A 55,294-nucleotide genomic window follows, 5' to 3' on the forward strand; every position below is an offset into this window, starting at 1 on the left:
GTGAAGACTGAATTCTGAGTACGTAGGAAAAAGTGAGGAATGCTCTGCGCTGCTGTAAGGAGGGTTCATTACACTCGACGTATAAACTTGGAATAGGTGAAGTTCGGTAGGCACCACTTGCCAGTCGCAGTCCAAGGTTATGTACCGGGTCAAGTCGTTGGATGTAGGACTGTCTGGCTGAGCCGTAAACCACGGAGCCGTAGTCTAAAAGGCTACGCACAAGAGACCGGTAAACACGTAAAAGGCACGTTCGGTCGGAACCCCAGTGCTTATGAGACAGAATTTTAAGGATATTTAGAGCTTTATTTGCTTTAATCTTCAGTGCTTTTATGTGAGTTAGGAAGTTAAGTTTGGTGTCAAAGGTTACTCCTAAAAACTTATGGTCTTGTTTCACCGGCAGTATGGTGTCGTTCAATTTTAGGACTGGATCGCTGTGTAGCCCTCGTTTCTGAGAGAACAAAACAGTAACTGTTTTCTGTGTGGAGAAACGGAAACCATTTTTGTTAGCCCATTGTGTAAGTTTATTCATTGTTATCTGGAGCTGCCTCTCACAGGTTAGCAAACTTGAGGCACGGCAAGCCACTTGGAGATCGTCTACGTATAAAGAGTGCATAAGAGACGACGGTATGATCTTATTAACTGTGTTCATTTTTACTATAAAGAGTGTCGTGCTGAGAGCACAGCCTTGTGGAACGTCATTTTCCTGTATAAATGTATGAGATAGTACTGAGCCCAGACGTACCTGAAATGTTCTATTAGACATAAAATCAGCTAGGCAGTTTAGCATTTTACCCCGGATGCCGAGGTCAGCCAGGTCTCTTAAAATTCCATATCTCCATGTGGTATCATAGGCTTTTTCTAAATCAAATAAAACTGCAAGACAGTGTTGTTTGTGTAAAAATGCATATCGAATTTCATGTTCTAGACGGACAAGATGGTCAGTGGTTGAACAACCCTTTTTATATCCACACTGATGGGGGTCAATAAGGTTTCTTGATTCTAAAATAAATGAAAGTCTTATGTTGATGATGCTCTCATATGACTTTGCCAAACAGCTCGTGAGGGCAATGGGTCTGTAGCTGCTTGCGTATGTTGGAGATTTACCGGCTTTTAGAAATGGAACTACTATTGCTTTTTTTCCACTCTTCGGGCATTATGCCAGATTCCCAGATTAAGTTAAAAAATTTAAGGAGAGCTTCTACAGATGCCTGAGATAGATGAGCCAGCATGGCGTAGTGAATACGCTCGTGTCCTGGCGCTGTGTTTTTCCCTGCAGAAAGGACTGTTTATTTCTTGTTGTGTGAGGGGGGAATTGCACGGTTCATGTAACGCGCCAGTAGTGGGCAGCTTCTGTTTTTCAGCAGACTGTTTGTACTGTAGGAATTCCTTTGTATAATTCTCTGAACTTGATACATCACGGAAATGTTCGCCAAGTATATCTGCCTGTTCTTGTATTGTTGTTTGTGTGCCTGGGCTTGTAAGTAACGGTATTGTGTAAGACGAATACTGTCCTCTAAATTTCCTAACCTGGTCCCACATTCGTTTCGATGTTACCGTACTATTAATTGAAGAGATGTATTTTTGCCATGATGATTTTTCAGCACGTCTTCGAATGAATCGTGCTTTGGCTTTGGCTCGTTTGAAGTTTAACAGGTTGCTATAGGTGGGGTACCTCCGTAGGATTCCCCAGGCCTTATTTTGTTATTTTTTAGCGTCGGTACACTCCTTCGTCCACCAGGGGTTTAGCTTTTTGTGAACTATACCCGATGACAGGGGTATCGCCTTTTCTGCCGCTGTGATTATGACTTCAGTGATTTTTTTATTAAGTTCATCAATACTAAGCTCTGGCGAAAAGACATTTTCCAGTTTCGCGTTCTCCATAAAAACCTGCCAGTCAGCGAGCTGTAATTTCCATCGGCGTGGTCTAGTTAATAAAGTTTGTGGTGATGGTAGGAGTTTGATGAGTGCGGGTAAGTGGTCGCTACCATATGAAGTGTCGAGAGCTTCCCATTTAAAATCAGTAAAAAGAGTGGGCGAACAAAAAGCTAAAGCTAAACAACTAAATGTGCGGGAAGTCGGTGAGAAATAAGTTGGCGCTCCTGAGTTTAAAAGACGGATATCATTTGATAGAATAAAATCTTTCACGAGTTGTCCTCTTTGGTCAGTCTTGACACTGCCTCAAAGAGTACCATGAGTATTAAAATCTCCTACCAGGACGAATGGCTCCGGCAACTGATCTGTTAGTTTTTCCAAGTCTTTAATAGTAAAATGTGTGTGGGGTGGAATATATAGTGAGCAAATGGTGATGGTTTTGTAGGACAGAATGGTGACAGCTACGGCCTCTAAAGATGTATTTAATTGGACATTCCGGGTGGGAGTGCCGCCCTGTACGACTATGGCCACTCCTCCCGACAAACGGCTGGAACATTCGCGGTCCCTTCGGACAACGGTGAAGCCTCTAAGGAAGTGACTGTGTTTAGGGCCTAAGTTTGTTTCTTGTAGGCCAAATGCGACTGGCGAAAACTTACTTGTTATGTCTTTAATGTCACCCAAATTGTGAATAAGTCCTCTACAATTCCAATGTATGATAAAAGCCATAGTGGCAGAAGTGAGAATGTTAATTCATATATGTGTACTAAGCAAGTGTAGGTGACATTTATTATCGGAAATGTACTATTGGAAGAACGGTAACCGTTCAGGTTACCGGTCCCTTTGTTCGCGTAGTTATTGTGATCTTCTCTTTCTTAGTGCGCTCCAAAGAGCGCTGATCTTCTGGCGTCGATGACGCCGGAGTTTTTTAGTCGACCTCCATAGCCTTCTCCGAGGCGCTGGATGATCGAGAACCAGGCGCTGAGACGCGCGTCTCAGGCCTGGGAGTTCGATTTAGCCTGGGGCCCTGTGGAACCGGGGTCTGCAGGCCGGTCTGTGATGATGATGATGATGATGATGATGATGATGATGATGATGATGATGCAGCACTGGCTGCTGCCACCAAGGGGACGGATGGAGTTACTACTGGGCCACTGACTGCGGTCCCTGTAGACTCCTGAGACCACTGCGGTGCTGTCCCCTGTCGCACCGCACTGGCGTAGGTTGTTTGAGGTAAGTGTGCAAGTTTCTTTCTTGCTTCATAGAAGGAAATCTTCTCTTTCACCGTAAGTGCAATTATCTCTTTTTCTTTCTTCCAGCAAGGACAAGATCGTGAATATGCTGGATGATCTCCTTTGCAGTTTGTACAGTGCGGAGCAGCATTGCAGTTCTCCGACTGATGGTCATTGGCGCTACACTTTGCACATGTTGATTTACCTCTGCATGACTGCGATGCATGTCCGAACCTCTGGCACTTGAAACACCGCCTCGGGTTTGGGATATATGGTCTTACGTTGATCTTCAGATAGCCTGCTTCAAGTGTAGTAGGTACAATACTGGTACCAAAGGTAAGTATAACGTGTTTGGTCGGGATTTGCTCGTTATTTCTTCGGAGAGTTATTCTTTGAACCTTGATTACATTCTGTTCTTGGAAACCTTCAAGGAGTTCTTCCTCGCTCAGGTTTAAGAAATCTTCTTCTGATATTACGCCCCTGCTTGTGTTAAGCGAACGGTGTGCTGAGATTGTGACTTTGATGCCACCGACACTGGCGAGATCAGCGAGCTTTTCTACTTGTTCTTTCGTTCTGAGTTCAAGGAGGAGGTCCCCACTTGACATCTTTGAAACCTTGTATTGCTTTCCAATTTTTTCTGCTAGGCATTTTGCTGCTAGGAATGGGGATATTTTTCTTATTGGCAAAGGTCCTTCACTGTGGATCACATGGTAGCGTGGGAATGTTTCTACGTTGGTTTTTAAGGTGAAATCAAAAATTGCTTCGGTGCGCCCTCTTTTGTTAGGACGATCTGGGAGGGGGCGAATGCATTTGCCATGTCATTCTTAGAATATTCAGCAGCGATGGTAGCCACCCACGACCGAGCCCAACAAGGGGACGCTACGAGGTTAGGAATATACCTGTATACGTCAGCTATACAACGCCGCTATAACCTAATATATGTACCCAAGGTTGGGTAGATACACACGGTTAACCCTTGCTGCCTGGAAAATGAGAAGTAAACTGAAGTGAGTAGAAGACAGGAAAGATTCAAAGTGATTGAGAAAGACTAAGAGTGGAGAGGGGGACAGGAAAAGGCAACTACCGATTTCCCCCGGGTGGGTCAGTCCGGGGGTGCCGTCTACGTGAAGCCGAGGCCAAAGAGGTGTGTTGCTGCCGCCGGGGGGCCATAAAGGTCCAAACACCCGGCATTGGCTCAACCCCCAGGATCCCCTTTACCCCGGACACGGCTAAGCCGCGCACGGCTACACGCGGGAGGGGCCAACCCTCGTGTGCTCGGGTACGTGGTGTCGCAACACACCAAACGCCTGCTGACGCAGACGCCCCTGCGGGGTCGACACAGCATATATAGGTAGGGTTCTTCTACAGGAGAGAGGGGATAATAAGGGTGGGGGAAGCCACGACCAAGGGTGTGGTATATGCGACGGTCTAGAATTGAAAGTACAGGGGTTTTAATCACGCGGCCGAGTGTTTTTTCATTGGAAGGTCCTGGAGGATGGTGACGGGTGGGGGTGGGGGCGAAGGGGGAATTATCTGCTTCGCGAGTTGACCTATTTTACTGGAAAATCTAGATAGTACACAAGCGCTGTGTTAGGTGTCCTACACACGCTGGTAACATTAAATTTAGTATTTATCTATATACACCGAAACCCATATGTATAACATTGCGCTTGACCCACCTGGCATTGTTATATTCATTCAATAACGGTTCCCCCGCAGCCGGAATTCATGGAACCATTACCAAGGCACTAAAAAACCCTATCATTCAAGTATCATTCTTTCAGAAATTTGCTAAGTTTTCGATACAGATATACGAGTACTGTATCAGTCGTCTGGCGTATTCGCAATGTAATATAAAAAGGGACTACCACTTGTCACAAAATTAGTCGCCCTATATCGGTCACGACCATCTGCCTCCAAACTGATATCAAATTTCATTTCTTTTCTAGTGTAGCAAAATTTTTATCGTCCATCTAGTTTTTTTCATCCTAACCAACACTGTTTCCATAAAGGTCAATCCTGTAAGACACAGCTTTGCTTTGTTCTTGCACGATATTCACTTGTCCCTAGACAGTAGCATACCTGTCCACGCACTTCACCTCCACTTCGAAAAAAGCTTTCAATGAAGTGCCGCATACTCGTTTACTACTCAAGCTCTCACGATTAAATCCACACCAATCAGTTCTTAATTGGATTCAAGCATGTCTAACAGACCGACATCAGTTCGTCTGTGTTAACACATATTCATCATCATTTTTCAGAGGTCTTGTCCGGTATTCTACAGGGCACTGTCCTCGGACCACTTCTCTTCCAAATATAGAGTTTTCCCAACTCTCATGCTTCAAAATTTAAAACCATGCATATGCCACGCAGCCGGACAGAACCAAGGTAATATTGTTTGCGGTCGCTTGGACGTGCTCAGATTTGTTTTGTATTCCACTTTATTGCATATTTTGTCTAAATATTCAACTTCTCAAAAATATTCAGGTAAGCACTCTCGATGCAGCGTTCTGTTGCACAATGCATGCCGCATATGTGTTTTTGCATACGTGAAGGTATCCCCCGAATACGCGCAAAATTGTCGCGCGATTGGCCGCTGGAGGCACTTGGCGCGTATTCGCAGGCTCCTTTCACGCTCGGAAAAACATCTTCGTGTAGCACATGTTGAACAACAGAAAGCCGTTGATGGGGTTTCTCGTGTTGCTCTACAATGTTCTCGTTGACACCTTTCATCTAATTACAACATTCGAGAATTTGATCAAATAGGACTAATTGTGTAATTAGGCGGTATGCAAAAAGTTAACCGAGTATCTCCAAGTGACGGCGAACATTACCTTGGCTCTTTTCAGCTATGTGGAATTTGCACATTTTGAAATCTTGGTACATGGTAGTAGGAATACACGTTCATGTGTCGCCGAAAATACGCCTCTTCGCCGATGATTGTATTCTTTACCGCCTTGTAATAGACTGAACCGCTATTTCTATCCTCCGGAACCATCACCACATAGGAGAATCGTTTAAGTTTGGTTGATGTCTCTCAACGTTAATGAAATCGCACTAATTTTATTTTAGCGTCGTCGCAACTTTTTAACCCCCGCATTCACTATGAACAACTATTCTATATCCTTAAGTGACTAGTTCAAATGCCATGATATTCAAATCTCTCCCGACTTGGACTGATTCTGCAAACTGTGTCTTTGTCTACATCCATTGCAATCTTTCTTTTGCGCCTTCCACTATTGCGCTCTTGGCACAGAAAACCCAGGTCCATGCAAAAATTGAGCATGCATGTTCAATGTATGACCCCAACTAACCTAATTAAGATACTCCGAATCAGTCATGAAGCAAGCTAATAGATTCATGTTGTGTTGAGTGATTATTCTAGAAACTCCGCATCCCCACACTAAAATCACGACTTCAGCTACCTGCTCTGGCTCATCACCGCAGAATATCTCGGCTTCGTCTTTTTCACAAGTTTTTTTTTTTTCACTCTCTACGGCCCAACAACGAGATCATCGTTTCCGTCCAAACGCCCTCGTTCCTCCACGTGCCCAATACCGCAGCAATTCATCACTCATTTTCTGTTCGTACCGCACGTGACTGAAATTCCTTTTAAATCCGTATAGCTCCAATCGCCGACCCTGCGTAATTCAAATCCCACATCGATGAAATCACGTGTGTAAACTTTAACCCACGTGATCATCGTATATACTGCTGCACGTCCTTGATATGTTATTCAGTGCGTCTTGAATTGACTGACCTGTATTCGTTTTGACCTGTACTCCGCAATTTTTATTCACTGTAATTATGTTATCGTATTCACTGCACCCATGCCTCACGTAATGTCCCTCACTGTGCCTTTGAGGTATAATGAAAAAATAAATAAATAAATAAATAAATAAATAAATAAATAAATAAATAAATAAACCTCCATGATCCATAGACTGCACCAGTTGGATACCCCAGTTAGATCAAACAGAAGACATCTAGTATCCGAATTATTACTAATTTCTCTAGAAATACGACACGCATCAGCAAAGACAGAAATATTAGCGGATACTTATGAAGAAAAATTGTTGCTATCTTACGAACAACAAAGCACGGAGAACCAACATTTGGGGCACACCTGAGTCGAGAACTTATAACCCTTAGCAGTAATGTATTGCGATCGATTAAGTAGAAAACATTCTGTCCATTCTAAAACGTTAGCGCCGGCATTGAGACTGCTTAGAATTAGAAGCCTGCTACATTATCTAATGCTTTCGAGAAATCGAACGAAAGGTATTGAGCGCACGATGAACGATCAAAATGCGACACATTTTGCCGGTAAACATACGAGTTAAGGCTTGCATTAATATTATTTCCTGAAACCGCGCTCTGCAATTTAAAAAAAGAAGGTACTAAAAATCGACAAGGCTTTTCAATAGGCTGTGTTCTTGCAACTATTGCAAGCAGCTTGCAAATATTCTTCTAAGCAAAATGGTGCGATAGTTGCTATACGTTGATTACAAGATTTGTGGTACCTTCTCTAGCCTGAATTTATCTGGTAAAACGACTGTATCAAGTGACTGTTAAAAATGTTTGGCTTGTACAATAGAACTGTAAACGGAAGTTTTTTTTTTTTCTAGAACATAGACTTATATAGTTGAAGCAAGAGTAACGGTAATGTTTGTCAATAGCCTTAGCAACACCATATATATCGACTCTCGCAAGGAAAATAAATGGATAATCATAGTTACGTAAATTAGAAAGTCCCTCATCAGAAGCTAATGAAAAATTTTTTTCCGAAGCCTTCGTTAAGTGAGTTGTGTAATAACTTTTTGGAAAACGGCTAAGAAGAGTCGTCTAGTAAGGTTAAGTTACCAGAAATAGGCTTATCGATATTTCATTATTTTAATACTACATTTACGAATGCATGGATAAGTAACAGTAAGAAAATTACGTGTAGCATATTTAATGCTTGAATGCAGTCATTCGAAGCCCCCCTTTACGCCTCCCAAAGACAAACACTGCAGAAAAACTTGGCTGCGTGGCAAACTCCATTTTTAAGTTTACTAAGTTGTCTAATATACGTGATATACCAGTGGGCTTGCGAGTGGCAAATCATGGTACTGCTGCGAACATATCAGATCATAAGTTCCCTTACGTGGTCGGTAAGGATGACGCAAAACTGGAACAGAACGTTCCTGAAAAGCCAGTCACGAATATGTGAAGACACATATCTAGTTATTGATGGCTTCACAGTTCCCTCTTTTTATTATCGAGAATCGTCTTTTTTTATACAGAAGGGTTCGCATTAAGGTTAAAACAAATAACCGAATGTTCACTTTAATGTGGAGGGAAAACAGTATTTGAAAAGGCATTGGGTTCGATACTATATCGAGAGTGTTTGACACATCAGACATAGTAGGCTTCGTTATCTCTTGCTGAAATGCAGAAATGACACGTAAATCTAAGCATTATTTCTCATATGAGACGGAAATGGTAGTAATTAAACAAGCTGAGTGCACAATCTATTGGCTGTAAGGTTAACATCGCCTCGTAAATAAAGTGCGTATGATGAAAATATTCAGATACGCTAATAATCACATCACGCAATTCATTTACGAATGTGGGTTTAAAAAAGAAGACACCTATAATTGCCTTTCGGTGACCAATATTAAATGAAACCCAGGCGATTTTAAAGCAGTAGTAACAAAAACTAACAAAGGTTGTCTTTAGAATTGGCGCGGAGAAAGCCGACTTCGCGACGCGCAGCCCGATCGTGCCTATGGACTGCGAAGATATGGGCACCTGCAAATATTTCCGAATAGTCACCATTAGTCGAATGCCGCATAGTTAAGACGATAACGTATGGGGAGCAAGTCTCAATCGTTGAAGATAAAGAACTTGTAGATATAAGTGTGCGAAGTTTATTTGCGAGTCGATTGCTCGTGCCTGTTCCGCGCAATAAAAGAAAGATTTCCGCATAAAAAGATTTCTGTGTAAGTATCTCTGAAAAACACAAGACGTCCTAATGCTGTAGTATAATACAAGCGGTCTTTTACACCACTTTATTTGATCTAACCATTCGGCATGTGCCACCGGGCGTGCGCCACTTCTTGGCCAAGCCTTCAGACTCCTCTTCCATTTGAACTCAGATACGACAATGTGCTCGCAACGAGAAGCTACGCTCGTGGCCTTATTTTTGCGGCTCGATACATTGAAGTGCGGAAAGGAAGCTAACGATCGGTTATCGAAAGGACAAGCACGAAGGCTCGTGTTTGTCCTTCCGCTAACAGTTCTTTTTCTTTCCTCACTTCAGTCATGGAGCTGAAAAATCACGCCATAAAGTTCGCGAGCGCGTCGAACAGTTTGCTTGCGAGCCCTCCAGTTTAAATGAAGAGGAGTCTGGAGGATTGGCCAAGGAATCGCACATACTAAGCAGCACATGACAAATGGCTAGTAAAAAGAAAATAAAGTGCAATAAAAATTAATTGATAATATTACACTAATACATTAGGACTTCTGTCTTCTTCGGAGCTGCGTATGCAGAAATATATGGTAACGTGCTAAGACATTTTTTTTACGCAGAACATTCACGCACTGGCTTTACTTTGCCGGTCAGCATACAGGCGTTGTAAAAGCCCGTTTGCGGGTGCTCGATGTCGCCTCACAAATAACCTTAGCGTATCTATATTCACAAATACATCCGTCAACGTGCACGCCGACCTAGCAGCAGCTTCCAAGCCAAAACCGGCAGGGTAGGCAAAGAAAGCTTCACTTTAAAATAAACATGCATGGAAAAAACTGCGCAACATGTAAACTGCTAATATAAAAGCTGCTGCTACTACACTTTTTATGTGGCTTAGGGTATGGTTATGCTGTCCTCCACTGTGCAGGTAGAGCCACCTGCCTGCCACCTATCGCGCACCCTTAATAACTCCGCACCGTGTTACCAGAGGCTTCTTATTCATTGTAATTGCGTCCGTGCGAGAGAGAGAAAGAGAGAGAGAGTAATGAAAGGGCAATGGCACGACGACATTCAAAACACAACGTCACTAATTTTTATTCGACCATCAAGGGACTGGAACGGCCTTCCACACGCCATCGCAGCCATCACAAGCCCATCTTCCTTTACTGAAGCTGTTGTCACCCATATCTCAAAATGAACGCCTGTTTCTAATGATTATTTTATTAACCACTTCTTATCTAATACCCCTATAATGGGGTTTTTAAGGTAATAAAGTGAAGTGAAGTGGAGTGAAGAGAACGGCATTCAAGCACGACAATGACGAGGACAGTCATGGTGCCAGCGATAAGGCGAATATTGCGATGATGCCGCGAAGACGAGCGCGGCAAAACTACGACGCAGCACCAACGCTGATGAGCGCGACGACGCTTGTCTGGGGCATCAACAACATCACACCGATGGGATAGGAAAACGATGACGTTGAGCGCTTGACGACAATGACACGTAAGGGACGACGACATCGACACGCTGCTCACCACATCCACAAGTTTAGAAGACGACGGCAATATGAAGAGTGCGTGACGGCGGCCATGACGTCAATGGAAGCACTACTTAGGTTCTTTGGCAGTAGAAGAATGTGCAGACACATTCAACCGTGATTGCCAATGCAAGTCAAAAGCCTAAACAATCCAATGAACTAAAGAACAAGCTAACCAACGAAACAAAGAACACACTAACCATTGGCCAAACGAATGATTCAACGAGCCAATATAATAACGACTGAAAGATAGAATGAGCGAATTGAACTGCCCAATTAATGAACGGGCGAACGAACGAACATTTTCCTTATCGAGTCCGTCCACCGACCATTCAGCACAGACCAACCACGAAAACGGGTTGAAGTGGCCAAAAAAAAAAAAGGCTATTCACTTAGAAATCGCAACCATGAAGATCTTACAGTACACGTTGTTGCTGTCGCCGCCGCCGCTGATTAAGCATCATCGTCGATGACGATGCTCGGTCTATACATGCTGAGTTCCTACTCTTTCAGTTTATTCATGTCACCGACGACATAGCCAACGTCACGTCATCGTGCCAACGTCGTTGTGTCGTAATCTTGTCGTTGAGCTCAGACTGTCGCTGATTATTATTATTATTATTACTATTATTATTATTATTACTAGTAGTAGTAGCAGCAGTAGTAGTAGTAGTAGTAGTAGTAGTAGTAGTAGTAGTAGTAGTAGTGTAACTACAGGTTGTTAAAAAATGCAACAAAATAACTCAGATCCACTTTACCTCTTAATGAACGCCGTGACAAGAGAAAACAGGGTTCAAAAGTGAAAGTAAGACAGAATGTCCGTACTCCACACAGACAAGTTTCAAGGATCTTCCACAAAGAAAACAGGTACGGACAGAAACAGAATGATACGTTATGCACTTGTCTCACTAATAATGCAACATGGGCAAGGGAAACACGATTGTTTCTCATTCTAGCCAGGTGCATTGTGCTACGAAGAACTTCTTTCCCATAATGCTAAGGTCGCGCTTCAAGTAATCTCAGGGACATGAGCGCCTAGCTGTGACAACAGAAGGTACACGGCCCTGTGCGACCGTCTAGGAAAAGCTGTCGAAAGGTGCTTTCTCAAGGTTACAGTGGCGCCGAATATGTCCGGAATACGTGCGACGAGGAATGTGTCCTACTTCTCTGGGCACACAAATGTCATCAGCACTCTTCTCTCGACAAGCATCACACGTTGCTTTCCTGGTCGTGACATCGCTTCGCAGGTGTTGCACTATGCATCCGCCAAATTTTGCGGTTGCAATTAAAAGAAACTTTCTGAACGTTGTAGTAAAGCATAGAAATTGTAGGATGTGATGGTCTTGCAAAAAGAGTGCATCAATTCGCTTGCTGCATAACATGAAATCAAACTAGTCTACATTTCGGTGTTGGTGGTATATAGTACTTAAACAAAAAGCCTCGCTTCAGGTATGTTGGAACGTAAGCGATGAACACGCATGTGATTTTTCGGTCTGCAAAACTTCTTATGGCAGATTGCGACTCGGAATATTTTAGGCTGATGGTGCCACGACAGAATCAAGAAGAAAGGTGAAACGTTGGCAAACCGAAAGCTGCCAGCAGTAATCCCCGAATACACAAGCAGCTAGCTTAAATTAAGTTCCGCAAGAACGAACCAACAGGTTATTTTTTTTTCAACGCGTCGACATAAAATTAAGCGACGCGCTGTACTGAAAATAGACTGTAGCGCATTTCTTGTTGAGCCTGCTTAGCAGGCAAGAGAAAGAAAGTGTTTACAGGAAAATCCAGCGGAAAGCATATCGCGCTCAGCTTCTACCACAAAAATTGACTGAACGATAATTACACTTCAAAACACTTGCAAGGATTCCGCTCACCTCGTCTGCTGGGAAGCGCAACTTCGCCCGGCTGTCCGCCCCGCAGTGCTTGAACCAAGAGCCACGGGGATAAACTAGCTGCCAGGATCCTTTCTGTCACCTTGTGAAGTCTTCAAAAAAGAAGCGTGACTTTCGTTCGGACAGTACAAGCTAAAAGATATTCACGAGAACTGATAAGTACTCTTGCGTGCAACGTCAAGGATAATCGACACTGGCGAAATGGTAGCCTAGACGAAAGGGAGTCGCGATATCAGTGCTGTCTACATCGCCTGCTATGCAGCGAAGGCGACGTTTAAATGCAAGCAAATGACTGAAATCAAAGGAACAACGTCAGCGCAGACGCTTAATTCGAAGATGCTAACTCGCCAACTAGCCGTTTCTATAAACAAATCGTGATAGCAAGAGAAAACTTTGCCTCCCGTGATTTTACACCAAACGGCCGATCTTTTGATCAGCAGCATACCACGTCGCTAGAACAGCTTGCCACCAGGTCCGCAGGGCAGACAGCAAGACACCAGGCGGCCAGACCTGCCACCGGTTTCTTCCGCAGGGCAGCAAGCTAGGTACCAGACCACTAAAAGTCCTGACCACCACGACGACAGGTTGGGTAGAGAGTCACCAGGCCTGTAAAAGAACTGGCCATCAGATCTGTACTGCGGAAAGGAACATACCAGGTCGGTATAACAGCTAGCGACAAGATCCGCAGGTCGGGAGACAAGGGAGCAGGCCACTATAAGGTCTTGCTACCAGGTGCGCCAAGCCGCCAGCATGGTACCAGGTAGCTAGAACAGCTTCCCACCAGGTCGACCGGGTGGGAAAATCACGAGGCGTATCGAACCGCTGGCCACCAGATCTGCAGTGTGGGAAGCAAGACACCAGACTGCTATGAGAGGTGGCCACCTGGTCGACAAGACTAGCCACCAGGCCTGTAGAACAGCTGGCAACAAGGTTCTAAATACATCACGCCGCAGGAGAACAGGAGGTCACCAAGTCTTCAAGGTAAGCAGCACGACACCAGACCGCGTCAACTGATCATTAGTTCAACAGGGCCGGCAGCAAGGCACAATTACGTAAGAACTACTGGCCACCAGGATCGCAGGGCAGGCAAGTCACCGGGCCTCCCGAACAGCTGGCCACCACATCTGCAGTGCGGGAAGCAAGAGAGGGAGAGAGAGATGCAAATGAGAGAAAGGCAGGGAGGTTAATCAGGGGAGCAAGACAGCAGACTGCTATAAGAGCTGGCCAACTGGTCAGCAAGGCTCACCACGAGGCCGCTAGAACAGCTGGAAACAATGTCCACAATAGACCAGGCCGCCGAAGAACAGGTGGTCACCGAATCTGCAACGTGCGTAGGAATACATCAGACCGCTTCAACTGGCCATTAGTTCAACAGGGCCAGCAGCAAGGTACAACTACGTAGGCACTACTGGTCACCAGGACCGCAGGGCAGGCAAGTCACCGGGCCTCTTGAACTGGCCACCACATCTGCAGTGCGGGAAGCAAGAGAGCAGACTGTTATAAGAGCTAGCTACCTGGTCAGCAAGGCTCACCACGAGGCCGCTAGAACAGCTGGCAACAATGTCTGCAATACATCAGGCCGCCGGAGAAAAGGTGGTCACCGAATCTGCAACGTGCATACGAATACACCAGACCGCTTCAACGGGCCGTTAGTTCAACAGGGCTAGCAGCAAGATACAATTACGTAAGAACTACTGGCCACCAGTACCGCAGGGCAAGCAAGTCACCGGGCCTATTAAACAGCTGACCACCAGATCTGCAGTTCGGGAAGGAATACAGCAGACTCCTATAAGAGCTGGCCACCTGGTGAGGAAGGTTCGCCACGAGGCCACTAGAACAGCTGGCAACAATACCCACAATACACCAGGTCGCCGAAGAACAGGTGGTCACCGAATCTGCAATGTTCATAGGAAGACACCAGACCGCTGCAATAGGCCATTAGTTCAACAGGGCCGGCAGCAAGATACAATTACGTAAGAACTACTGGCCACCAGGACCGCAGGGCAGGCAAGCCCCCGGGTCTATTGGACAGCTGGCCATCAGATCTGCAGTACGGGAACGAAAACAGCAAACTGCTATAGGAGCTGGCCACCTAGTCAGCAAGGCTCACCACGAGGCCGCTAGGACAGCTGGCAACAATGTCTGCAATACACCAGGCTGGCGGAGAACAGGTGGTCATTGAATCTGCAACGTGCATAGGAAGACACCGGACTGCTTCAACTGGCCATTAGTTCAACAGGGTTGGCAGCAAGGTGCAATTACGTAAGAACTACTGGCCACCAGGACCGCAGGGCAGGCAAGTCACCAGGCCTCCTGAACCCCACATGGCCACCACATGTGCAGTGCAGGAAGCAAGACAGCAGACTGCTATAAGAGCTGGTCACCTGGTCAGCAAGGCTCACCACCAGGCAACTAGAACAGCTGGCAACAATGACCGCAATACACTAGGCCGCCGGAGAACTGGTGGTCACCAGGTCTACAACGTGCATAGTAAGACACCAGACCGCTTCACCTGCCCACCAGGTCCACAGGGCCGGTAGCAAGATAAGATACAAGTACGTAAGAACTCCTGGCCCAAAGGACCGTAAGGTGGGGACCAACACACCGAGCCGCTAGAACCGCCCAGACAGCCTAGTTACTGTGAAATAAATTAAGAGTGGCGCACACCAGTTGGCACATACACTGACTCAAGATGGCATGAAAGGTCATTGAAGAGCGTCACCTACCATTACAAACTTTGCGACAAAAGTTGGCCTGGAGTTTGGTAACAAACCCTGATCCTTCAGCACAGCAGCCCGATGTACAGTAGACCTCGGAATATCCGATGACCCAAATTGGCGTGAAAGACATCAAATGCAGATTAACAAAGCAGGGTGAAGTTTCCAAAAAATGCTAAGCGCAGTAAGTAGGAGCCACAATATTAAACTTTCGCGCACAGAACTATGCATAATATTATCGTTGTAATCTTTGCGTTGTGTCGTATTCTTTTAAAATGCTCTCACTACGAAAAGCCACTTGGTTCAGTAGAGATACCAGCAGTCATAAAGGCACTAGGTAATCAATGAGTACAGGACGCTTACGTAAATAACTTGGAAAATATCTACCGAGATTCCACAGCTACCTTCATTTTCCACAACAAAAGTACGAAGATACCTATAAAGAAATGGGTAAGACGGAGACAAAAGCTCCAATGACATTCACTGCGTTCTTGGACGAAGTATTCAAGCTATTAAACCTGGGAAGGCTTAGGAGTGAGGATCAACGGCGAATATCTCGGCAACCTTTGATTTGTCCTGTTTAGCAACACTGGGGGGCCAGTTATAACAAATGATTGAGCACCTTAACAGAGCGAGTGTAAGAGTGGGCTTGAAGATTAGTGCGCAGAAGACAAAGATAATGATCAATACCCGGTCCAGTCAGCCTGTATAGTCTGCGAAGGAGTCCGTTTACCTAGGTCAATTACTCACACGGGACCTTATTCATCAGACGGAAATTCAAAGAATAAAATGGGTCGCAGCGCATACGGCAGACATTGTGGATCCTGACTGGAAGGTCACCATTATCACTAATAAGAAAGGTGTAAAATCAATGCATTCTAGCGGTGCTAAAATATGGGACAGAAACGTGGAGGTTAACAGCGAAGTTCAATAACAAGGATCGCGCGAAGAGCGATGGAACGAAGAATGTTCGGTGTAACGTTAAGAGGCAGGAAGAGAGCGGCGTGGGTCAGAGAGGAAACGAGGATAGCCGCTATTTTAATTAACATTAAGAGAAAAAAAAATGGAGCTCGGCAGGACGTGTAATGCGTAGGCTAGATAATCGGTGGACCATTAGGGTCACAAAATCGGTGCCAAGGTAAGCGCAGTCGAGGACGTTAGAAGGCTAGGTAGGTTGTTGAAATTAATTCGCAGACGCTATTTGGAATTGGTTGGCGCCGGACAGGGTTAATCGGAGATCGCAGGGAGAGGCCTTCGTGCTGCAGTAGACATAAAATAAGATGAACCCGCCGTGGTTGCTCAGTGGCTATGGTGTTGGGCTGCTGAGCACGAGGTCGCGGGATCGAATCCCGGCCACGGCGGCCGCATTTCGATGGGGGCGAAATGCGAAAACACCCGTGTGCTTAGATTTAGGTCACGTTAAAGAACCCCAGGTGGTCAAAATTTCCGGAGTCCTCCACTACGGCGTGCCTCATAATCAGAAAGTGGTTTTGGCACGTAAAACCCCAAATATTATTATTATTAAGATGATGATGATGATGATGATGATGATGATGATGATGACAGAATATGACCCTAATAATTAGAGATTCGTTAACTGAAACTAATTATGCCCAACCTAGTCAGGTCTCTAATCATTCTCGTCTCGTTTGCAATGTGCGGATTCAATTCTATAATGGCCAATGGCAAGCCGGTGCAGCAGCTTTGCGCCGAATAGGCTTGCGTCACCACCCACCAGGCAAAGGCATGGAAAACTGCAATGTGCTTCCTTTTTTGCAGCTGCTTTAAATTATTCGGTATAATAATCTACTGCCACTCCGGGAATATGAGGGGCACCATATTGAGTAACTGCGGGCAAATGTTTACCTAGGATTATATGGTAAGTTAGCGTAGTACGTCGAGAAGACGGGTTTGACTGCAGGGATGCTGGAGTGAAAAGTGTAGCCATTGAAGCAGTGCACACGAATCATTCATAAGTGAAAATTCGTTGGAAAGTAGCCTCAAATACGCGCACATACAGTGAAGGATAGGATAGGATATCGTTCTTCGATGACGCGTACGGGGGAGTGGCCAAGATTGAGATGGTATTAGGAAAATGTTGGTACAGAAAAGACTGGCAAAATTGCCCATTGAAGACGGATAAAAATAATGTTTGAAAAACTTGAGAGAATCGTCTTGAAACAGCTATGAATTCCTCCACGGCTGAGCAGACATCCCTGTCGTAGCTTCCAAGAAAAGAAGCTGTAGAGGAAGGTTATATAAAATGAAAAATATTTAAACCAAATTGCGTGAGCGTTGGTTCTAAAATGTTTTTCCTTAAGGAAGAAAAACGGCGGCACAATAAAAAGATTATTTATGATCTCATCTACGGCACAGAATGGGCTCAAATGGGAGGTTGCCAGACCAGCCCTGTGACAGTAAAAGTTTAATAATGTTGTCCGATAGCGTAACCGGGTAAAAATTTACTTCCGTTTTTCTGGTGTGAGAGGAATTTTTGCGCCAAGGGAATAGCAGGTGTCGACATTAAAGAAAATTTGCTGTCGCTAGGCTCAAAAAGTCTAGAGCACTTGCATATCTCCTGAATCTAGTAGTAGTTAAGTAAGCTGACGCAGGAAGTAATCACAGTACCGGGTCATTGAGGGTCGCTCTCGCAACACTGTCAGCGAGTTCGTTCATGTGTAATACCCTATGACCAGGTACCCAAATTAATATAATTAAATTTATGCGTGGAAGCACTAGAAAATGAAGTGTACGTAGAAGTTTAGTAACACTATTTCTTGTGAGCTTTGTACATAAAGATAAAGAATGCGTTATTATGACTACCCTCGATATTGATGAATTTAGTTTACGTAAGGTTAACACTACAGCTAGAAATTCAGCCAGAAATACGGATAAGGAGTCAGGAATCCTAATTCAGAATGACTAGTCTAGAGCAGGAGCAAAATTGCCAATTCCAGATTTTTCTCCGCACAGTGAGGCGTCTGCTGCAATGACCGTATTTATACCTTAACTCAATAAATGATCTTGTAATAGTCCATATTTAATATATTGTGAGAGAAATTTCGCATTGTTTGCGTAGATGTCACTATAAATTATTTGTATGCTCGCTTGCACATCGCAGTTAGGTGGCACCTTCCAAATATGTACATTTAAGGGGTTAATGTTTGTACAAAGGCCAGCTGTAGCGTACAAAACCGGAGCCAGTGTACTCCGAAAAATAGGGCAGGCTAGGAAATGAATATGCTTTCCAATATTCTAATATGGGATTTGTACATAAGAATGTTTGCACCGTCAGCAACCGAAATATGCACAATATTGAGGGAAACACGAGTTCTTGACGTAAATCGTTATTAGCAACAAACTTCGGTAACCTGCAGCACATTCGCAGGGCTTCCCGCTCAAAAAAGGCAAGGGGGCGTAATTTATAAGCTGGCTACCAGAAAATAGCACATCCAAATTCTAAAATGGGCCACGCACACATTTTATATATCAATAGCACCTTAAGTGAAAGGCGAATGTTGTTGAACCAGCTTTCTAATACAGGGAGCCAATCTCAGGGAGCCACTGTCTGATGCATAGAAAGCAACATCGCCTGCGTATACATATGTTTGTACATCTGGATGTCGAGGAACGGAACTCATCGAAACATTAGATAATAGTGGAGAAATGACAGCTCTTTGAGGAACACCTGGCGATTGATTACCTATGTTCGACGAAAATCCCCTTCAGTCGAATTTACTCCCACTTAAAAATTCACATATCCCGCTTACGAAATAATTTGGAAACTCCAGATTTCGTAATATGTGCAATAAAATTATGTATTCTATGCTGTCTTGGGCTTTGGTCTAGTGTCACAATAGCACCTATCTGCCTTTGGCGCCGTGATTTCATTCTACTTTCTAAGTCCACGTGAGTATGCCACATTGAACATGATGGTGGGGATCCAATTTGGCAGGGATTAAGCAAGTATTTCTTCCCTACAAATATAAGCATACACGGACATAGCATTCTTTCAATTATTTTCACCGAATTTCAGGTAAGCGCGATTGGTCTAATGTTATCTATTGCATATGCTTCCCCATGATTTTTAAGAACTATAATTATTTTAGCAATTTTCAATGCAGACGAAGTCCGTGAAAATCTTATTGAGTGATCTATAATATTTCGAAGGTTGGTGTCCTATCTTTCGTCACTTCAATTTTTTTTAATGATCATCTACACATATAGGCGCTATAAGGTGCTATGGGTAACGAGACAAACCGAGGTGGTGAGTTTGCGCAAAAACAAACAAAAGGGACAAATACTCGAAAAGAAATATGCGTGCTTCTCTTGTACTTGTCCATTTCTGCACTATCAGAATATATATTATATTATCAACGAATCCACGTCGTAACGTTTTCATGAACAGCTTTGATGTGACGGGGCAGTCACAAAATTTCTAGTCATTGCAGGGCCCAGTATCGCATGAAATCAAGATACTGTAAACCACTCGAATCAAATAAACGTTTCTTGCTTCATTATCGCAAAAAGTGAAAGGTGCATTCGTTCTCTATACACCTGATGCATTTCTAGGCGCTAGGTTTTCACACTGTCGCGCCTGCTGTCGTCCGGCTTGAGTCATCGTAACAAGCAGCCAAGAATTGCGTAGGATAACGTGGTCTCTGGAGTAGCAAGGCGACGAGCAGAGAATAGAGAGAGAGAGAGAGAGAGCAAATGATAAAGGAAAGATAGGGAGGTTAACCAGGACTGAGCCCGGTTGGCTACCCTACACTGGGGAAAGGGAAAAGGGGACGGAAAGATTAAAAGAAGAAAGGAAAGTCTACTGGGTATATCGTTCGGTCACTCAGTCCAGATCACAGACGCTGATTCAATCCTGTAGCCTTCAAATATCGCAGCAGAGCTTTTAGCAGAGAATAAATGCTCGCGGTGCCTACCAGCTGGTGGTTTTGTCCAAAAGGGTGCGGCATATATATATAATTGACTTATTAAAACTCAGTATCCGTCCACTCTGTGAAGGATGAGCAGCGAAGCTGTGAATGTGCGTCCCTAAATGGCGAACTGCACCCTCGATGTGGGTCGGGCCGGCCTTTGACTGTCTTTGGAAGCGGCCTGTTTCACTGCCGCCGCGTTTAGGCCCGGTATTTTACTATCCGCACGATTTTTTGTCTACACACGGACACGATAGTGGGGAAAGTAGCCATTAACAGCTTCACTGTAGAAAAACAGCGCATAAGTAATGAAATACAAAATCTCAATGCATATGATCCGGAGTAAAATTTTGTTTCCTGTATTGTCACGCTGTTTTAGAAGCAGCGATGTAGAAGTTGACCCTAATTATCACGTCTCTGTCAGATGCATGTCTTATGAGTAAAAATTATGCGCTTACTAAGCATAAGTCCGAAATTGTATCAAGCGAAGCGTAAATGAAGCTTGTAATGAAACACCGTACAAAGTACGACGATGCATACAATTCTGTTTCCGTTCATCGTGCGCATCGTGCGATTCCGTGCAATTTGTCTATCCACACAAAAGTTACACCTTTAATCTTTTGAACTTTTTCATGTTTGTTGACTATACCGTTCAAAGCGATGAAAAATTCATAAACAAAATCGGGCGCACGCACAGTATCAGGTATCTACGCAGAGATGTCACAATGACAAAGGCGGCTTGTTCTTGTCGACGGAAAAAATGGCGATGACAGGTTCATGGTACAAATTCTGCACCTGTTATAACAGTGGCACAAGCCCATTTCGCAGGAGTGGCCAAGAATTGGCTCACACCTAGTGGGACATACCGAATGGATAACACAAATAAAATAAATTAAATGTGGTAATTCATTAGGACGCCTGCTTGTTTCAGAGGCACTTTTGTGCAGAAACACACCTTTTTATTTTCACAGAACAGACGTACGACATGGCACTACCTTGCCGGTCCAGACACAGGGGTTAAGCCCGTTTGCTGGCTCTTGTACTCGCAACCCCCACGCACACACTACATTATATATATATATATATATATATATATATATATATATATATATATATATATATATATCAGCCACTGCGTGGTCTATTAAAAACACGACGTGGGTTGCGTTGGGACATTATAGAGGCTAAAGCGATCGAGTCGCGAAAGCAGATTGAGCACTCGCATTTCTTTGACCTCACTGATCGTCAATAGCAAAACGACAGCCAACGCGAAAGCGACCCACGATTTCGATTCAGGTTACATCGTCCCTTAGAGCAATGAAGACAGTCTTTAAATACGAAGAAATTGCTGAAATCAAACAACGCGAAAATAACGAAGTTAGCACAGACGCTGATATTGCGTGTGTTAAGCGGCAACTCTGCCAACTTGTCTTTCTAATTAAAAAAACTGATAGACAAGAAACGTTTGCCACCTTTGATTCCGTAACGCATGCACGATCTTCTGATCAGCAGCCGAAGAAGCCACAAGAACAGCTTGCCACCAGGTCTACGGGGTGCGCAGCAAGACACCACATAGCTAGAAGAGATGGCCACCAGATGCACAGGGCGAGCATCGCAGCACCAGGCTGATAGAACGGCTGGAAACCAGGTCAGGAGGTCTGGCACCGAGGCACCAGGTTGCCAGATCCCCAGCACACAAAGTGTGGGGAACGCTGCATCAAGACACCAGTATGGAAGAAAAGCTGGCCAGCAGATCCGCAGGATAAACATCAACACGCCAGCCCGCTAAAACAGCTGGCTACAACGTCCGCCGGGGCAGGCAGCATGACAATGGGCCGCTGAAACATCCCAGTGATCCAAGTTCGCGTGAAAGACCTTCACTGAAATGCGGCACACTGAAAGTTGGCGTCGAGAATAATTACTTAAGGGTAGTACGTACCCAATGACACACAAAATTTAATTCTGAGCTTTTACGTGCCAAAACTATGCTTTGAATGTGATGCACACCGTAGTGCGAGATTCAGGAATAAATAACAACCTAATTTTCTTTAGCGGGCACCCAATGGGCGGTACGCGGGCGTTCATGTACCTCGCCCCAATCGAAATGCGGCCACCGCGGCCGGGATTTGATCCCGCGCCTTCGGGCGTAGAAGCACGTGGCCAAAGCCACTACGTCACCACGACGGGTAAAGGCGAAGAACCAGCGACCAAAGATGGTTCACTGATGAGCGGTACATACAGAGCGAGTCACATTGGCGTTAATGTGGACGAACGATCGCGCCTGCTAAGTATTAGATCTCTGCGAGCCGCGGGAAGAGCTTACGTTTCAAACCAAACGCCGTTTGCCCTTCTCCTCGCGAGCGTCGCACCCCGAACCAACAGGAGAGTCGACGTATGTCGCACAAGTGCGCATACGTACATGGCAGTGCTGTGACGTCGCTCACACTGCCACGTGACACAGTTATTCAAGGCAACAGCAGTTACTTTTTAGACTGCTGCTTTAATAGACCAATTGAAGTTTATAGAAATAGTAAAACCTACAAACCGAATGTCTGAGTCATTTTAATTCGCACCGCAGCAAGAGAGACGTACTTTCATTACGTCTAATTGTTCCCATGCGCAGCCGCGCGCGCGGAAGGCGGAGCGTGTTTTCTACTGTGTTCCAGCGCGCGTTCACGCTTTGATGCGCTTACGTCCAACAAAGGAAAAAAGAACTCTCTTTTTCCTGAAATCATGGGTTCGCGGCACTGAAATATTTATACCTGCGCTAATAATGAACCGATTTGAAAAATCCATGCGGTAGAAGCTCCCTAAAGGGGACGTAAGAACTTCCAGGGTACGGACGAAACTTGCTTCCGACCTACCTTATGAGGAAGCTTTAGCTCGGGTGCTCCCATCTAAATACGTGTGAAAGGAGAATTCGTTTTTCTCAGCAGCACTCCGCCAAATTTGGCGAGGTTTGTTGCATTTAAAAGGAACTTAAAATCCAGCGACTGTTGGTTTCGAAATTATTTAGGTCGTCAACAATTTCTTAAGTTGCAAAAATCGAAAATCTTCGGGAAACCAAACTATGAAGTTTATAACTCTGTCGCTCAGCAATGAAAAATATCACAATTCGGTGAATTTCATCTAATAGTACATCTAAAGCAGACAAAATTGATACGTTACACATGAACCTCGAAAAATTATGGAAATAAAGCTTTTGCGGGACCCTTGTACACAACGTAACGAACTCAGGTAAGATAAAGATGTCGAATTTGTCCGCTTTCATTGATGTAACGGGTGCCGTTTAAAGAAACGCGATAGCTGTTCTTGACAATGAGCTATTAATTTATAAGCTTCGTGCCTCCATTTTCTCAAACTTTCTAATTTTTCAATATCGTAACGAAATTCAGGCCCTAAATCGAAATTCCGCTTGGAACATTTACTAGAACTTAATTCTCTCAAATGCAACAAATTTTATTAATATCGCTCCAGGGGTTACCTCACAAAAACGTTTCTTTTTTTCGTTTTACGTGTATTTGAATAGTCCGCGTCGGAGCTGGGCCCGAGCTAGAGCTTCCGCTTGAGCGGAAGCTTTAACAAAATTTCGTTGCTTCCAGCCAAAACCGTGTGTTCCTCATGGCTTAGCGTTACCTTGACTGCCAGGAAATCGTTACCTGGATTTCCTTTTTTCTCGGATATTTAGTCAATACAGAAAACTGTCCATGAAACACAAACATGCAAACTTTTATTTTGCGCACTTTCCACGAAAATATTCGAACACTTAGCGAAGTAATGACTGTAAACTGCGATAATTCGCTGTTTGCTTTTCGTTAATATCTTGTCATATCCCATTCCACAGCAACCATTACTGACAGTCCAGATTTTATTGAAGAGTACAGGGTAGTCACAAGGTAACCTGGTCCAAGATTCTCCCACTCTACAGGCAAACAGCTACCCACAGCTCGTCCACAGTCACCGAATAAATCCGCTGTCGCACCATGCTCGCTTCCATGCGTCCCCATACAGTTTCGCAGATGTTCATGACAGTGCCCTTAGCCAGCCAGGAGAGCAGATGTACTCTACGAGTTTCTAGGTGCTCTTCCACAATCTTCCCAGTGCGCACCGGCGCAAGGTCATGCTTGGACACAAAATTGGCATCTGAGAAAGCGGCGTGGGCGTAAGGGAGGAGCACGTTGTCCAAGATTTCGCTACAGTAGGGCTTCGGAGTAAAAGCGCCATCGATGAGGTGCAGAGGCCCGACACCATGGCTTGACACCGCGCCCCACACGTTCACGCAGGTGCGTCCGCTCCCGGCCACCCCTTGCACGTTGGCTGGCTCGTAACTGCACGGAAATCACATTAAGTCCTTCACACAAAATAAAGACCGTTCGGGAAATAGTTCTTACCTCTCCCTCTTGCTCGCCAAACTCGCACGCGTTGATGCAGACGGGTTGAAAAAGTCGATTCGCACGGGGATGAAGACTCCGCCCCACTCATCGGAAATGCGTCAGGCGTGCGCTTCGGCAAACAGCAGTCGTGACGCCTTGCTCGGGGCACGTGAGGATGGGCTTTTCCGCAGCCACAAAACTTCGCAGTCCAGCACTACAGAAACGTCGCCACGTGGTAACAATGGGAGCGTCCACTTCCGGCAGCTCCCGCACTTCGCTCACGCACTGCAGCCACTAAAAACTGCACCAACCATAAGCGCGTCCTCATCCGTTGTTGCACTTGGTCGACGCCGATGCGGGGCGTCGGAAACGCGGCCTTCATTGCTGTATGCTTGTATAATCCTATTTACTCTGCATAATCCCTGGTGCGGCATCTGCAGCAGGGCACTGATGGACCTCTACCTCTCTTCTCCAGGAACACGGGCCATGCTGACCGTTACAATACGCCCACAAGTATAATGCACACAGGTGGGAACAACCTAGCTACAGAACAAAGAATGATCTTGGGGAACATCGGCAAAAGATATCCGCAGCAGCGGCAGCCTGTTTTATGTCAAAAGGATAGAAAGTTGGGCGAGTTGGTACGGTAACATGATCTTGGTCTTGGATTGTAGCGCGAAGTGACACGGACAGAGAGTAGAAGCAGACAAGACGAGCGCCTGTCTTTATGTCCACAGGAGAACGAAGGCCTCTCCATGCGGTCTCCAATTACCCCTGTCCTGCGCCTACCGATTCCAACTAGCTCCTGCGAATTCCTTGATTTCATCATCCCACCTAACCTTCTAGCCTATGCAATGACTACGGCCTCTCGCATCATTAGCTATTCCAAGACAGATATCCCTAACTTCCCCAGAGGCCTCACCTAACCTTAAGCAAACCGCATACTCTCTAGCGCATCCCCATCCCGTTGCCGCCGCATTCAGCTAATCTGGGCCCCGCGCCATTCGGACCTTGCCGGGAACGAAGCCGCTCACGACGCTGCCCGAGAAATCGTCCCCCGGACGCGTCAGCCGTCATCGGAGCCGCGAGTTCTTCCCCTCCCTCCCCCCCCCCACCCCCGGCTACACGCAGCTCAGCAGGCTGAAGACGAGGCAGTCGTCTCCTGGCACGGCCACGCGAAAGACAATGACGACGTATGGTGAAATCCTCATGCATTACCGTAAGGCAAGAACGAAGTAGCCACCTCCTGACAAGTCACTCAACAAGTCCCAGTCGAGAACATGGCGATTATTGCAGACACGCACATTCTCCACACCCTAGCTATACAGTCACATCCACCGAGACGTTTACACACCACAATCCAAAGCGTGCGGGGAAGCTCGCGCCGACCTCGACCACATAATCTGGGCATGTGCCGTAGCGACACACACCTTTAAACACACCACCAACCCTACATTTGAAATCACCACACCCGAGCAGTGGGAGCCCGTGCTGCTCAGCACATGGCCGGAAACCAACTCTGGGCAGTCCGGCCGGCACGACGCCACCAAGACTAAAGGTCTGGCCGCCGCCTGAGGAAGGGGGGAGCTCTGGCGGGGCTAGTCTCCTGGCCCCGCCCCTCTTGACCCCAGCAAGGCCATTTCATTAAGTTTTCTCTCTCTCTTGGTACCCATTCTGTAGCCGTAATGTTCCACCGGTTATCTAACCTACGCATTACATGACCTGCCCAGCTTCATTTTCTTCTCTTGATGCAAGTTGAATATCGGCTATCTACGTTTGCTCTGAGCCACACCATTCTCTTCCTGTCTCTTAACTTTACGCTTAACATTCTTCGTACCATCGCTCTCTGCGCGGTCCTAAACTTGTTCTCGAGCTTCTTTGTCAGTCTCCAAGCTTCTGTCCTATATGTTAGCACGGGTAGGATGCAATGATTTTACACCTTTGTTTTCAATGAAAGTGGTAAGTTCCCAGTCAGGATCAGACGATATCTGCCTCACGCGCTCCAACCCATTTTTATTCTGTAAATTTCCTTCTCATTGTCAGGGTCCCCTGCGAGCAATTGACCTAGGTAAACGTACTTCTTCACAGACTCTAGAGGCTGACTGGCAATCCTGAACACTTGTTCCCTTGATAGGCTATTGGTTATTATCTTCGTTTTTCTGCATATTAATCTTCAACCCCACTCTCACAATGGCTTAGGCTGGCTTCAGTAGCGGCAATTGAAGTGGGAGGTAACGCACGAAGGCCACCAATAGGTAAGCTATCCCAAGTAACGAAGGGCCTAATAAAGAAACGACAACGAATGAAAGTGTCGAAAAAAAATTTTCAATCAACATAGCAGTACGCGAAATGCTGATGGTGCGGAATTATTCAAAAACACTTGCAAAAATTGGTCTCACCTCGTCTGCTTGGAAACTTTGCCCGGCTGTCCGTCGCTCGCTCTGTTCGAACCACGAGCCGCCAGAATGTCCTACAAAAACGAGCAGCCAGCATTCTGTCAGTCACTCTGTGGTCCTTTCGAAAAAAGCTGCGTGAGTTGCGGCCTGACGCCGGAAGCGTAAGCTATGCACGAAAGCAGGCGGGTGCTATTGCACGCGATCACATGCGCAGACATACGGCAAGATGGCAGCCAAGAGCAAAGCAAGCCGTGGTATCGGTGCAGGCTACATGGCTCGCTATCGCCACGAAGGCAACGTTAAAATGCAGAGAACTCGCCGTAATCAAATGGCGCGAAATAAACGATGGCAAAGAGACTGATTTGGACGATGTTAGCCTGCCCACTCGGCAAACTTGCCGTGACGATGCAGGAATCCCGACAGAAAAAAAAGAGAGGGAGGGCACTAACTTTGGCCGCCTGGGATTCTTTAGCGTGCGCGTGACCTTTCGATCTCCAGCAGAAGAGAAGACGTAGGCCTTATCTGTTTTTCGCAGAACACATCTTGCGCGAAACTCGAAAGGAGGAGGACGCCGTTCTGAATTTCACTTGCATCCCCCGTACATCGGTGATAAGTGATGGGCTATCGCGCTTTTATTGTGGCAGTTCCTGCGCAATTCTTTTTGAGCGCGCTTATAACTCGGAAGGAGGAGGACGCCGTTCTAAATTTGACTTGCATCCCCCCGTACATCGGTGATAATTGATGGGCTATAGTGCTTTAATTGTGGCAGTTCCTGCGTAATTCTTTTTGAGCGCGCTTATTTATACTCAGGTGTCTTATTTTACATTCTGAGAGTGGTACAGCACAACATGAAATGAAAAAAGCCGAGCCAGCCAGAAGAAGAGACCTTTCGCGCGTTTGGCCGGCGCAAGGAACACACACCCGCGTTACCACCCTTGGAAATTACTCGTCGCGTTTTCTACAGGCGTGATTACCGAAAGAAGGTATCTGTTGCGGGGCCACACAAGGCGTCACAAACTTGTCACCCTAAGATTCAGTACACGCCGAACTGTCACCACGGTCGAGCTGCTTTTTGCTAAGTGCGTCACATCGCCAGGCGCGGTGAGGTGCCTCAAAAGTATCCCAAAACGGTAAAGAAATTACAATATTGTTTGAGAGAATGCGTCACGAACTTGTCCCAGTAAGATTTGGTACGCTGGAAACTGCGTCACAACGCCGGGCACGGTCACCGCGCTTCAAAAGTACCCCCCCCCCCAAAAAAAAAAAAAAAATGTGACGAAATTGGTTACAATAACGTTGCGGGTCAGAGAAAGCACCAAAACTTGTACCCTTATTATTCAGAGCACACTAAACTGCTTAGAACGACAGAAACACGAACGCCGTGTTGTCGTGTTGTCCACTTCTCTACTCTTGTGTCCAGTCTGCACGCCTCACTTCTATTTTGCATAATGCACTAAACTGCGTCGCACGGCCTAACTGCCTCGCGAGTCCCGATTCCGTGCCGTAAAAGCCTAAACTGCTTGAAATGCAGCCTGTGCAACAATATTTCTCACCTTGCTGTAGTTCAGTAGTGTAGCGGTGCCGTGTCGAAGTGCCGAAGGAAGGCAAGAATGCGTCGGGAGCCCAACTGACAGACGACGTCCATAAGAGACCAGTCGCTGAGCAGGCGCTCATATGAGGCGCTCTTGATGCGCGCAGCCGGCCTCGCTGGCTTCGGTAGCGTGTCTGGCGCGTGACGTATGCATCGGCCCGTCTGGCACGCCGATTGCACCCATAGCTTGTTGCTAGGCGACGCAAGTAAGTCGCGAAGGTTCGTTTCCGCAGAAATCTCTTTAGCTTTAACGGGAAAAAATTTAAAGGAACATTGTCTGCAAGTTTATTTCACATTTTTTTTTCTTCGATGCTCGCGTCAGCTAAAGGATTGGGTATACACTACACTGCTAAGCAAAATTACACCCTTTCGTCCTCTGTCTTGCTGCATTTCCTTTGTTTAACGCGGCTAGCCCGGTCCTTCCAAGTCATGAACGGCATGCCCGTTATGAGCATGACAGAGCATTCTCGACAGGAAACTAGCGAGCGCAGCGTTTTCAAGGAAGGAAACGCAAGCAAGACAGGTTACTATCATCGTGCGGCAACTATACACCCCAATGGGTGTACATTTGTTTGAGAGAGTACACTCTTAAGCAAATGTATATTTATTTTTCTAATAATTTATATACTACGTCACATCTTTCTGGACTCCAAGATGCACGGCAACTGCTATAGAGATCGCACTATTCGGCAACATTACGCGCGTGACAATACGCACTGTGAACATCAAGAAAACTGGGCGGAAACCACAGGGAGAATTGTCACCAAATTCAAGTCACAGCTTCCCCGTAGACTTGCTGAGATATGCGACTGGTTAGCTATTTTTGTTATAATAAGCAGCGTGGGGCGCTGTGACATCGCACTGCTTCGAGGATTGGACCGGGCCGCGTTGTGAACCACACGAAAATCCTTACAAGGTCGCGCATCGTGCGATGCTGTCAATATCGGCCTATCAAGCGATAACTTTCGATTACGATAGATAAGGGATTGGCCAAGCTTCGATTACGCAGTTTCCGTCTTCCGCCCAGTTTATTCGGCCAGAAACGACAGAAATCCACAGAAACCGGGGAGAAGAGCAAAAAAAAAAAAGCTTGGCGTTAATAATGTGGATCCGCATTCATAAAGCTTCTAGTTCGTACGTGCCGGTTGCCATTAGCCTTAAGCCTTCTTTACGACACATTTGGCATCAAAGTTAGTTTGGCATCAGAGCTAGTACCTGCTCTTAAGAACGGCATTACCCTAACGCCTTCTTTGGAAATAGAGGCCCTGCGTTCTTCGTCTTTTTTTTTTTTTTTTGGATATGGCTTGGTGACTCTGGCGGCAGGCTCTCCAGGCTCTTTTCGTACTCCAAGGAAGACTTCCGCGTCTTTAACATCAGCCTGACTAACCGTAGCCGCTGCTCAACTGCAGTCGCGTTGCGAACCAGTCTCCACCCCGTCAGGAAGCGTCTGTCGTCTCGGTTCGTCATGCGAGCGTTCTTTGGCGCCATTGTGGTCGCCAAGCCTGCCGCCAACGGCGGGAACCATGGCGTTGCTCGAAGCGGTATTTGCGGCCACGGACCGCTCAGTGATACAGCTTGGCGTACCGCGTTCTTTGTTCATGGCCGCAGATGGCATTGCTTGCTTGCTTGCTTGCTTGCTTGCTTGCTTGCTATACCATGGCGCGTACTCACTACTACACCATGGCGTATACCATACCATGGTGTAGTCATTTCACCATGCACCCACTGGCCCACCAAACTACTCTACTATCCAGCGTTGTTCTGTCTGTTTCTACTTACTTGTGCTCGCGTCCGTACTTGCTGGAAACCGTTATATGCTCACTACTGGGGATTGCCTAAGAAGCCGGAAAACGGTTATGGGAAAACGTGTTTTTTTTTAAAGGAAAGCAAGCCAGAAGGAGATCAATTTTAATCGCTTTAATTTGAATTTTGACAATTACTAAATAACAAATCACTAAAGTATTGTAAATTGGGATTTTGTAAGATGATCAATAATAGCTCAGTAAATTAACTGGGTATTCTCCTTGTGCCACCAAGGAACTCGCATACCCGCCCTGCATGCGTTCCTGTGAAAGCAGTATGCGAACACCGGGTGCTTGGTTCTTGCATGTCCCGCGCATGCGCGGTCGCTGAGATAGATGACCGTGGTCGTCGTGTCGATGATGAGCGCTGTGAAGACAGTGTACCTGAATAACTCTTCAACACACAAAATAATGAGGCACACAAAGCTCTGATCTTAAACGCTGGATTTACACTCAAGGACACTGATGATGAAAAACTTTATTTATCCCTCTTTAAAGGAAGGGGGCAATGGAATAGAGGGTGGGGGGAGGAACTACTTGAAATAGGCCTCCTTTATCCTCTCAGCCCACTCCAGGATGACCTCCTGAAGATCGGGAGTGGAGCTGCGCAAGGCAGCCTCCCACTGCTCCTCACTATATATTAATTGCATGAGGAAAGGGGGAAGGGGGTGCTTAGGGCACCCCCACATGATGTGGTTTAAGTCTGCTTTAGGAGAGACACAGAATTTACAAGAGGGAGAAAGGTAAATCGCGGGATAAATGCGGTGGAGGAGGTAAGGGGCTGAAGTAGCTGCATGGGGAATTCATGTACTGCAATGGCATCTAAAAGCAAATTATTCCGCTCAAGACACCCACAACTGCCTGTAAACATGATGATGATGATCATGATGCCTTATTTAATGGCACAAACCCATGCGGGGAATAGGGCGCGAACATGGTGGTAAGATAAATAAAAGGAGGGAAAATACATGAATAATCGAAGATGAGAAAGAAACCGATAATAAATGAAATCAGTGTATAATAAGGTAGTCAGCCTTGCAAATATGGGAACAGCGACATGAACTTTAACTTAAACATACCTAAAGTAAAGCTAAACGTAAATAATGAGTAAGTTAAATTTTGAATAGTAATAGTAATAATATTATTACTTTCAATTTGTTTTTTATGCTTTAATTTTCTATATTATTAATTTATTGAAGGAGAAATAAATCAGTCATGAAAAATGGGAAATATATTTTGTGGGTCACAGAGGCAACTTTTTGCGTCCCAGGTGCAATTAGAAATGGCCCGGCAAACATTCATGTGGCTGTATCCTGATACCATTGCTCCAAGTGAGAGTAGAACAGTACTGCATAGACAGTCCTGGATTGCGTAGCTGAATGTCCAAACTTTGTTTACGTCGAGTAGAAAACCGCCGACACGATAGTAAAGAGTGATCGATGGATTCCGGCGCATTATAGAGCTAGCGTAAATGGGATAGCGCCAGACGACATCTGTGCAAGTAAAAATTAAGTGGTTGAATACGGCAACGGAGCAGCCTTGTAAATGATACTTCGAATTGCCGGTCAGGACGCCATTTCCGGTTCCGAGAACAATTTCGATGAAGTCCGTAGGTTTTTCTAATGAGACGCTTTTTGTCTTCGGTCAAAGAAAGAAAAACTGCCTATATTTAGCCGCCGTGATACGCCCACTTGGCGGCAGCACATATATAACTGGACAACTTAGTCATATCATAAGAAGCACTTGCTAGAGACTCAGCTATTTCATCAAGATGAATGCCTCGGTGACGAAGTGCACATACAAATGGAACTAAAGTGAGGCGGAGCTAATGCAGAAAACGTCTTCAAAGCTGTCGAATTAGTAGACGCGCTACGGGCGCTACATGCAGAAAGAAAATATATGACGATAGCAACTCTTGTGGCATAAAAAGTAACTTTCGCAAAGCAAGAACTATTGCCTGGAGTTCGGCCTGAAAAAAAAAAATTTGATATAGAATACCCGGGAAACATTACGTTTTTCTTTTTTTTTTTCGTTAAGGCAAACAAAAACGCTAAGCTTTCTGGTCATTTGATTGCTATAAGGTAACATTTAAAGCGATGCTTATCTTCAGCTTCACTTGAGGAGAGCTTGCTGTTGGGCTAGTTGGTAAATGATTTTAAAGACGAAACAGAGCAAGGAAGGCGACAAGCAGCAGTCTTACTGTCTTCTTCACATATTAGTTCTCACAGTGAAACACTACAAGCTTATTGAATGTGTACGAGTATTGAACCTCTAATTGTGATTCATTGCGTTCTGTGTGTCTATATCGTGTACGATTGTTTTAATTTGCGCCACTTTAAACAACTAATCATTAAGCTACCAGCTTAAAGCGTGTATTCGAGACAGCTTGCGTGTATTCGCGGGCTTATTTCACGCTCGGAAAAACACTTTTAATCTAGCATGTACTGCGCAAGAGAAAGCTGTATAGGGAGCTTTTCGTGTTGCTCTACAATTTACTCATTTACACTTTTAATCTAAACATAATATTCGAGAAGTTGATTAATTAATTAATTAGGCGGGATGCAAAAATAATCTGAGCATCTCCAAGCGACGGCAAGCAACAGTAGCTTGGTTCCGTCCAGCTATGTGGCATTTGCGTATAAATCTTTAAATATTGGTGCATGATAGTTAAGACACCCTGTATGAGGTGCCGCATTTCTTAGAGGCCCCGGAAAACCATTGCACTTGTCGACAAACTGTTACACAGACGGTAAGCGATTGGTAAAAGCCGAATGCCTGTCCATTGCCTTCTGGCCCATCACGTTGTACTACCAGGACCACGCCAAGCAAAGCTCACAGCCACACTTATATTCGTTCTGTGTGGTTCTCGGTCTATTTGCCAAAAGAGAATAACATAATGGAGCAGTGGGAGGCACAGCTCGCCCGCTCCGACCTGGCAGGACAAAAGTCCTTGATTAGCCAGGTCAGGCAGGCGGCAGAGGCCAGTGGGGCCCTGGAATGAGAGGCTCCGACCATCCCTCCTTCAAATATTTTCCATTTCAATAAAGTTTCTATGTATCTATCGTCGGTGCGGCTTGCGTATGACACAATAAGGCATTTAAAAGAAATGAAGTTGTGCTCGATGATCGAGAATGTTGTTTTTACCCTCTCATAACTCATAAAGGAGGCTGTGCGACCACTTTACGCACGCGCTGAAGCCAGCGCTCGTCGGAAATGAAGGGAGGAGCACTGCGACAGGAAATGTGGGTTTAGAGATGCAGTCAATACATTGAAAAACTAACGTAAAATGCGTAATTGATTCACTTGTCTGTGAGATCCGAGCGCGTACATACATCTTGTCGAGCGCGTAATTACGATAGGTTGCTCAGTCACCCAAAACGTTCGCGCGCAGGTCATGCTGTTTCGCCTAGTAAACGAGAATAGAAATAAATACAAATTACAAAGAACAAACAACAAGAGACACGGCAGGAGACAAAGCGAAACCCGCAGAAAAAAAACAGCCTCACGTTAAAAACCGCACTTATCAACCGGGCTCATCAGGCTGCCGGGCTCGCAAGCGAACGCGTTCGCAAAGCCATTCACGTTGCGGAACGACTCGTCGCACTCGTCGCCAGTGGAGTGTCGCACTCCGTCGTGACCGCCGCAGAGAACGTAGCACGAGGCGACGAAGAACATGGCGGTGGCACCGTAACCTCCGAATCCTTCGATACTCTCGCCGTTGTGCCCTACTCCTGCGGCGTGGTACGCCTCGAGCGATACCTCGAGGGCTAGCGTTCGCATCAGCGAACGAAGCAGCCTGCCCGGAGACTGACCCTCGTCGAAGCGGCTGGCGTTGCCGGCGCACTGCAAGGCGGAGGCGGCAGTACCGGGCGAATCCGCGTACCTGCACGAATAAAACGTTGAAATACCGAAAACGGACTCTCAGCGTGTTACATTTGAATGCGTTTCCAGCACACTTACGTAGTGCTAGTCAGGCAGCCACTATATGTAAGGTCACGACGGCGCATTATCTTACTATGATAGGAAGTAGGAGTAAAAGGGGGGAAGGTAACTATGGAAAGATGGAGCACGGAGTTATTAAGGAAAATTGCGAGGAACGAAAGGTCGAGTGCATGATGAGAAGAAAATGTGAAGGTGTTGCAACGGTTGCTTAAAGAAAAAAAAAGATTGGTTAAACTTACGAAGCAAACAATGTAAGGTATTCTCTCTCTGCCGTTGACACGCACAGCCGCCGTCCTACGTCATATATCGTGCGAACACGCCTAAAACGCCATTTTGTTTATACTGCGGAAAATGCTAGTGATTTCTGAATGGGTCAATTGCCTAGAATTTCCCACCCTAATGCGTTTTCTTTTCTAAACACCTAAGGTCTGCTCCTTAAAAACAGCGTTTGTTCAAGTCAAAGCGCTAGAAATCCGTCTTCTATGTTCGTATTAAGTCTGAAGGTGGCGGCACATCATGACAGGACAGCTCTACAAAGCGCTAAATAAAATTTACCCATACAGTTATTTTTTGTAAATTCGCTTTTCTGGCATTTTATAAGGTGAATTGGGTGTCGAATCCCCGCCTGAAAAAACCCCAGAACTCAGTAACGTTGTTTACAGGCATCAGCAGACAAGCGCATCCATGCGGTAGGGCTAAGATGCACGTGGAAGCCGGCAGGCCCTTTCACCCTGTACACTGTAGAGTGCGCATGTCAGATGTACATACGTCTGGGCAAATGCGCTTTGGCAGCACGATACACCGGTTTGGCGGCACGTAATACATGAAGCTGAAGCCTTTCGCACAACCTGCTGCAAAACGCTGATTCAGTGGAGTGCAGCCCGACGCACTGCATTATCACTCACCGAGAAGAGCCCTCATGGTTGGAAGTAAATTGTTGGAAGTAAACATTTGCGATGGTGCGATAGTGGGCATGCAGAGTATGGTTGCCACAATGCAAGATCTATGATTAAAGACACTTGTAACACATACACACAGCTAGCGATCGCGATCTATAGGGTTCAGACAGGCCATACCTCTGCAAGAAGATCTCGCTCAGTGCCGAAGCCACGTGGTTCCCGAGGCCTCCTTGGTTTACGAACAGCGTGGCACTCTCGTCGAACGAGGGAAACGACAGTGCGTACGGAAGCACTGCCACGACGTCAGCTGGAAGCAAGACCGTCCACTGTTCGAACTCCATCTGTTCGGAAGCGACCCAACGATCGTGCGCGTCCGCCTGCAGTCTCAGAGCGATCGACGGCCAGTTTTCGACCAGAGAGTCGTCCATGTCGCCCGGGTTGAGCACAGCTGCCGTTGCCTGCTGCGCACAACTCGCCGTGAGCACGCTTTCACGCTTGACACAAACAAGCACTGTGCGGAAGAGCAGCGATCAGTGTTGACCAAGCCGTATAGTCATCGCCCTACCCAACATTTCTTTTTCTTGGGTGAGTAGGAAAGTTTGTGGCACACTTGTATTAGAAGCGAACGGCGCTGTAGCTTCGTCCAGGATGTGCCGCGCCCGTTATGTAGGGCCAAGAAATTCGCGACTGGATGAACTTGTGGACGAAGATTACTTCTTCGACGCAACCGAGAGAGTTTGATGCAGTATGTATAGAAATGCGGTATGACGAAGTTTAGTTCATCGTTCACTTCACAATGGTTATGCACTTCCATATGTCGGGTATACGATGACTATAAACTGGTGAATCAAACGCAGTGACCCGGTTGACAGGTTTACGCTCTGAAAATAACAATACCAAATTGGAAACTCTTTTACAGGAAGTGCCTTAGAAAGGGCCCATGCAAGGAAAATAATGCCATATAGGCTTATGTCAATGGTGCTTAGTAAGTGACATGCACTTACTCCCATATAATAGAGTTATTCTAGACCATACTGAATTTACGGATATAGTGGTCCACTGAATTTAATTTGTTTAAGCTTCGTCTATCTGTTACCGCGCGAACTGAGCAAATCTCTATGTCAATTTGCTCTTGGCGACATATTCTGAAGTAGTTGTATTCGTAAGCACATAATTCCTCAGTGATAGATTCTGTGCACTAGGCTTTTGCGGGTAATAGTGCAACCGTACGATGGATCACAAACGCGCTCAGCACAAATACGGCAGGAAACCGTGTCGAGAGTCAGCTCACCTTGTGCGCACGCAACCCGGAGTGAGGGTCAAAGTATCCGAGGACCACGTCGGTAGCCGTGTCCCAGTCGCGGACCATGGTGTACTTTAGGTCCCGGTGCGGCCATTTGTCGATTCGCTGCGCGAACGCTTGGAACGTGTTGACCACCACGCGCCGCGCCGACTTCACAGCTCGCTCGGAGAGAAGCTCGTCGAAGTAGTCGCCGAACAACCGGTTTCCGCCCAGCAGGTAAGCCTTGCTCAAGCAGAAGGCGCCGTGGTGCAGGTCCGCGCAGTCCTCGCTACGCGAGAAGCCACCCCGATGTGAAAACATGTGTAACGGTTACGAGTGGAATAGTATCGCGTACTCATCCGACGCATTTATTACCCTGGAGAATTTTAGGCAAAGGACATAAACTTCTTACATGTGTACGGTTCTTCAAAACACTTTGTACTTTGCAGGGGTGTATCATTTTGACCGTTTTTCACGCGACATATATGTTACCAATCTCTATTGCTAAATGCTTGAAACAGGGTAACTGGCCAGCACACGACAAAAGCTTTCAACTATGATTTTGTTAGGAATCCGGATCACTGATGCACAGCGTGCGGTACATGCGTATAGTAAGCTGCGTGAAATTACCTTTTTATATAAAGGAACAGCGAAAGAGTGCTCGCACTTGGGGCCAACCTTATCTCTCTTGGCCGCTTCAGGTAAACCTGAAGCGGCAAAGATAGATAAGCTATCGATAATAGCAAAGATAGATAAGTCATCGCTTTGCCTCACGCCATTCCTGGAACAGGAACACGCACCACACATGCTACGGTGATCAGTCGTCCACCCGCGATGCAGCTTCTAATAAAGACATTTTCGAAAATTGGCGTTTCTGTTTGGCCTCCCTACAATGTCTCAATAATATTGCGCTTCATAATAGCGCGCCCTCGACATTTGTCTTCGGACACAGGGCCACCATGATGTACAACCAGAGAAAGGAGACGATGCTCTTGGCACAATTTTATAATAGACAAAAGAAAAATGTCTTTTTTTTTCTAGAATTCATTTCCAACATCGCTTAGATATGTACGCAGTAGATCTGTATTCACTAAAATACCGACCCATGCTTTTGTCGTTCGTAAAGCATTCAAAATTTGTCACCAGGTAAACACAACGCGATCGATTTAAATGCCACAGATTGAAAATTCGCAAGGCTTAGATTCCTTTGCCCACCTCGTCTTGCCTGCGCTGCTTTAATATCCCTCCTATTCACACTATACCCTAATTCCATCCAAAATTATCTCGAGGGGCATTATAACTAATTCGCACAAAAAATATTAGCAAATTCTAGGGGATTTCTATAGTATTTTAGTAGAAGCTTTAAAACGGAAACTTTATTCATTTCCGTTCCTCAACTCCTACTGCTGTCGACGCTCAGAAACGTCATCAAGTATGCATTATTAACGGCAACCACCGGTCGTTTCGGAAATGAAGCAGCGTCTCCTCGTCAAGAAAGTGTTAATTGCGCGTGAATTGCCACTCAATGACGTTTCTCATCAATTTACGTAGCAGCGGCTCCCCCTTGCTGCTGGACAATACCATTGTGCAGGAGGAGATCGAAATTTGTGTCATTAGACAAGGTTTCAAGTATTTCCGATTTACCGTTATGCTTCAGAAGAAAGTACGTCCACATAGAAAAAAAAATACGGCAGAGGGGCCAAATCAACGTGATGTCCAAGGCCGGAAGTTCGAACAACTTGGTTTGGGTATTTGTTAACAGGAGGTGCACCGCACAAATTCAAGTCATTTGGCTGCAATGATTGACTCCTCAACCAGCTAAAGAGCGACACGGAGTATGACTTGAAAGCTTGTGCTGCGAAAATTTGCGAGGTAAATAATTGTCACGATAGCAAACAAACACGCACAAAATGGAGATCAATTTTGGCTTTTGGTCGTAGTTTCGCTGTACACTTTGCTGGGCAACAATTATTTTTTCAAAGGTTATGATATTTCGAGCGGCATAGTCCCTTTATCAACATGCTGAAAGAGGCTCACGATAATTATTTCGTGAATTATCTTGCCACCCATCCTCTACTTGAAGTCAACGTTGAGTTCCGAGGCCTCGTGAAACGTTAACAGATGCAGCTTCAAGCACCCACGGAAGTCTTTCTGCGCACCACTGCCCCGCAATGTGCCATGAAAACTAGGTCAGCCTGCTTCCGTGGCATAAACTTACAGGTTTTTATTTCCTCTTCTTTTTCTATTAATTAATCAACAACCGACGCTTCCGGCGCTCACCAGCCGTAAAAGTTGACCAGCAGCCGTCGGTTGGCGTACAGCGCCGCGGTCTGGACGGTGCACCAGGAAAAGAACGCGTGCATGTCCCGTTCACCGCTCGCTTCCCACAGTTTCAAGAAGGTCGTCACGTAGCCGGGCTTATTCGACTCGAAGACCACGGGACCCGACCCGCCGCCGTACGGTCCCAGCTCCGTCATCCAGCGTTCCTTGCTCAATCCCGGCACCGTACTGAGCACGTCGAGAGATTCGAATGCGCCGGAACTGGTGGGGAGATTCAACGCCGCCGATAGAGGGACCATGTAGGCGTTGTGCAGCTTGACGTGGTTCGCGAAATTGACGGTCTCCTCTGCTGTGCCGCCAAAGGCCTGCCTGGAGGGAGAGTTGAGGCTAGTGGGAAAATGTTCCGGCATACGTGACTCGTTGAACCAATGAAACAAGGTCGTCATTCATTGCAACTTGAGGAGAGTACACGATCATTGAATTTTTGATATTAAAGAGAGCCATGTTATGTAGGTGGTTCAGTTAAAAGGAAACTGTTCGGGAGAGTAAGGTATACGACTAACGTGCACTTGTTTTAGAAACTCCAGGGAAGAAGTCTGCCAGAGGTGCCAATGATGTCAGGTCAAAATATAGAGGAAGTTATCTTTCCACGCGCGAAAAAAAAATGCCAAAGCAAGATAAATAAATATGCAATTCCTTCGTACAGCCTACATTGAAGTTAACGTAATGTTGACTCCAACCTGAAGCTTCCTCTCTTAGCCTATTGTTGATCTATGTAATATTAGCTTGCTGACTACTTATCCGCACGAACCAGCACGAAAACAAGCCGAGAGTCAAATAAGCAATTATTTCATAGCCGCAGCTGTCCTAAGTAACCTCTCAAAAATGCACGCTTGCCTAAGTGTTTCGAAGTAGGCCTGAGCTGCACGGACACTGTTGGCCAACTTTCGGTGCTTCTCCACGATGCGCTCGACTTCTCGGAGCGGAGCCAGTGTGACGATGGTGGCATTCGGGCCGCGCCTGATGGACACGTGGAGCACGGCACTCCACCGGAGTCTCAGTGACACGTGTAGCAAAGTTCGAAGCAAATCTACGGGGTCCGAGTCTTTGGGCAGTCGGGGCCAAGTTACGCCGGCACGGAGGAGAGCCGCTTTCACCTTCCATTTGAAAAAAAAGTGTCGGCACAAAAAGTAAATAACATCCATCAGCACGGTTATCACCAGTGAAATAACGTTGTGTGAACGCGCAAGGACTTTTCGCCTGCGCTAAGAAGCCTTCACGCAGCAAACTGCGTAAGCCGTGAAGGCATTTGTGATGGCAGCGTTTCTCGAAATTATCGACCATCACTCTCTTTGAACCGGGTCACATACTACTTGCACAGCATTTCCAATCCTTTCAAGAACTAATGTGCTCTAAAAACCTCACTCGACTTTGAAAAGACGTGTACTCAAAGTTTTCTACGGAAGGTTTTATGCCAATCACGCCATAGGACAAAATGTTGAATTGCTCCAGAACAATTTACGAGTGCCTATTTTATAGAGATACACAATGCGACTACAAGGAGCATTTGACGTTTTGTATGCATATATGATACCGAGGAATGCTATTCAATGAACTTACGGCAGAACTCATCTCACAATGAATGTCGACGGTAATGCGAATAGAACTCGATCAATTCAGCAACAGACCCTATTGCTGAAGTGCAGTTTATTTAACACGTGTAATGACAATGCTGAGACTGATTGCTTTGGCTATATGCCACATACACCGATATCGTCCTACTGTGCTCGGCCACTCACTTGCCAAGGTCGCCAATGAGCACGGAGGTGTGACGACCACTGTATGACGCCAACGCAGTGACGATGGAATGACAAAAAGGAAACGATATCGACCGAATTACAAAGACGTGTAACGACAACGGGGGTGGGGGGCGGCAGAAAGTTAGGCGGGAGGATGAGATTAAGAAGTTTGCAGGGACAACGTGTCCACAATTAGCACATGACCGGGGCAGCTGGAGAAGTATGGGAGAGGCCTTTGCCCTGCAGTGGGCGTAACCATGATGATGATGATGATGGTTATAACGACAACGGCATGACTGTGTGCCGATGATGGCATGACGCCGCTGGCGTGACGACGACGACACAATGACGCCCACGACATGACAACTGCGGCAAAGTCGCTGGTGAATGGCGACAGCATGATTACGTTAAAAACTCGAACAAGGTCTTAGGTGTCCCCTATATAGGGTGTCCCCTAAGTCCCTGTAATAACTTCATCGCGGTTTTGTTTGCCAGGTGTATACGCTGTTCACCCTCAATACGCACATGGGTTACTTCGCTCGTTCAACGCAACATCTCTACATAATTCCGAAACTTCAAGGAGGCCTATTTATCTTTCTTTCGAGTCTCTGTTACCCGCTGAACGTTTACAGCCTTATTTTTCTTCAGAAAGCTATCATAGCATTCTTAAGTCTTTTTACTTTCGCATTTTTGTTAGATTTTTTGTAGCCGCTCATTTAACTCGTACCCTCGGTAATTCTCCTGTATACTTGATTTACAAGTGGGACCCAGTACGAGCGGCGTCTTTCGGCAACTCCCGCAATAATACTCTGAAGTTCTACGCGAAGAACCGGCACACGAAACAGGAATCTGCTAAGGATGGCACTGCCGTTACCTTCGGCAGCTCGTCCGCATCGCCGCGGCGCAAGGCGTCACAGCTGCGGTAGAAAGCGGCCGCCCTCTGCAGCGGCTTCTGCGCCTTGCGCGGAACGGGCATCGAGCGCAGCAAGTGGGACATGCGGGGCAGCTCGGACAGGAACGCCATCTGGCGCACGGAGAGTCGGTTGTGGCGCCGCCATCCGTCGCACACGAAGCGCGTGAAGCCGTCGCACGGACTCAGCGAGGAGTTCACGGAGGCCGCCAGTCGGCGCGAGTATTCGCGGCACGGTTCCGTGCGACACATGGCGGCCGAGCCGCGTCGCCTGTCGCCGACGCCGCCTCCGAAGACGCCCAGCAGCAGAAGCAAGGCGCTCCCCGCCGCTAGGAGGAGCAGGGCGCACAATACCGCCGCCGTTGGTTGGTTCCTGAGGAAAGCCTGCAACAGTGGCGACAGGGGGCGTTGAGAAACTTTGGGCCAATGTGATCGTCTCTATTAAGTGATGATGTATGGGGTGTTACGGCGCGAGGGTCACGTATGACCAAAGAGGGCCAGACTAGTGTTAGTGAGTTGGCAAAGTACGTGATACTGAATTACGAAAGGTAGATATGTGGCTGTAAAAGGACCTTAAAGACAGTCGCTGCAAAGCGCGTAAAATGTATATGTAATAAGATTATTGCAATGACTAATGATGCATACTATTACGACGAAACATACATTCTACAACAATAACAGAACAAGAGAGAATGGTTCTTTTGTTGCAAGTCGATTATTAAACAGCGTTGCATTTGTCACGTCGTTTAAGTTTGCGTAGGGGAATGTTCATCGTTTGCGTTCACTTTCAGTAAATATACAAAACTGGAGTACGTCCATTGAAAATGGAGCAACGACTCGTTAGATTCAACGTAGAGGCTTTCTACATGGCTTGTACTGAGGGCAACAGTCGCCAGGCGGTTACCTAGGTGATGGACAAGATCCAGCATATTCAAGGCACTAGGAGTAGCCGATTGATATATGATAACCCCGTAATATAAACGTGTTCGTATGAGGCTTTTGTAAAGGTTCATGAGGCACTTCTAGTAACTGCCCTACGTTGTGTGTGAAGGGATTTTAATAATGTGCATTGTTTCAAAGCGCAGCTCTTTGGCGCCCGTTCACGTGTTTCGCGTCACCGTCGGCCTCGTCGTAACGTCATGCCTCGTCGTAACCAAGGTCATCATCCGGGCGCTGCTCTAGCTGCGCGCGCTCTTGCTGTCATCTCCCGCGCGCGGTGCGAGTCTTGTTCTCCCCTTGTCACAGAGTTTCATACAATAATTACTAGAGGAAACGCTGACGCTAGTGTCTACGGGAGATGCAATGAGAGTGGTTGTACCAGCATGGGAATTATGGGAGGTACATGAATTTACCTCCATTTCGTCCTTCTGGCTTCAAACGGCTTTGTGACTGTAAACTCGCCATTTTCAACAATGCACTAGTTCTGTAATAAGTAATTAAATGAACATGATTAAAACTGTCCGATGGCAGGATTTGAACGCAAGACCTCTGGCAGAGAAGCCAGACATTGAAACCATTAAGCGATGGACGCATGTATTGACAAGCGATGTGAAACGCCCTCGTGAATTTATAGCGGGCATGAGACTCCTTGAGAGGCTTGGTGTGTTTCGATTTGGCCACCTCGACAAGCTGAATCATTGCAATTAGTAGCTATTGTGCGTGTTCGCGGAGTCTTCTGCACTTCGAAGAGTACAGATTGCTCGAAAATATACGACAATAAGATTTATATAGCGCATTATACAAAGCCACAAGAACGTCTGAATCCACAAGCACGAAGATCAGACAAATCCATGCACTTCGCATCATTCCCAGGGTAGGACAACGACTGCAGCGCCCGAGTTCCTTCCAGTATATTGTGGGAAATTCCATGCCCCTTGTCCTTCAAAGCCGGATCACGTGTTCTCGCCCATCCTCTCGCCCCCTTCCTCCACGCAGCGTCGTTGCCGTGACTCTCGCCGCTACCACCCACTCCGCGCTCGCCGTCCCTTCTGCCACTGTCGCGGCACTGCCGCGGTGCCGGCGGCGGGCGCCCCTTGTATATTATGAAAAAGAGGATAATCTGGTGATTTCAAGGTAGGGTTTACAAAGCGACGCGGGCACTGCTACGTTTCATGAAAGCGAGTGGCCTCAGTGACCGATTATAGGCGTGAATTTATGGACATCCGCACGTATTCACACCGATAGTACCATCTTCGTTCCCTCTGCTTTCTTTTCTTCCCTTAAACCCCTTCTCCTGTGTAAGGTAGAAAACCGGACGTGTGTCTGGTTGACCTACCTTTCCTTCCTTCCTTTTCATCCTCCTCAAAGATTAAGTAGCACCAAGTGGTATCATAAGTGTTTTCTGTCTCAAGGATCACCGACAGAAAGAACTGTTTGTGAACAAAAGCTTCGCGAATATATGCCTCAACTCGCTCGAGGAGGTCAGCTGTGAATCGGCTTTCTCCAAATCTGCTTTGATAAGGGTCAAGCAAGGTGTTTGACTCCAGGAAATTTAATAGCCGGGGGCTGATATTTTTTTAATAGCTTACAGATGCAGCTTGCTAGCGCTATAGACATAGATACCTTGCTACAGAAGATCGATTATTACCTTGTTTGAAGATGGGGACTAAAATAGCCTCTTTCCATGCTAACGTAATGTGTCCTGTTGCGCAGATGGTGTTGAAAAGAGACAACAATGATATCTGTGTGTCAGGGTGAAGATGTTTCATCACCACGTAAATAATCCGGTCAGTTCCCGGAGGAGACTTCTCATAGTTATCCAAAGCAGCTCTGCTCACTGTTCTGCTCACTTCCACAGGACTTGCGATTCAATGCCTTACTTTCTGCATTATTCTTGTGTTTCAAGAAACCTTCAGAATAATGTTCACAACTAGAAACACGCTCGAAATGCTACCCAACGGCATTGGCCTGGTCTTCCAGACTCTCGCCTTGATCATCAACCAAGGGCAAACGCTGAGAATGTGCACCTATTAATTTCGTTACACTATTCCATACGTTTCTTTCTTGTTCATATGAATTCCCGAGATGTACTTTTGCCAGCTCTCTCTTTTCGCAATCATTCGTGTTCGCCTGCGTTGTGATTTGATGCGTTCAAAGCTTATGAGGTTCTCTGCCGCAGGAGTCACGTATGCGACACCACGCCGTTCTCCCTCCCTCGTGCTTCCCTGCATTCCTCATTCCGCCAGAGAATGCGTCGTTTAGAAACTGAACCTCTAGTTTGGGGAATACATATAGATGTGGCGCCAATTGAAAACGCTTCGAAGTGTGCCACTGCATCATCAATACTGAGAGGACGATCATCATTCCTGGTCAACTGCGTAAGTCGGCAAAACCGCATCCTGTCTCCTGAATCGACTTTCGATCTAGGAACTTGTGGGCAGCATTCATGTGGGTCTGCCAGCTTTAGAACAACCTGAAAGCGATCGCTACCGTAAGGGTTCTTTATGACGTTCCTGTCGATGTATGACATGTGTGCCTGATGTTTATGTCTATCGATGAGAATGTTCCGCGCGCAGCGTTGTAGAACGTTGGCGCTTTTTTATTAAGGAGGCAGGAACCCACAGAAAAATAAAGGATGTTCCCTATTAGGCAACCCCTAACGTTGGCTTATTTTTATTAAGGAGGTAGGCACCCAAAGAAAAATAAAGGAAGTTCCCTATTAGGCAACCCCTAACGTTGGTTTTTTTTTATTAAGGAGGCAGGCACCCACAGAAAAATAAAGGAAGTTCCCTATTAGGCAACCCCTAACGTTGGCTTTTTTCATTAAGGAGGCAGGCACCCAAAAAAAAAATAAAGGAAGTTCTCTAATAGGCGACGTCTTTCATCACCACACGAGTCTCCCCACAGGGTACTCTGCGCATTTAGATTTCCTATATAGGAGGACATGGGGCTTCGGGAATTCATCAATAAGGGTCTGAAATTCTGTTCTGGGCAGCTGGTAAGTGAGAGGAATGTAGATGGAAGTAAGTGGGTCTAGGTTGTTGAACAGCAGTACTCGGACAGCAACTGCTTCCAGAGACGTGCAAATTTGTAATTGCCGACAGGCAACAACGTTTTCTACAATAATAGCCACAACACCCGACGAGGCGAGAGAGTCGTCGCGGTCTTTACGGAAAATGGCATAGTGCTTGAGAAAGTTTGTCTGTGTGGGTTTTAGGTGTCATTACGCAATGAAGAGGTTAGGCGTGCAGACAGGACACAAGAGTAGAGAAGTGGACAACACGAACGCCGTCTATCAACTGAAGGAAGCACTGAGGCGAAAAAAGAAAGGTGTAATAGTTCACTGGCGATGTGCCTCTTGCAGTGGCAATACTTGTATAATGCATTGTAGTTAGCCCATACTTAGTTAAAAGTTTAGGCAATCACGTGGCTTGATTACGGTTGTGTGTGTGAATACGCGTTATTTGTACAGAAACTGTGGCCGTGCGCAATCGTTCGTTGGTTGTGCTTTTTCACTTTCTTTTCTTTCATCTTAGGTCGGTAGTTACGTACAACACCGTTTGAGCGATCGTGAACATACATCACAATATTTTCATCAGGGTTCGCCTGCATGACCATCTGTAAACAAATTGTTTTGCACAATAGCAACTGGCTACAGATCTACCCTCGAGCCTGAAGAGTGGGAATGGACTGCCACTCTTGCTGTCAGCTTGTCAGCTGCAACGCAGCGCAGATCAGTTTCTGCGTTCAGACAAGCGGTGAGTTGTAATAATCATTTTCCGTCGCTACTGCACAGTGCTCAGGGAACTTATTCACGGTTCCACACGCGACGTGTGTCGTTAATTGCTCTCACCTCACCAGCGAGTCCCCGCGACAAACAGACAACTAACAATGCACTTTGCGCACCTTCACACCCTTGTCAGTGAAGAATCTTTGCGTCGTGGTCGAGAGGAATTGCGATGGGCTCTGGAGGTTTCCGAATGCTTCCGCACGTTGGAAGCCATTGCGGCGTTCTCCGACACGGAGCGGTGACCCCCGCGCCCACGTCGAGGTCGTCAAGATAGTGTTCCTGCGCGACCCGAACGAGAGTGGCAGCAGCTTGGACTCTCTGCGTGGCCGCTGCTTCATCCACGGGGGATCGAACACGTGCTGCTTCAGCTGCCGGGCAGACCCAGCGGAAGTATTCGGCGTACGGGAGCCCTCTAAACTCTTCTCCGAGAGGGTGCTGTGCTCCGGAGACTCGCTTTGACGCGAAGGCGCGGGAGATGGCCTCAACTTTGACGACTTTGACCGAGAGGTGGGAGTTTTGGAAGGCCCTCCAGTGCCAATCTCGGGCTTGAAGACGCCTTTGCGAGAATCTCGCTGGCTGCCGCGAGGCGTCAAGGCCCCTGCAGCCTTGGCAGTTGGCAGCGAGATTTTACCATTCTCTGCGATTTCTTCATCGGCGGCGCCTTGGCCCTGGTCTACGAATTCCCGGCCCCAACTGGGCAATGGCGGCGTAGCAGCCGAATGACGCCACCGCGAAGTGTTGACGTCTTTTTCGCCTCTTGTTTCGGTGCTTGGTTTGGCGGAAGGTTCAAACGCCGGTTGTGCTGGACGCTGTTCGAGCTGGCCTGACAGAGGCGGAGTTCGCCGACCATGCGCAGCTTTGTTGTTTTGATTCCGTGACCCGCTTAAAGGCTTCGCCACGGTCGTCGTCTTTGATGCCCGGTGTTGCCAATCAGTTGCAGGCGCGCCTTGCACGGAATCGATCGTTTCGACAGGTTCGTCCGCCCTGGAGAATTCTGGCACCAGTGTTTTGGAAACCTGTATCGGCAAATAAGAACGAATGCAAATTTTTTTAACCTCATCGTTTTTATTTGTCTTGTTCATGACGTCATTCAAAACATAGGTACGTGAACTTCTGAGAATGTCGGACATGGTTCTGTCATATTACGCTCATGCAAACGCAATGGTTAGGCGAGAATATTATTCCTTTTATTTGTCGTGAATTGTTTCGCAACTGGAAGCATGCAGCACAGGCTGTAGCACAGCTTAGAGGTTAGACGTAGTGGTATCGAGAGTCAACGGCGCTGGAACACAGAGCGACACAAATTTGCGCGCGAGTAGCTCGATTCCGTGGTAATCTATCACGAAGGCTTCACTTCACAAGCGGAAATCGAAAGATAAATTTGTTCATAGCCTTAAATCTAATTTATGTTTCTCTGATGTCTCAACCACAGAATAAGATTGCGTTTTCAGGTCTCTTCTTCCAGTGACCGTGTCTGACAACGAGCCAAGTGAAGAAAGCGTACACCCCAATGTGGTGGTACTTCCAGAATATGTAGCATCATCTCGCACTAGCGATTTAAACAAAGGTGTCGCCACTTTCGCTTTCCCTGTCAGCGATGGCTCTCCCGCGTTTCTTTGACTGATCATGTCACATGTGACATGATAAGTCCAACAAACGCGGCATGCATTGTTTGGTCGCAATGTCTCCCCTACGTTTAGTGTAGCACTGTGGTGTATAATGCAGCATGACAAAGAAGGGACGATTCCTGAATATGAGCGTGGCGCCACAACGTATTGAACGCTTAGTCGAACTCGCACGTTTTTATGAATGGAGACTTACGCAGGCTTCTAATGGCCTGTTCGATATATGAGCAATCCAGACATGCAGTGCCTTGTATTCTGCCGCTTTCACATTGCATATTGTTGTCCTTTCTTTTTGTTATTCCTAGTTTTGCTATAGCATTTTTTTAAGCGTGTGTACTTTTGTTTCTTGGATGTGCAAATCGATTACTTTTTATTTTTCGGTTTGTGCTGGTGGCGGGAACAAGGGGTACTATCGCTATGTATTATTTTTTCACTATAAATCCCCAGTTTCTTGCCGCAGTCATGCAGTATGTCTTTCTTTTGTCCTTGTTCCGTCACGCTATTCCACTCGTTTGCATATATTCTCAACTCGTGTTCTTGTTGCAAGCGCTCAGTTGCAGTAACTGGCTCATATTTACTGCAAGTACGCCGATAATGAGAGCTCCACGACGCCCTTTTCTGTATGGTCACACGTCGTGGTTCACTCTTGTTCGGTGGTTCGAGCTCGTGGTATCAATCTTGCTATGCACATTCTATGTACCATATACAGTCAACATAGTGCGTGAGACGTGCTCAATAAATGAGTTAATGACGCAGGTGTGCCTTTCACTCGATATATCGGGCGTCCCACTATCAGTACCAAGCTTTTGTTTAAAAAAAAAAAGCGGAGGCCGGCTTTCATGTGCATGAAACCGACTGCATGTCGTTAACATCAACCTGAAAAGCTTCTCGTACTTTTTGTGTTGTTCTTAATTTCATTTCTAATAAATAATCACCTGGATTTTTAAGTAATACATATTTATAGCACACACGTCAATATTATGCGTTGGAGCGACTTCGAAATCGTCAAGTTCGTTTGCGACAGGCTATATCCTTGCACGGCTCTATTTTTTACGCACGTTAAACACAGCCCGCCAAATACAGCAATGTACCACGTGACACTCGGTACGCGCGCAAAAAGGAAGAGCAGCTCAAGGAATAGCGTGTCGCAAACAACTGAAATTGGTGCTTTCGAAGTCGTTATAACGCCTAATGTTGACACGTCAGCCGTAAACATTCTAAATCAGAACGTAAACTATTAATTACAAATTAGGTCAAGCCACAGATTATGCGAGATACGTGTTCAGGTTACTGCTAACGACATGCAAGTGGTTTTATACACGTAGGCGGCTTCCGCTTTTTTTTTTTTTTTACACCTTGGTGCATGATAGCGGGGGCATATTGTATCTAGAATGCATTTCGATGAAGCAGGCGCGACAACTCAACTTATTCCGCGAAGCATAGTCTGCGTCAGTATGTCCCTGTCTCGAGAAGAATCGCACTATAGAGGAGCGAACACATTTGGGATGGTTCGTTCGGGACTTGAGCCTATCTATTTTTATTTATTTATTCAGTAATCGATGTCGCCCTCACGGTCATTATTGTAGGTGGATCTGTACAATAACTAGAATGAAAACGCAGAAGCAAAGAGGCACAGTTGTCACTTGAAGATTCTAAGGCATACATCTTGCAAGGATGAGGAAGAAACGGCGCAGAGGAACAGGATACCCTGTCCCTTTCTTACGTCCGGCTCTCTTGCGCTGTTTTTTCTCAAACCCTATTAATTCTCCCTGTGTAATGACACCCATGCCTACAGACACCTGCAAAATATACAGCAGCTCCTTCTTATACTTAACGGTGCATGGATTAAAGGCAACTCTTTTTTTTTTTTTAATTAAGCGTCAGCATAAGTTGTTTGTGGTCTATCTGCGATTCAGTAAAGCATCAGCAGGATTTCGTAACCAATCGTTTGCCTTACCCTTTGCGGTGGCCGCTCGCTTGGTCTACGCAACTGTGGTTCCTTCTTGTCAGACTCCCGTCTGCCAACAGATTGCGATGCGAGTGCCCGCGGCCCAGTTTGTTCGTCAACTCCTCGCGCCAGAGCCTCAACGGGCGATTCCAGCAGAGCCCTCGAGTGCGGGAATGGCTGGCCAGCCGCTTGCACGGCAGCGACGCTGGACTCGTGCTCCATCGGTGACGGTGACGGCCCCGCGACACCCTCCTCTGAATGGTCACGTCGCGGGTCACCCGGGTTCGGTGGAGACCTCCCCAGAACATTTGACGCGTCGGCATCCTTGCACTCTTCGAGCGGTTCCCGATTAGTCTCCCGCGATTCTGTGAATTTTTGATGCCAGGCAGCCAGGTTAGGATACCCGTATGCCACGCGTGTGGGCTCCTTCATTGTTAGTTTTCGCTTGTCCGGTGGCATGAACGAGAGCGCCCGTTTAGTGGCGCCATCTTGTAGCGCAGAGTTAAATTATAGAATACAAAGTGTTATTGCCGAAGCTAACCCTAGGCTACTTATCTTCTGGTGTAAAGCGTCGGCAGCCATGCCATCGACAACGTGTATTTATTTCACGTTAGATTGCCTTGACCTGAATGCCTGCTTAACTAAAAAAAAAAAGAAACCTTTCACGCGTCTGCAGTTAGGAGACACCGCTGCTAGCGTTGTAACCCTTCTCGCGGAGTAATTTGCCCTAGTCGAACCAGATGGCGCTTCGCCGGCGCACCGCACGTTGCCTCAAAAGCCAAAGCGCACGAATGCGAAATCACTACCATTTCTATGCGCTACTTCGCGATCATCCGTTGTAAATGTAACTGGATGGTCGCTAAGGCACTGTACTCCATTAATACTGCAAGATGTGGAACGTTAGACAGAAGACGAGTGCAGTAGCTGGCTACAAAAAAAAATTTACTGACTAGCACACTGAGGAATGTAATGAATCTGTGTGGCCAGGTTCACTAACCGCTGTTACACAAGGAATGCCTCTTCTGCCGGCTCTTCGGGATGCACGGTTTTTCTCGAGGATGCGAATAGAAATTGCCGACTCGTTAGCCTTGTATCACTGACCTCCAAAGAAAGGACTTCGAGCCCGGAACATCGGCAGAAGTGAGTAGCACTCTTTACACAGTGACAAAGGGGGTATAGCGCCGCTTCCTGGCATAGCAAGTATTTCGGACACTGTCTAAGCGAATCCGCTCAAATTCATACTCAAACTTACGCCCACTCTATAGACCACGTTAAAGCATAAGTGAATGGGCGCCATCTGGAGTCAATGCGCAGAAGCATGGGTGAAGGCGGCTACACCGACGGCACACGAATGTTTGAAGCTGAAAGTTTTCGTGACAGTTCACACAGCAAGCGAGTGGTTAACGATAGTACGCATTTGCTACAAGCTATTACAAAGTACAGAGCATCTATGTTCTAGACCTTATTCGCCGCAAGAACAAGTCTATTACAACTATGCACACCCAGGCGTAATCAGGCAAATTAACTAAACGATCGGGTAGCGACCACACCGACAAACGTTACTGATTCAGAAAAAACAAAGAGATTACGCTGCTTCAAAGCGATTGGCAATAATAAATAAGGAAAAGTAAAAGACACTGATGCTGAGTTGATTCAGAAACGTAAAGTCGGGATAGCTTGGAATACATTTCTAGTCCAGCTTCCAGCAAATATACCATATACACTGCTCGCACGGTTCGGACAAGGCCCAATAAACTCGGAAATTGAAGCGCTTACATGTCCTCTGAAGCTGTGGCCAAAGCTTCCTGTCATCCACCCAGACACTGCCTACGATATCCGCCGAAATAGAGGTTTCCTGATCCGCCCATGGGGTCATGCCCATCCACATGTAAACACGGAGGCAATGGAGGCAAGCAATGGACACGTCACTACGTGATCAAACATGACGGTGACTATGGGATTGCCGTGAAAACTGTCTATGGATTAAATATGTGTAAATATTTATATGTTGTCTTATTAGCTCAAGCAGCCTAGGTGACCAGTTGCAGCCCCCCGTTTCAAAGGGCATGTCGATTAACTATCATCATTATCTGCTGAGATTACGGAGCATGGAAGATAGACCGACGGTTGTGATACAGATGCATCAAAGCAACCACACATTATCGAATCCTGCAAGTGAACAGCAATATACATATACCAAGCAACAAAATTAAACTAAAAAAGAAATTTATAAAAGAACATATTTGCCCAACATCAGAATGATCAAATGGAAGAATCCACCGGATCAACCGGCCTTTCTGCCACGCATTAATTGAGGGCGGGTAATTAGAACGACTTGGCCAACACAAATGCTACGGTTTTCTCACAAGCATTCACACTCGGGTTGTTTGCTACGCACAAAACGTGGCCTTAGGAGCGCTTTTCAGTAAATACGTTTAATAATACATCCTCCGCTGTAGCTTAAAGATGAACATCCAAAACGTGAACGTTGTTTCAATGAAAAATACGGCAGACGACGTGCCAGACCGTGGATGGGAGCAACCGACACAACGAAGTCCTCTCGTGAAGTACGTGCGTAATGGATACGAAACACTTACACTGGGAGCCGTCGTATCAATTCACTTCTTACCTTGGCTGTCTTGCGTGGAGTCCTTCTGCTCGCCGCCTTCGCTCTCGTCGGTACTCGAGGCTGTCATGTCTCGGGCATCTTGGACGACAGCAGCATTGACTTCGTCAGCCACAGCTCCACGGCCGTCTTGCAGTGAGACCAGGTCGGGTGGCGTCGGTTCCTTTTTCGGGTCCCTCGAGGCTCCTTCGGCCCCACGTTCGCCTCCGTGTTCAGGATGGCTGGCGGGAGTAGCGGTCGCACAAGGCCTGGCTGCACGACTCAGGGCGACGGACGCCTCGGAGGCTTCGTTGAGCGTAGCATGACCATCGTTCGAGGCCATCTGCTGGGAAGACGCACATGCGCTTATTTTTCCGCGTGTGCGAAATGTCATGTGCCGAATGTGTTGAGTGTCCCAGAACTGGGTGCCGGAAACAACGAAACGCGCAAAACGAAGAGCGTCAGAGATGGGAAGGCACAATTTGAGCGTCGCCTCTGTTGTGTTGACAGGAGATAGGTTGGAAACACGCGACAGTCAACTTAATAGAAGCAGTGAATCTTACAATAGATCCACCTGGAGTCAAGAGAGAGTTGTCGAAAGGCTGGGACGACATCGGTGTGACTGCACCCTACATAGTTGGGACTCCCAATAATAGATGGCCGAAGGGAATGCAGGGCGTGTGTAGTTCTCGAGCACCAGTTTCAAGTTTCTGCTGCTGTTATCATAATGTGGGATAGGGGAAAAATCGGGTGGTAACAGGATATAGACAACTGAAATGCTACCACTAAGAAACCATTCGATTATTGAAGAAACGGAATGCATATGCGAGTAAGCAGCCTTGCATACCTTTGACTTTCTTCTTTTTCTTCTTCTTCTTCTCCTGCACCCGCCCACGCGCCTCCATCACTCCTTCCTTGTTCGGAGAATCGCTGTGATTATTGATTGTAGTATCTAATTAACTATTTCACTTATAAAATTATTTTATGGCGCTCCCTTCGTTTTATACAACCGCTCGATTTATCCCACGTAGTGGGTTGAGCAATACCATCTGGGCCCAAGCAACTTGCGAGCTTTTCGGTGTTGAAACTGCCACTGAAATAGCTTTTTCGTAAGTCTTGGGAAACGCGGCGTCTCAAACAGTGGTGGCAGGACGAACTAATATCGACAGAGGTGGTACTGTGATAAGCGCTGCTTGAAGAACTGCTACTTTTTCTTCCGCTTTTTTATTTTCGTTCTTTCGTTTCTTTTTGACCCGATCCCCTTATGTTGATGAAGATGAAGCCTCAATTAATGGCACAAACCCACCACCATGGGCCGCAAATCGGGTGGTAATATGTTTGAACAAAAAATTCGTTAATAAATATATGACAAAAAGGAAAATAAATGAATAACCCAAGATGAAAAATAAACTGTGGCTACATGAGATAAAGTAGTGATCAATACTATAGTCAGCCTTGCGTTGATAGGAATACCAGAAAAAAATTTTGCTGAAATGCATAAACTAAAAGATGTATTTAAATATAAGCAAGTTAAATTCTGAATAATAATATTAGTAAGATTTAAACTGTGAATTTGTGGTTCTAATATTGTTTTTGAATTTTCTAAATTGAAGTACAAGTAAATGAATTGTAGAAACTACGAAATATTAAGAAGGCATGCTTTTTGTGCCACATAGAAAAATATAAATGGCTAGGCAAACGTTCCTGTGGCAGTGTCCCAATATTGTAGCTCCAAGGGAGAGCATAACAGTACTGCTTAAAGGCAATCCTAGATTTTGAAGTGGAATTTCTAGACATCGTTTTCAATTAGTAGAAAACCGCCGACACGATAATAAAAAATGATCTATGGATTCCGGCTCATTGCAGAGGTAGCATAGAGGGGAGACCGCCAGACCACATCTGTGTAAGTAAAAATTAAGTGTTGTATGTTTAGCAGCCTAGTAAATGAAACATTTAATTTCTGGTTAGGACACCATTGCGAGTTCCAAGAATCATTTAGGTGCAAAAAATCTGTAGATATTGCTAATGACAAGGCTTTCTTGTCTTCGCTCAAAGAAAATTGCCTATATCTGGCTGCAGTGATGTGCGCAGTCGCCGGCAGCACAAATATCACAGGACCTGTTAAAGAAGCCCGTGCTAAGGAATCGCCTGTTTCATTAGTATGAATGTCTCGGTGGCCTGGGACCCACACTAAATGAACTAAACATAAGTGAGGTGGAGCTAATGTATAAAACGTGTTCATTGCTGTCAACTTTCATCGAAAGTTTCAAAAGGCAGTGACTGCATTACCTTCGTCGGCGTCATCATTGTCAACTGGGCAGAATGACGACCTTGCTATAACCCCTATTCGCACGCGCAATAATAGCTTTAAGTATTCATTCTTTCTTCGCACCATAGTCGACTGGAATAAGCTAACTAATGCAATTGTTTCAGCTCTCTCGTGAGTGAGTGAGTGAAGTAACTTTATTTTGGTCCAGAGAAGACGCAGGGAAGACCCCGCGCCACCCGGCTAGTCCCACGTAGGGACCGCCAAGCCCAGCTTGACGGCCCGATCGCGGGCACTCTGGACGGCCAGGGTTTGGTCGTTGAGTTCGGGGCTGCCCAAGAGCGCAGCCCACCTATCCTCGCTGAAGGAGGAGCCGATGGCTTCACACTCCCACAACACATGGTCCAATGTTGCCCTTAGTCCACAGGCAGGGCAGTCCGCACTGGGATATCTTTCAGGGTATATGGCATGAAGAACCGCGAGGTTAGAGTATGCACGGGCTTGTAGAAGTCGAAGGGTAACCGCCCGCGCCCTACATAAGGCGGGGTGCGGGAGGGGCAAGACCCGCCGTGACAGATAGTAGTGCGTGGTGATCTCATTAAACGTAAGCAAGGGTTCCCCGCAGGGCTGGGCGACTGCTGAGGCGGCGCGGTCAGTGAGTCCTCGCGCGGCCTCGTGTGCGCCCTCGTTAGGGTTAGAGGGAGAACCCTCAATCGACC

The 55,294-nt window shown here is 46.4% G+C and overlaps 1 protein-coding gene across 1 annotated transcript; it reads right to left on the minus strand.

The window, feature by feature from the left end:
- Positions 1-21,704: 21,704 nt before the first annotated feature.
- Positions 21,705-50,136, minus strand: LOC142559256 (uncharacterized). The gene is made up of 10 exons (XM_075670881.1): positions 49,714-50,136; positions 46,248-47,147; positions 41,367-41,786; positions 39,591-39,850; positions 38,694-39,062; positions 36,423-36,702; positions 35,309-35,592; positions 33,811-34,173; positions 24,073-24,456; positions 21,705-21,840 (listed from the first exon to the last, which is right to left on the minus strand). Exons 1-10 carry the CDS (start codon positions 50,134-50,136, stop codon positions 21,705-21,707), a joined length of 3,819 nt encoding a protein of 1,272 aa, XP_075526996.1.
- Positions 50,137-55,294: the final 5,158 nt, after the last annotated feature.

The sequence above is a fragment of the Dermacentor variabilis genome, chromosome 10 (genome assembly GCF_050947875.1).
Source record: "Dermacentor variabilis isolate Ectoservices chromosome 10, ASM5094787v1, whole genome shotgun sequence".
Taxonomy (NCBI): domain Eukaryota; kingdom Metazoa; phylum Arthropoda; class Arachnida; order Ixodida; family Ixodidae; genus Dermacentor; species Dermacentor variabilis.

Excerpts from the sequence above, each read along its gene's own strand:
- LOC142559256 (XM_075670881.1), bottom strand. The coding sequence starts at position 50,136 with ATGAAGGAGCCCACACGCGTGGCATACGGGTATCCTAACCTGGCTGCC. Across the intron at positions 41,787-46,247 it reads TCACTGACAAGGGTGTGAAG|GCTTTCCTCAGGAACCAACC; the intron begins GTGCGCAAAGTG and ends CCACTGTTGCAG. Across the intron at positions 39,063-39,590 it reads GCCTACTTCGAAACACTTAG|GCAGGCCTTTGGCGGCACAG; the intron begins GCAAGCGTGCAT and ends CTCTCCCTCCAG.